Source organism: Mercenaria mercenaria, unplaced genomic scaffold (genome assembly GCF_021730395.1).
Source record: "Mercenaria mercenaria strain notata unplaced genomic scaffold, MADL_Memer_1 contig_3510, whole genome shotgun sequence".
Lineage (NCBI taxonomy): Eukaryota > Metazoa > Mollusca > Bivalvia > Venerida > Veneridae > Mercenaria > Mercenaria mercenaria.
In genome coordinates, this window is record NW_026461656.1 from 11,512 (window position 1) to 74,855 (window position 63,344).

The 63,344-nt window shown below is 34.6% G+C and overlaps 2 protein-coding genes across 2 annotated transcripts; one reads left to right on the top strand and one right to left on the bottom strand.

The window, feature by feature from the left end:
* The first annotated feature begins 32,500 nt into the window (after positions 1-32,500).
* Positions 32,501-45,213, top strand: LOC123527668 (macrophage mannose receptor 1-like). Its single transcript, XM_045307281.2, has 10 exons — positions 32,501-32,658; positions 33,184-33,294; positions 35,369-35,441; positions 35,936-36,061; positions 39,054-39,332; positions 40,384-40,533; positions 41,336-41,401; positions 42,205-42,489; positions 43,355-43,540; positions 45,115-45,213. The coding sequence occupies exons 1-10, from the start codon at positions 32,539-32,541 to the stop codon at positions 45,144-45,146; spliced, it is 1,428 nt and encodes a 475-aa protein (XP_045163216.2). The 5' UTR covers positions 32,501-32,538; the 3' UTR covers positions 45,147-45,213.
* A 2,334-nt stretch (positions 45,214-47,547) lies between these two features.
* LOC123527667 (muscle M-line assembly protein unc-89-like) lies at positions 47,548-59,584 on the bottom strand (the record flags this gene model as incomplete). The annotated part of the gene is made up of 8 exons (XM_053534239.1): positions 47,548-47,833; positions 48,168-48,224; positions 49,397-49,470; positions 49,697-49,814; positions 50,840-51,145; positions 51,665-51,958; positions 52,464-52,745; positions 59,252-59,584. Coding segments are annotated over 8 exons (1,505 nt in total), but the record flags the coding sequence as incomplete, so codon positions are not given.
* Between the last annotated feature and the right edge of the window lie 3,760 nt (positions 59,585-63,344).

A 63,344-nucleotide genomic window follows, 5' to 3' on the forward strand; every position in this document is an offset into this window, starting at 1 on the left:
GAGTCTATCAGGGGCCGTTACTCCGAAACCTATGATACATCATGGATTCTACGATCTATTGTTGTTAAAGGTATGATATTTGCAAGTTTGTATCAAATTAAACCTTATATGAATTCTCTTTATGGCTGCAAATGCCAAAATAGCAAAGTTTGGCCCTTTAAGGAGCCATAACTCTGGAATTCATAATGAGATCTGGCCAGTGTTCTAAAGGAGTCGAGCTATTATATCAATACCAGTTGTATGCACGTTTGATTAAAATCGGTTGCAAAATGTGGGTCTCTATCGTGTTCACATGCCCAAATAGCAAAGTTTGGCCCTTTAAGGGGCCGTAACTCTGGAACCCATTATGGGATCTGGCCAGTTTTAAAAAAGCAACCCAGATATTATGCCAATACAAGTTGTGTGCATGTTTGATAAAAGATAATAGGTAAGGGTAGATTTCTCGGAAGCACAGAGCACCAAAAACACAGCTCCAGAGCCACGCATTTACATAGTAGGTCCACAACAAAAAGAAGCTGTAATAGAAAAATATTCCAGACGGGTTGCTTCAAACATCCAACAAGTACATATTAATATAAGCTAAATATTGATAAAGGGAAGGAATTGGTAAGGGGTGAAATGGGGTCGGGGTGGGGAGGAATCCGAAGGGGAAAGTTGAACAAGGACGAATATACAAGGAATGCTATGTTCTTTGGAAAAAAACAGTCGCACTACAACGTAAACCACAATAGCGCAGACACTCATGTACCAAAGATAAACACACAACGACGAATCAACTGAATAACATAGAAAAACGAACAAGTAACACATAAAAAAAACAGTAGGGCACCGTTACAGACTCGATTGCAAAATGTGGTCTCTATCGTGTTCACAGGAAAGTGTGGACAGACAGACGACAGACGGAAGCCGATCACATAAGCTCACCTTGTCACTACGTGTCATCATAATAAACTAGTTAAATTCAAATAAAATACGGCAAATAAAATGTTTTTCAGTGGGAACGCTTTCACCACAGAAAATGTCTTTTAAAAACCGCTAGAAATGTAGAAATTATATCAGAAAATCTTGTTTAGTATGTAGATAAAATTTGAACACTATGTGTTTTTTTTGACATTTTCTTAAAATTCTTTTCCACGGGGAATTTCGATCCTTTGAGAAACTGTGGCCGTATGTTGTCCGCGAGAAAGCAAATTTGCAATGAGAAAGTTGTTTTCCCATGTAAAATGTTCGCATTCCCATAGAAAAGTTATTTTTAACGTTTATCTGCTTTAAAGTTGAAATTAAATAAAAATCAAAAGTATGAAATAAATAAAGTGACTAAATCTAAAATTGACTAAATTTGACGCAAAAAAATGTTTCAGTATACTGAATTAGTTGCAGTTTTGCCACGTATTGGCGATGCAAAAATAAATTGTAAGCCATTCTTTATGAAAATTTGGAAAATTTCAGGTGGGATGGGGGAGGGGCTGTCCCCTTCTCAAGGTCATATTTCGGTCACAGTACAAGATTAAAGGTCCAATAAGTGCATTTTTTTGCTGTTGAGGAAAGATTCTTGCCATTGTTACCACGTTTTCGCATATGATTTTTGCAACTTTTCGGTACAATTTTGAGAATAAAAGAGAGCTGAATTTTGAGAAAACGTAGTACAAATATTACATAATGTAAGGAAAAGAGAGTATTAAGTCAAAATTAGTTGAATTCAGAGAACTAAAAATCACTGTGAAATGGATTTGCAACATACGACGACTTAACAAATGGTTATCCTCTTACCAGATTGGGGAGTTACATAAATGTAAAATCTTTTTGGAGTTGTTCTTGCTTCAGTTTAAGCTTGATTTTGAGCGGATGCGGTGATGCTTTCTGTTCGCTCAAAGCGTTTGTCTTCCGTAATTATCCTCCGCACATATACAAATCATACACATAGTTACAATAGACTGTTTGACTATTCCGTCGTCAAAAGTAATATAAAAAGAAATTTGGTATTAGTCGTAGATGATGCTTCCGAAAAAATAACCCAATTCAGGTTCCTGGTGTAACAATTTTACATTATATCCAGAGCAACTCTAGAAAACTTTAAAGACGGGATTTTAAAAGTGTGTAGAAAAGATCCTTCTATAAAATATACTGTCCTTTATTCCTAATTTTGGCAAGATAAAGTAACATAATTTTCACGAACGATTTACTTGAAAATAAGCAAAACATTGCTATTGTCAGGTATAGGGTTTGTATGTGCGTTACCAATGACTACGGAGGCGGTTTGCACCGCCTAAATATTGCTACTCTTTACCATGGGAACAAGCACTATGTTTTTTTTCTGTGAATTTGTTTGTAGTTTCTATGTATACTTTCTTCCACTGCATTGATATTATATGCCTAAACATTGTGACGTACTATTTAAACCTGAAAAACAAGGACAAAAAAATCCGACGCTCCATGTTACCGAATTTCCAGTATTTGATTCTGTATATTCTACGTTACCGGCAAGTTTGGTCGGGAATGACCTTTTATCTATCTTCAAAATAATTGAATTCATATAATATGACATATTTATGCTACAGGGATCTAATGGTGATATTTCTGAGGTTGAAATATTGTATTTTTGTCTGAAAGGGTATTGACTATTAGGTTTGTTTTTCTCCGAGCATACGTCCTTGTTTACCTCTATTTTCGTAATGGTTTTCCGAACAAACTGAGGAAAGTGTTTAGGTATACAATAAATTAGATAGCAACAAGTATTCCACAATGTTGGGAGCACATCTTGAGTTGTATGTTATCCTTGACAAAAATTTCTAAATATTGGATAAAAAGAATTTTCTTACCCAAAACGGTTAAATCCGCTAATTTAGATCCTAATGATCCGATTTCTTAAAGTAACGATTGGACATGGTGAATATGTAGAGTACACATGTTCGTATGTTTCATTTTGAGACCCTTTGAGTATAAGTTCACAATGTACAGGGTTGCTACAGACTAACTAACTGTTCTAGTCCATGTGTGATGTTGGAATACCTATTATATCTTTTTTTGCACACAGTAATTTAATTCAGGATCAAACTGGTAAGTAATAAATATCCATGTAATAATGTAATATGAACGTAGGTATAAATTTCCTTTTCTATGTTTGTGAGTTATGTAATTTGTTATTTCTGATACCATATAGAGTAAATACAGAACAACATTGACTGTGCTCCTACCAGTACATTTAAAGACACTCGCTACAGTTTCGTAATTTTTTCTCAATAATAGATTTTGATGAAATGTTTTGTATTAAAAGATCATGTTATGATGTATTGAAAAATGAAATAAAAATACTAGGTCACCAGCTTTGTTTCAATTTAATTTGCCCCTAGATATGGTGCTATTTTTAACATTTTTCAAAATTTCTATACTCCTAAAATATATTTTAGTAAAGTACAATAACCAGCATAAATTTGATATCTAAGCATTTTTATAACGGAAAACAATATATCTATATGAAACATGCTCAGAGAAAACAAAAAAAAAAATGATTTTGTAAAGAAAGGAATACTTGTTCAGCAGACCAAAGGGCTATTTTTGCATATTTTTGTCAATTTTAAGTTGGTACTTCTGCTATTTTATCGAGTTTCACATAATAGAATTCAATCAAACTCTGCACATACTTTTGGTTATGTCTACCTAATCTAAAACAAAAAGAAAATTGATAGGTCACCATATTAGATTTCGCTAAAATCAAATTACAACGAGGTGGGGTGTGGCGGGCATTTATACAACGCAAGTTTGTGCGAAATACTCTTTAAGTGTTTGAGCAAATGACTTAGAGATATATCAAATTATCAAACGGCAGATTTCTTAATAAGCGGATTTTAAGGTGTGAGTTCTGAAGTATTTTGATGTCATAGTTTCCGCCTTTCTCCGAACAAAAGCTATAGTTTACGAATACGGATGTACGGTATGGGTACGGTACGTGATTAGAAACAGTTGCACGACTCAATGCAAAGTTGGAGCGCCGGTATAAATTACGGACTCCAGTAATGTCGGATTGAAGCAATTTGAACTAAAAGTACTTTAAATGTATATATTTTGTAACTATGGTGATACTTACCATAACCTCAAGTCAGTACATTATATTATACATTAAATGCGCATTTTTGCCGTACACGACATTGGATAATCACTTCCGGGCATGCGCAGAAGACCGTTCCAACTCTGCAATGAGCTACATCGATTAGAAACACAACCAAATTGGCACGGTATTGGGGTAAATATCGACCCGTCCGAAAAAAACTATCGCAAGCGCCTTTAATGTGTATCATCCAGTCTGACCCAGGATACGCTTTAATGCGAAGGGTACACATTTGGATGAGGTTACACCGTATAGCTATAAAACAAGTTACTTTAATACGGTTTGAAACTAAAGTCTTTATCGTTTTGTATATTGTTGAACATTATCTATATGTCATAGTTAAATGACCGATACGAGTGCGTTATCGCAAATATCATGGCGTTGGGTGCAATCATGGGATTTCCTATGAAATCGAGGTCTTTGACCGAGATTAATCTTCGCGTACAAGTACGCAATTCAAATGACATATCTAGACAAGCCGTTCTGTTTCATCCGCTTGAGCGCGAACGCAACATCAATATGGCCAGGCGGCCCTACGTACGCCAGAGTAATAAAAATCTTAATCATAACCTTCGGCAGCTATTGGCTCAGCATCATTTGCGTTGTTCAACGAACGACGGGTCCTGTTTCAATCTTAGCGTTGCTGGTGGTAGGGTACGCATTTTCCGCCGTCGTGGTGAACGTTTATTAATAACTGATAATTGCTTGTTTTAGTGGGTGCAGTGTTATGGTTTGGACCGGGAAAATGGGTCGTCATTTCTTACAGTCTAAATGCCCAGCGTTATATTGACGACGTTCTTCGTACAATGGTGATTCCGTTTCAACATCCCGGTGAGCTAAGGCACAATAATGCAAGTCCACATACTTCTCGGCTAACGCAAAATGTCCCCGCCATGCCTAACGTCAAAGAGATCCAATGGCACGCGTGCTCAAAGGACCTGAATTCAGTCGAGTAAATATAGGACAGTTTTGGATGGAAGGCAAAAACAGCATGTTATTAACAAAATTCGTGACCCTACAGTAGTCCTTGTCCAAGAATTGAATGTCATTCAAAATAACGTCATTTGACGATACGTCGAGCCTATGCGGTCAAGAATCGTTGCTTAGATTTATATGAAAAGTGGACACACTCAGACAAATAAAGAAAATAACACAGACAATTTGCAGTTCTAAAATTGCAAATTTCAGTTTTTACCCCTTAGACGTTTAATGTGGAATATTAATGCCTTCACAGTACACAGTTGAAGAGTGCGCAGATTCGTTTTGCTTCATTATATACAATTCGCTAGTTTTATTCTGTGATTTGTTTTTTCCTATGAAGTAAGATTTGCATGGATACATTAGACAATTTACTACATGTATCAATTATTCAAGTGTTTGTCTTCCATATGAAGATAATTATATTTTCAAAGCATGTGAATCATAGACAGCTTCAGAATAAGCAGTTTTACTGTATTGTATCACAATGGAAAATACTTTAAACCGAAAGTACCCTTATTATTTTATTCACTGCGGAAAATTGTAAATCCTAAGGAAGTTAACCATTTTAGTTACAGAATTCTTCTATTTCATTTCGTCATGAAAGTATATTGTGTGTATCACGCTGAAGCGTAATGATTTAACACAAGTGTGTTGCATGAAATGGAGTTTGACCTTCAACTAGAAAATAAATGAAATGCGATGCAACTCGAGTTTCAAATCAAGAATTGCGTATTACGACTGGTATACAACCGAACATATAGAAGTACATTTCGATATATGTTTTTTTCATGTGTAACCATTTTATATAATAATATTTTCCAAAAATGTTAAATCTGTGACCATCTACCTAATTAAACCAAATACAAACCACATGGAGACACATATATTTACTGGTAACTAAAACTTAGAAATTGATATTGTATGAACATAGAATTTACCTTTACGTTTTGCTCGATGGCAAATATTTTCATCTTACACAAAGTAAAAACGAATATCCTTGATGTCCTATATATCCTGGGTCAACGTACAAAAGTTCCCTGAGATATGATGTACACATTTTATCAGTAAGTAGTAAGTAAGTAAGTAAATAACGACTTTATTAATAGTGGATAGCCAGTTTACAATATGGTCGGTCCACTGTAAATGCAATAGAAAAATGACGTAAAATATGTTATCAGTCTTGGGAACTGCGACGTGGATGGTAGCTTTCATTTCATCTACCGTCCATGAACAGGCTAAATCAAACCAAGCCTGTAATATTTTCATTTTGTCGTGTTGGGAGACCTGCGGTTTTCCGTTTCTTTATGGACTGCCACCGCACGAAACTGGTGATGAATTTCGATGAATTGTTGACACCCATTGCCAAAAGATGAACAGAATTTTCTTCAGGGTTAATATTACATTAAAGAAATATATATTTCAATCTGCTAGAATAATAAAGTATGCAGACTGAACCTTACAGCAGGATACATACAATGTTTTATTGCAGTTTTCTGTCATTTATGATATACTGAACGGTGGAAACGTTTTATAGTAAATGTTGAGCACCATGCATGTAACAGTAATCACCACCATAAACACCTGCTGTATCATTTCCCATGTACAGATGTTCCGAACAAACAAACAAACATTTAATAGAATTACTCCATTTAAAAAACTTAAAAGGTAGTAAAATAAAAGTCACCTGTTGTTCTATTTGTTTAGAAAACAATATGCTAAATTATTATTCATAATAACATGCCTGTATACTGTAGATGACGGGAGTTCATTGTATTACTTTAATTTTATGGTGTGTCATCTGAGATATAAATTAATCAGGTTAGTCAAAGAAAATATAAAAGTCTAGGCTTAATCTGAGACTTTTATTTTTTCGTAGGCTCAAATTTTATTTTTATAAAGTCAGTAACTTATTGTTCTATGTAATCTACATTCAGATTTGAAACTATTATTACTTAAAATTAATCTCCAACTAGGTATGTGTCAACCAATACGCCACTAATGTAAAGTTTTATGGTCAATCTACACATACTCTTTGGTAATTCGAATTGAAATATCCCATAAAAATCCCTAACATTATACATTTAGCGGATTATGTTTACTACCTGACTTCTGTGTATGCAAAGTTTTATCCGAAGTTCTGTTGCAAGTCGGATATCCATTCTCTCCAATCAAACGTTAGACCTCGGGCCATAACGCCATTCGAAAAAAAAAGATAATCGATTCCTCGACGATTTGATTCAATAACATTCCTTTCAAAACGCAATACTAGTATTCCTTGTTTTAAGCGCGGAAATATAAAATCCTTCACAAAGGCTCTTTTAGACTCGGCTTCTGTTTCTTTAAGCGATTACGCAATAAAAACTTTTTGTGGCAATTGCAAATAAACATTTATTTTCGAGCTGGTCTCGCGTGCCTAATGAAAACTCGTTTATTGATTAAAGTCGTTTAGGCCCAGTCGTTGCATGAATATGTCTTTAGAAGTTGTTCTAAAACAAGAGTGAGTGTTTTTAAAAATGGTAAAAATTAAGACGTTCTACAAAACGTTTTTTCCACTGACCTATTAAAGCAAAATTTATCATACCCCTAGATTTTACCTTTTGATTGCATAAAGGTAGGATAAAGAATGTTTCAATCATAATCTAATCAAATTTCATTAATGTTTGTTTGTTTAACACTACTTTTACAACCTTGTGTTGTGTTCCATTTAATGTGACAACCTTGAAAATACGTTACGTTTGCAACCCCATTTGAAGTTTAAATTTCATCTTCAGAGAATATAAAAAATATTATGAAAACCCTGTTATCCGTAAGTAATTGCCAACTTCCCCATGCGAATCACAGGTGGAGGACGAATGATGTCAGACACAATGTATTTTATCAAATTGTTACGGAGAACATAAACAATCTGCATCTGGAATATCCTTCCCAGCCATGCCACTCCAGTCTCAGCCTCAGTCCGTTTGCAAACCAACTGTTTACTCTATCCCTTAATTCTCATTTCAATTGCACTTGTATATACCACTGGATACTTCTATATTTGGAAAGAAGGTTATGGGAAGTATATTGAATTAGGTGGTTTTGATTCTTGGTAGTAATCTTCTTGAATTAGATAGCATTTAATTTTGAACAGAACAATATGGTTGTGTTGAGTCGATGCCAGTTTTAATAGAAAACTGATCATCTGGGAAACATTGTTACAGATATACCATGTCGCTGAGACATTATTTCCATTTCAAATTGACTACAGTCAAACCTGTCTATAAAGACCACCCTTTGGAAAGCCAAAATATGGTCTTTATTGGGAGGTGGTCTTTATTCACAAGTTAAAACACACTGTAAATGTTAAAATGGAAAACAGCACAAATGGTCTTTACAGCCAGGTGGTCTCTGTTCAGAGGTGGTCTTTAACACAGGTTTGACTGTAGTTAAAGGATTTAGACAGAGTTGTGTAACAGTTGAATAGTATTACAAATATATTTAAATAGATTTCCACACTATTTGTCTTGCCATTCGTCTTAACGAAACTGAATTAAACGTTTTCTTATATGTACCATTATTGCGATCGATCATTTACGATAGTCAAACTACGGTGCGAAGCAGCATCGGTACATTTTCAGTTCGGCGAAAGTAATATGAATTTGGCAACGTAGAAATAGGTCTGTGACAACATGTGAGGAAAAAAAGTTTTAGTTTCCTAATTATCAAAATCTTACAAAATTCTCTTGTTTGTAAATATCATGTTCCCAGTTATTTTTACATTTGTAGAGATAGGGCATAAATTCGGCCTAATTTGATTACATGCTTCGAAGCTGTTACAAGCATAACATCAAGTAACATAATCTAACTTCCTTGTTACAATTATATAAGACTACTAAAGACGCTTTAGTAGTGTTTAATTACATGCGTAACAATTTGATTACAAATAGACGCCTCTTCTCAGACACGCGTAACATAAGTAACAATGATGTAATATCCTTGTTACATCTGAGAAGAGACGTCATTTTGTAGACAAAATGTTACGCATGCTACATCCCATTCTTAAATTCGCCCGACAAACGTCTTTAGTAGTGCTATAAAGATGTAACAAGGACATTATAGGAGTGTTACATGGATGTAACGTATGTCGGGGAAGAGGTATCATTTTCTAGTCCCTTTCCTAAAATCAATTAGACGTGTTGCAGTAAAAGATACTTAAGATCTATATTCATGTTACGTAATGTCTAGGTGCATTTGTGTATAAAAAGTTGTTGCTGTAACTTACGGAATCCGGTTGGCACCACATTGACACACGACACGACACACGAGATTCAACGCGACACACGACACGACACGCGAGATTCAACGCGACACACGACACGACACTCGACAATGAACAAAGACGCTCAATTTTTACTGCAACATTTTTGCCAAAATCTAGAGTGACAATGAGACATTAAAACGTTAAGATGTCGCGTGTTGTACATTGTCGTCCGTCGCGTTGCAATGTCGTGCATTGTGTCGTGTGTCGCGTTGATTGTCATGTGTCGCCCTCAGTAAAATACCTCGACATGCGACAATTCCGCGACATTTGCGCGACAGACTGTCGTGTGTCGTTGTTCGTTATCGTGTGTTGCGTTGAATGTCGTGTTGCCCTCAATAAATTATCTCGAAATGCGATAACTCCGCGATATAATGTCGCGTGTCGTTGTACATTATCGTGTGTCGCGTTGAATGTCGTGTGTCGCGTTCTCAGTGCGACACACGACAACTCAACGCGGCACATGACACGGAACATGACATTCCACGCGACACACGACACGACACACGACATTCAAAGCGACACACGACACGAAACGACACTCGACAATGAACAACGACACTCACATTTTACTGCAATATTCTTTGCCAAAACTAGCGCGACAATGAGACATTCAAATGTTAAAATGTCATGTGTCGTTGTACATTGTTGTCCGTCGCGTTGCAATGTCGAGCGTCGTGTCGTGTGTCGCGTAGATTCTCGTGTGTCACCCTCATAGAGCGACACACGACATTTAATGTGGTACTAACCGGATTCCGTAATAACTGTCTGTTTTCAAATGCAGCATTTCAACTGTGTATTCTTCTGTTAATGATTTTATTTCTTGTGTTTTTGTATTAACAAAAATGTCATTAAGAAATGAAATTATTGTTTGGAATTCATAATACTACAGCAAATTAAACATGAATCGCTAGCACGATCTATAGAGTTGCCGATCCTATTCTGTCGTTCAATTTGAATAAATTCCTATATTATAATTACATTATATGCCCTTTCCATTTGTATGCAAGGATAAACTGCAAATGTATTTTTAAGATTATAAGCAGTTTTCCGGTCATTCTGATGACCAGACGGAACAATCATGACGTCATCTAAGGAACGTTCTTCCAGATTATTTTTGTTTCAATAAATGCAGTGGTCAGAGTTGAAAACAGATTTTGAGACAAGTTTAGTTCTATTCAGTAAGACAATTTTCCCATTCATTTATTGAAACTTTGAGCTAGATTTTGACATTCATGATTTTTTAAAAGATCTATAAATGCTACCGAAAAGTCGGATAATTACAGGTAAATATCTTCTTTGTTCATTCCGAATTTCAGTTTTGATCTTTTATACAGCTAATTGCAAACTGAATTGTGTTGGTGCAATGGGACAGCTGTATTTGAAACTCTCCTTTCACGCCCAAAATGAATGTCATACTTATCAAGGCTTCAAATTACAGTTGAAAATAAAAGTGTAAAGCTGATCATTTGTAAAATTGAAGTACATTGCGTTTTTTGATTTTTTCATGTGTTACTTGTTTTAGAATAATGTCAAGAAATGTTATATGTGTAACCACCAACATAAATAAAGCAAATATAAAAATCTTGAAGATATATATCGGTAACTAAAACTTAAAATTGATATTGAATGAATACAGAATTTACCTTTACGTCTGCTCGAAGACAAATATTTCCATTATACACGTACTAAAAACGAATATCCCTGATGTCCTATGTCCTGGGTCAACGTACAATTGCACAGATATAATGTATCATCCGGCGCATTGCGCAGTTTTTCACTCAATGCGATAAGAAAAGATAACGTGAAATATGTAATCAGTGTTGGGAAATGCGACTTTGGACTGCCACCACACAAAACTTTGGAGAAATTTCGATGAATTGTTGATAATCAAATACCAAAACATGTACAGAACATAATAGAACAGAACAGAACAGAAGTTTATCTTTGCTCTAAGGCTACCGGCCCTATGTCGACCAGTTTCATTCTCAAGATCGTGGGAACCTATTCTGAAATTTGTGTACACAGACCTAAATGTTCTGATGTCTAATATATCTAAATACTTTTCATATGAGAAAACTTCTTCGAACATCATATAAAACAGCAATTTTGTATTTGAACTAACTGATACATGCCATTCTTCAAGGTAAATATATTTTAATCTATTTATAAATGTTAATAAAAAGTGTTTTTATTAATCAACTGATTGGTTTTCTTAAACATATCCAAAACCATGTCTTTGGAATATATCTCTTGCAGCAGATGCTAGGCATTTTACAGATTTTAACCAATATTTTATTTTATACATCGTTTAGTACATGATTCTATATACAAAGGATATCTGCCACAATCACCAGTACAGCAGCATTAGATGAATTTTGTCTAGAGCACAGAAATTGTTTGCAGGCATAATACTGTACACGCTACAGTTCTTCCAATTTATTGATACCCCAAATTTCTGCTCCATAAAGTAACTGCGGGCATATCTTAGTGTCAAACAGTTTAAAAATACTGTTTTCTCTAACTGGCCACAATCATACATTGACTTTAATATTGATATTAGAACTCTCTTTCCTTTAATACATAATTCATGTACCATACTGCTCATAGAATGTTGTCTTGTAAATGTTAAGCCAACATATTTAAAAGCATTTACAACCTCAAGACATTTGTTTTTGTACATCCATTTTTCATTTTTGGCAAGTGCACTACCATTTTTAAAAACAACAATTTGTGTTTTATTTTCATTTACTTAAAGCTTATATATGTGACAAAAATTAGATAAAATATTCAATTGTTTTTGCAAACCAGTAACAGTATCAGATAGTAGGGCAAACATTAATGATAAAAGTTGTAACTAAACTCCTCGTACATCACTTGCATTTAAGACGTGCTGCAAATCATCTATATAAAAAGGGAACAGAATCGGACTTGCCAAACATCCTTGTTTTAGTCAATTGAACCTATTATATTATCACTACTTACATTATTACATTTGATACATGTAGTAGGGTGACTTTCTGGCTTTAAAATATGAACCTGGACCCCCTCGTACAATAATGTTTAGTTATACACCAAAATGTTCGTAGAAGTCTGAAGTTTATGAAACTACCAGCATAAATCGGCATGAATTGTGGCGTTCTGAGAAATCCAAGATGGCGGCCAAAATTTATCAATTTTTTAGCTTTGTGGACCCCAGTGTTGCACTTACTGATTTTAATCATGTTTTATGTCTTTATATGCACGGATACACATTGGAATTACATTATTTAGTTGTTTTTTATATTTATTTTTGTAAATTTTGCAAAAAAGTAGAAAATTGTTCCCTCGGAATTGGTTAGATTTTGGGTATTGGGTGTTACTTTTAACAGCAGGTAAAAGGATATGACAAAATGTATATGTATTTATGCTCAGACATGAAATGTAACATTCAGATAATGAAAATATATACATAGTTAGAAAAAAATAGATTTATCAGCTCCAAGCACTGTTTGTTTATATAATGTTGAAAACATGTTATATTTGGGCAAGAAGAATGAGTAAACTGATATGTAGAGGCCAAGGTGGCTTTCAAAATGGCGACATTTTTCACTGAAAATAGCCAGACTTAAGAGCACTGAGCATATGTTGTATTATCTTTTCTGACTTAAATCACCTTTGCTTAACCTACACATGTTTTGTTATTGTTATAAACACATTAAGCGTTTAATAAGAGCTTACATCAGTTTTACTTCGTAATGTTTACATATCGGTATTTATGGAACAAACTGGGCTGTGCCTTGATTGAACAAGAGTAACTCATTTGGATCTTGTCCTATGAAATAACACAAAGGATAGCTGATCATTGGCAATGAAAAAAACTGGTAATTAGTATTGATCTTATATGTCCATATCTGTTTCATTTACTATCATTTTAACACTTATTTTGTTGCTGCAACAAATTTTGTTGGCTACCAATAGTATTTTTGGGTAGGACCAAATTGTTGAGGTACAAATAGCCACATCACCGGTTAATGTTTGGAAGCGGGAACATTCAAATGAATAAATGTAAACAATGTAGAAATACACAAAATTACATACTAATAAAGCCTAAAATGGATAAATTTAGAAGAAAATATTTTACAATTATTGTTCCTGATAAATTTTACAATGATACACAATGTCAATGTAATAAAATATTGAAACCCAGAATGTAAACAGAGCATGACCTTGTCAAATTTTCTAAATAAACAAGAATTAAAATCAGTCTCAAAAATGGGGTTAAAACAAGTAGACAAGTCAAAAACACTTCCATGAATTATTTGTACAACTGAATAATTTGTTCAGGACAATGATTTTGTTAATTCAAAGGCTGTCAGTATAAATGGAGAGGAAATGTATTTAAGACTGTTGGCCATCATTGCCCTCAAGAAAGTACCACTTGAACGAGTACTTTCATTTGCTCCTGTACCACTTAGTTTGTTTTCTGATAATGGAGACATGATGTCAACGAAAAAGTCTGATTTTGGTGAGAAGCTAGAGAAACTTGCTGGTTCTGATTTCATTGTCTCAAGTGTTTCTGAGCCTGACTGTATACATTCAGATGGCCTCTGGGTTTTGGAGCTATATTCTTAAAAGCAGTTTGCATTGTAAACAGGTTCATGTTGTCTTTGACCGATATTTGACAGATAGCTTGAAGTCCCAGACACGCCTGAAACGAGCTCACATTTGCATACTTAGGTGGCTATAGGAACAATAGGTAACTGTACTTTTTCTTTGATGTCATTCATTCCGTAAGGCTTTTATGTGGCTATTTTCTCTTACGTGGCTAAAAGAACAATAGAGAGAACAAAAGAGTAGCCACATAAGTATCCATATGTAGGAACGTCCGTGGTAACACTAGTACCACTGCGCCAGTTGCTATGCAGATAAACATGTTAATTCCTGACTGGAAGAAAGTCTTGACTAGCAGCAAAAGCAAGAATAAGTTAATAAAGCTGTATACAAAATATTCAACAGAAAATTGTCATAATCTGCTTGAGACAGATAAAGTTTTCTTGTTTCAGGTGGTATGGATGAAAAAATCCTACCAGTCTGTTGTAGTGCTGTTTCTTTTGTTTATCAAATGCAATGCTGATGGTAGGATGATATTACACTTGGCATTTGCATCCAGTATTGGCACCAGGAAGGCCGTTGTTAGAGGTATTTGCACATTTCATTATCTCTCATGAACAGACTCAATAAAACCGAGTCTGCTATTATAATTCTTGGTTGCAATCTTTGCTTCCAAAGGATCTTTTTTACAGATTTTATTAGTCCGGACACCTGTAGACGTTTTGGTTCTGTTAACTCATCACACCAGTTGTCTTGGTATTGACACAACCTTTCTCAAAACTGGTCGAAGATCTACACATACTGACCTTACCAGATATATACATGCACCAATCCATGTAGTAGGTGCGAAGTTGTCGCCAGCCCAACTGGATATCTTGTTACCTGTACACTGTGTTATAGGATGTGACACTTGTTCCTCAGTGTATGGTGTGGGTAAAAAGAAGGCATTCCAAGTACTGCTGAAATATGCAGAACAACTTTATGATCTCTCCAGTCTTGATAGTGCACCATGTTTGTCTTTCGAGTCTAAGTCTGCTGCCACTTTTTTTTAATTCCTTGCGTTCAGGTATCGTTCTCGAAAAGAAGCGGGTGAAACCAAGAAAGCTACCTCCAACTGACGACAGCTTATGTTGTATTTACTCCGCTGTACGTATCAGATAGTAATTTGGAGAAATGCAGCAAATAAAGATTTTGATTTGCTAATACAACTCAATTTTGGTTGTATGATTGATCCAGATACTGGTCTATAGAGCCCACACATGATGTGACCAGCCTGCAGCAGCACATGAACTCCTAAGTGACCTAGTATGTCTCTGTAAAGATTTTTGCTCTGGTGACTGCATTTGCACAAGAAATGAGCAGCCATGTACACATGCCTGTGAATGTAAAGGCTGCATTGACAACACATATATATGTCAAACCGTGTTTACAATATTAGCTTTTGGTGCAACTGATGACTATTAGACTTAAAAATGTAGTATGGATGTAATATACTATGCACACAGAGCAATCAAAGCTTACAGGTAAAGTTTAATAAATAGTTTAAAGATATAAACTGTACCGGTGTACGCATTTATATCTAAAACGCGTGCAAAATTACCCCTCCCGCTTATGAAAGCTTACGGAATCAAGTATTTAACATCATTTTTTATGTCATGTAACTATTTTTATTACCTGAAGGCTACAGTTGATTTCCAGGCACAAATCTATTCAAATTTTGTAAACGGACCTTTGTTCTGCTGTTTAAAACGCCACCCCATTTAAACATTTTATGGGAAGATTTTGTATATATTTTGGCAATATTAATAGAAAATAAAAACAAATCAATAAATGGTCATATCAATGTGTATTCTTGCATATTTAAGACATAAAAATTAATCAAAATCATTATACACAATATAGGGGTCCACAAAGTTGCAAAAAAGGATATTTTTAATTTTTAGCGGCCATGTTGGACGCCATCTCGGATTTCTCAGAATGCCACTACTTATGGCAATTTATGTCGGTAGTTTCGGAAACTTCAGTCTATTACGAACATTTTGTTAGATAACTTATCTTGTTGTACAAGGAGGTCCGGGTAACTTTAAAATTAGAGCCCTTTTGACTCGATTGTCACCCTACTAATGTTTTTACCGTATTATACATACACTGCAGATGTCTATAGAGGTTACCACTTATGCCACCATTTCTGAGTATATTCCAAAGAATGTGTGTATTTATAGTATCAGAACATGTTTGAAAGTCAATGAAGGCAACAAACAGTTTCTGCCTTTTGTTTCTAACTATCCTATCTATTACGGATTTCAATATAAAAGCATTGTCGACTGATGAGTATCCTGCCTTAAACTCAATCTTATTCTCTGAATGTTTCCATATATTTGTATAGCAAAGAAATTTAAACGTATTACTAAAATACCACAGTATATTTTACCTAAAATATTCTGTAAACAGATACCCTTATAGTTATCTACATTATTTATATCACATTTCCTATGGGGAGTAACTATAACTGATACACACCAAGCTTCTGATTATTCACCAGTAGCAAAAGTCTATTAACTAATTTAACAAGTATATGTATAAAACTGTCAATACCATAGATGAAAAATATTGGGATAAGACAGTGACAGTCAGAGCCAGTTTTTTACCCGTTTTAAGATGCTTTGCCGCCACTTTTACTTTGTCTGAGGTATTTTCTGAATCGAAAAATGTATTGTGGTCAATTTCATTGTCTATTTCATCATCTATTATTGCTATTTTATCTACTTCGTATACGTAGATATTTAATAAACCCTTGAATATTGTTGCCAGTCGTTTGTAGATTTATTAGTTACTATACTATTTTCTTTCTTGACATAGACTTGTGTTTAGATCAAAAGGATTTTGGGCCATTCACTTTCTTTTGACTTTAGATCATCTAGATCGCATTCATTGTTTTTTTTCGAGCCTTCAGACTGCACATATTTTTTAATTCATTTCTTTTCAAAAGATATAATTGTAAATTTGCGATTTGCAACTTTTATATTGCTGTAACAGGTTATATTTCAGACGTTTTTATTTCTTACATTCAGAATTGAACCCTTTTGGCGAAGTTGATTTTTCATATTTAGGATTCTTTAGAAAATGTTTTCCGATATATTCCAAACATGCATTGAAATTTGATACTATGGTATTAATGTTAGCGTTTACATCATCAATTGACACGCCGAAGCTTGCTATTAAATCTATTATAAAAACATTACTTGCCATTTCTTGAAAACTACATTTGTCTTTATATGGGATATTGTAAATGGCATTATTGCCTTTTCTACCCTCAGCTTAGTTTTGAGTTGCATCGTAAAATAAGTTAAACTTAACATTTAATGGGAAATGTTTAGATTCACCTCGTTCATTAATTTTAAAATCTGTGATGGAACTTATTACATCTTCTGAACATACTGCATAGTCGATTACACTGCAACCTACAGTAGAGGTATATGTAAAATGACCACTGTTCGTTTCAAGTTTTACTGGAATAACATGACTTAGGTATTTAGAATTTCAAATTATCTGCATATATTCAACATCGTAATGAACTAATAAAGACACTATCAACTGAGTCATGTTCATTACGTTTCCTGCACTCTATCGTTATGATTAATAACTTTGTTTTCTGACTCGCCAACGTTGTTCCCTGTTTTTGATAGACGGAAAATTATATTCCGATATCGATGATTCTAATTACGCTCATCTTCGCTAAAAGTAAGAGAATGTAAAACTAGAAGAAACAAAATCTAATGATAGAGGAGGAGGAATTATCCCGAAAGGGAGTTTTTTAAATGACTCGAATAAATCTGCCAAAATTATCCCCAATGATATAGCGATGATTATACCTTTAATGTTTGAGATAGGACTCTAGAAATAAAACACTTCGTTAACTTTTCATAAATCTAAGTAAATTCACGAGCTTCGTGAATATCAGTCTTAGGAGATGCAACAATCCGCGAAACAATAAGATAATTCAGTAAATGCTTGAGTTTCAAAAGAGGGTGGATGTGGTTGGCGAGGGAGAAAGAACTGCAGTAAAAGTAAAAAATTTCAGATATTGTAAGTAAATGTAGGAATTCCTACAGTTAAAGAAAAGAGAAAGCCAGAAAAAGATGCAGATAACTGCGAAATTATCAAGTAAATGAATGAGTTTTCGTGAAAAGAAAAGACAGAAGTCTAGTAAACTTCAAAATTGTCAGAGATTTAAGTACATGCGTTAGTTTTGTTATGAAATGAATTTGGTTTGTTTTTTGAAAAGAATAAGATAAGCACTAGTAAAGATGTTGAATATAAAATATTTGCACACCTAACTGTGGATTTTGACATTCCACAGCTTATTAATGGGGTATAAACCGGGTCGGCAACATTTTCATTCTGTCGTGTTGAGTTACTTGTCGTGTTTCCAATTGTTTTATTTTATTACTGTGATATAATATTATTACAAGTTTCCATCCGGTGCTTCGTATATGTAGTATACAGGGTCGGCAGTAAAAAGTCATTCTGGGATAGTAAAAGTAAATTGTTGGAATTACCACTGCCCGTTCAAATGCGATACCCTACTACATTCATTTTCATATACGTTTGTGTATGTTTGTTACATCTGTTGTTCTTTCATATTTCGTTTATCTTATAGTTGTTTAATGAGTACACAGTCTATTCATTTCTATATGGAGTGCTGCATTTGTTGCTACGTTCTTTGAATCCAGCTTTTCCTGTTAAGACTTCTATGCTAGTTTTATTAACATCAGCAAGTGGCGCCTTTTTCTTTCTAACGATTGCACAAACCCGACCCACCCCTAACTACTCCAAAACCTTAAACGACGCGTACAATTTAGGAGTGTTGATGTATTTAGTACCTTTACGTTGTGCATGCGTGTCTTAGGTAGGATTACACAATGTACTTGAAAGCTATAATAGATACAAATTCTTATTCTGTGTATAAGGGATTTACCTTAATATTTACAATTTACATATATTACGTAATTATTGTTTAGATTGGCGGGATATATGATGCTCCCGAATTACACCAGGAAATAAACATAGTTACCCTAATTTATTGTGCCTCTATAATTGAAGAGGAATAACTGGTGATGAGTTATCATTATTATCTAATATTTCTGCGCATTACTTGTTTACCTTGGTAAGAAATATTTAGAAGGGGAGTAACTCTTGGTGGTCTGTCTTAGTTGTCTATTTATTTACTTTTAAACAATAAGTAATCTGACAGTGTAATAATTGTATTCGCGATATATTTATTACGTACCGCACAGTATCATGGCGTTTTAATTTTTAGCAGAATGTAAATAAATACTGTAAAATTCTCGTTTAAAACAAAATACACGAAGGTTTATTGATCTTAGGGATGGTGACACAGGGGATGAGTGGATGGCTATGTGATACCCTTTGACGGTTCAAATCTTGCTCCGTCCAAAACATATTTATTCTGCATTACATGCTTTTTGCTTCTCCGGTTTCTAATTCATTTCTAAGTGCTTAATGTCGTATGAAATCGGCAGTACCTTTAGATAGATAAATACCGAAATTATTGCCGGTCAATGTTATTTAAGAATTTTAAAAGGACCAGCGAATAACCTAATACATGTAGAGCAAAATCTAAACCACTCGCGTGCAATAACGTCATCCGATCCAGGTGCGTAGCGCGGTCGTAAAAAGTAGTTACCATTTTTTCTAACACTGTTGATACTAGTATGTCGTGTTAGAATCGAAATAACAAGTTCCCAAGTGTGATTTATCGTAGAATAACCCGAGTTTTTCGTTCTTATGCGAAACAATATATCACTCAGGCCTACGGCCTTCGTGATACATTCTTACGCATAAGAACTCAAAACACGGGTTATTCTACGATATTTCTTAAATAATAAGTTCCCAATCGTGGTTTATCGTAGAATAACCCGTGCTTTTGAGTTCTTATGCTAAAGATATATATTACGAGGGCCGTATGCCTGAGTTATGTATTGTTTCGCATAAGAACGGAAGACGCGGGTTATTCTACGATAAATCACACTTGCGAGCTTCTTATTTCGATTCTAACACGACATACTGGTATCAACAGTGTTAGAAAAAAAATAACTACCTTTTACGACCGTGCTACGCACCTGAATCTGATGACGTCACTGCACGCGCATGGGTTATCGCAAAATAACCGTTGACTGATGTTCTTCCACTGGCACCAGAACAGAAAGAAAATACCGCTGTACATGTTATACCCTACCCCTAGATATATTATAAGAAACATGGTCACGAACGGGAAAATACACTAACCCATGTCAATCGCGCATTTCTCACCTAAAACGTGCAGTTCGGTAAATGGGTACCAAGCATATTGAACAAGCGATAATTCATCTTCCATCGTGCACCAGTCACATTGTCTCAATATTTCATATTGCAGAGATACTCTACATATTTATGCTTTTGTCAACGTTACAGAGAAAACTTGCTTGAACTTCCCTAATGAACATCCGGTCTAGAGGTCACAGCAGTGTGCACATGTTAGGCGAAATGTAAACAAATAAAAACAGAATGCAAAATATTCACAGATTTACAATAGAACTCAAAATGATGAATGAAATTCAACTTAGAAATGATTTTGAATTTGAAGTCATACATTGCTATACATCTGTTTTGTTTATTTTATTCACACTGCACGTTTATGCTACATATTCACATTTTAGCGAACACGTGTAGTTAAACGACGACTGACCTACATTTTCAAATCAACCAATCAGAATGGTTTTGTAATCTAGACTGGAACTTAACAAGGGAAGTTCATCAAAGTTTTTTCTGTAACGTTGATGAAACTATAAACTACAGATTGTTTCTCTATAATAAGAAATACTGAAGAAGTGTGACCGGTACACAATGGAAGATAAATTACCATTTATTCAATATCCATAGTATACATTTACTGAACTGCACGTTTTATGTGAGAAATGCGCGATTGAAATGGGTTATATAGTTTATTTTCCCGTTCATGACCATGGTTCTTTTCGTATACCTGGGGGTAGGTTATAACATGTACAGCGTCATTTTCTTTCTGTTCTGGTGCCAGTGTGTTCTTCTATGTGTATATAGGTTACCCTAATTGCTGGTCGTGTTAGATTTTTTTTTAATTCAGTACCAAGTTTTCATAAAGTTTATTGAACTAACCCGTTGTGCTTTAAAATATCACAGTGGAGCTTCTAAAACATTACATCATATTTAACGCAAGGTGTATCTAAACATACAAAATGTGTTAATAATATTATAGTATAGCTGGTATAGGCTAGCTGGGAGCCAGTGGGTAGTTGGTAGAATAAAACAAAGATTGAATGGAATGATTTTATTTGTTTTTTTTTCGGAAAAAATGTCGAAAACCCTATTCTTACCAGTAAAAATTTGGATATTTACACGCGAATTGGCAACTGGCTCTCCTGATCTTGGTGAAGGCTACTCTATACAATGAAAGTGCTGAATATTAATATCCGAGAGGAAATCAAGCAATAAGATGAATGATTTTATCGTGTTTCTTTTTTTTTTTTTTTAAATTAAATCGAAAAATTGATTTCCTTAAAACTGTCAAATTAGTAGGCAGTTGGCTATTCGCAAGCGCATTGCCAACCGTCTCTCATATGCCTTGAATACTGACCTATTTACTGAAAGTATTGGATATTGATATACCTAGGAACAAATAAATTGAATGCTTTTATCCTTTAATGTCTGAAAAAAAGAGAGATTCTGAAACATGTTGCGAATTGGCAACTGGGTTTCCTTGTCCTTGTGAAACTGTTGAATGCATTTAAATACGAATTAAAGCACTAAAAGCAGTTAGTTATTCGCAAGCGAATTGGTGACTGACCATTCTGATTGTTTCCAACATTGATATTTATATTGAAAGTCTTTGATATTGATATCAAAAAGAAAATTAAGTATTAAATTATATGATTTGATCTTTAAAAGAGGTACGGATATTTTCAATATTTGAACAAACAACTACCTTCTAGTAAGCAGTTGGATATTTGTGCGAAATGAAAACTGATAAAGCTATACCTCCAAATTTATAACGTCTGCTAGACTTTGTTTTATTATAACTTTAAAAAGTAATCGAAATTGTCAATAAATTTTGAATAACTAACTTGCAACTAGTGTGTAGTTGGTTATTCGAATGTTCAACTACCAACTGCCTACCGACTTTACTGTCATGTTAATTATACTAACAGCATGTTTCAGTTAGTGAAAAAGTTGGAACTAAAACTAACTGGAGTTGTCTTCGTTGAACCCCTTATTGAAAAATACGAAATTAAATAGTTTTAAATTTGCTTCGGAAACATTTTGATGTCAGCAGATTTTAAATGTGTATTCTTGAAAGTGCCCCATGTACAATATATAGCACAATTTAGATGTACATGTATGCCATATATCGATTCTGTGCATTTGTTTACATTAAATCTACGTTTTAATTAAAACAGTAAGAAATGCAGTCGTCCGCAGATAGAAACTGTCAGTAAAATTATTCAGTGATAAAATTTTATAGTAAACAATTACATCACGTGCTCTCAAAACCTATTACGGTACCAAAACACTAACGTATTACATCTCTTTAACGCATAATTAAAAAAAAATTGTCAGAGAGGACCAGGTACATTCTATTCGTTTAGTAATTTTACACGTTTTCTGCACGAAATAGTTGCATTACAGAATTTCTCCTTGAAACATAGTTTATGCGCCACCAGTACAATTTTGAGATCGTTTTTGAGCTGATTCGAAAGTGTGTTTGTTTGATTTAAAATATTTTTCTCACATAAATATTACCTAAGCTGTTTTTTATCTTTTTTATTCAGCACTTAACACTGTGTTCTTCAAGAAAATGTAAATTGCAGACATCAAAAGGGTCTTGTTGTGTGCCGCAGTCATTGGAAGTTTCTTAATTTCATTTAAAAACAGAAGAAGTCAGGTGTAATTGTGCCTTGAAATCCTTTATTATAATATTATTATAAACAATTACGACAAGAAAAAGTAAAAATAAAATAAAAAGAATATTTACAAACAACAACAACACAACAACAACAACAAAATAAATAAAACAAAATTAAAACGATCGTTAAAGCTCTGGTTATTATGCCACTAGGTGTGCCATTACATGGCAAAAGGCACGACCGAGCCATAGTTTAGCCTCTTGTTATTATTTACCTTAAAAAGCTGATTTTTTAAAAGTTTGAAGATTGAAATATGAACATAAGAAAAAAAAATGAGATCAAATGTCAGACTTATCTGATACCAGTTACTTTACCACTTAAAGTAACGCCGATAAACAAAGAGTTAAGCTCACTATATTTTAGATGTTATGCGAACGCAACTGTGTCAGTCATTTTTTATCTTGCACACTTGAAATACGGTATTTTATCTAAATCAAATATTAAGCAAATATCCTTTTTTTGTATAAAAAAATCAATCTGCGTATTTTAAATGTAAAATAATGGTTTCTTACGAAAGAATCTTCTTTAATAATAAGAAATGCGCAAAATTTTAAATAACCACTGATCTCACTTAAAGCTTAATATATATGAAACATAAGACTGGTAACGGTTGTACCTCATATAAAATAAAGAAAGAGTTACAACCGTTTTGCGCTAAACCCACGGTATGGAATGTTATCTCATAAATGATAACATTAGCATTATAACATTAGGTATCTTACATCCTAGAGATTTATTGAGCTACATGTTGAAATAAACACTGACCCTAGCTGACCCCAACATTCTGCAGAAAGTAGAAGAGATTTTGTGCTATGAAATGCTCAAAGCGAAAGAAAATAAGGCCAATTGAATTCTTTATAAAATTACAACAAAAGCTTTACGTTTTGAGCAACACTGACATATTTTCATACCTATGGTTCTCAGTATTGTGTTCTATCCCCGGCCGCGTCATACCAAAGACGTAAAAATGGTACTAGCAGCTTCCTCGCTTGGCGCTCAACATTAAGGAGATAGTGCTAGGACTGGTCAGCCCAGTTTCAGTATAATGTGACTGGGTGGGGTGTCATGCCACGTGTCTACGGCGTAATATTCCAGTGAGGTGGGCATTGTGCTCACTGCTACAAGTAGACACCGTCGTTTATAAAAAATATATTAAAAAAGACGTTAAACCCGAACACACACACACACACACACACACACACACGCACGCGCGCGCACACACACACACACACACACACACACACACACACACACACACACACACAGTATTGTGTACACTTCGATAACTGTGAGCATATGGGTTTGAATATGTCATTGTTTTCTACGTAGTCTCCTTGAATTATTTTGTATAAATGGAGAATAATAATCTAAAAGAAGTCATAATATCAAAATCTGTATACAGAATTTTGTTTTTAGAGCTAACATATTGAAAGCAGTTTAAAGCATTATTATTATAAGAATTAGTTTATTAAACTAACGGCATTGTAACTAATTCAATCTTAAAACAGTTTGAGATATCCGAAGAACAGCTATAATTTCGGATAAATTACAGATGCGTTTTGTCTAACGAGAATTCTTAACAGCATGGGCGCATTTAAAAAAAATACCCTTTTACCTTTTATATCGCTTTTTCATTAAAGTATCTAATCATATTTTTCGACTACCGTATTTATGAACAAAACGCTAGAGGATCACTATCGCAAACTTGTTCTTTTTTATTTGAAGTGCTGCGACTTATTTATATGCTTGCTGTCAATTTCGTGAGGTTCTAGCCAGTATTTGCTAGCAGTGAAACGGTTGTTGATTCAACGGCCAACATACCCTATAATCCTGGATCAGAACGAATGACCTCCTGGTTAGGAGACAGACACTCTTCCCATGCGCCGCAAGAGGTTCACCTATTTTAGATCAGACGACCCGTATGCGTTGGGGATCACAACATGTGTTACAAATTATTACTTAATTGAAGTTCTGGTTTCAAAGAAAGTATATAGTGTAAATTGAAACATGGAGTTGCACTCGCGACGGTGAAAGGCTACTGTACGACGCACAATGTTGAATATGCATGATACGATGCGTGACATTTTAATGCACCGCGGTAAAAAATGTCGCACATGGTATTATATATTCTTAACCATTTCAAACCCTACAACTTGTGTTTTATACGGTACTGAATTCATTCAGTTTTCCCGGTCACCCTGTCATGATATACATGATGGCTATAATATGATTTTTTTAAACCAATACAATATAGACCCTGAGTTTTCATTAGTTTAAATCTTTGTTCAAGTACCCTGAATCCGAGTATCTACACATACCATATTATGCATGTGTTCGAAAAGGTACTCGACTAAAATGGCTTTGTCAATGGTAATGAAAGGCTAGTCTCGACTACTAAGCTGGTTGTATCAAATGACTACACAGAATTGCTCAAATTATGTCACTGGAGTTGACTTAGTCAAAAATATAATTTCGTTGACAATTTTATGCATGTACTTAAGGTGGCCGGTAGCGTCCATTTTAAAGCCGCGAGAAATTTTACTGTCAGTTTGTAAAATGTCGCGGGCAACTTCCAGATCCGCGAGATTTTACGTCGAAATTGTATAAAATATCGCGACCAAGAGTAATTCTCGAGTTTTTCTGTTACACTCCTGTCGTAAAATGTCGCGGATTAAAGACGAAACCGCGACATTTTCTGTCTACGTAGTAGAATAAGCACGCAAACATATTCTTAATTTAGGCAGCCGATTGCGGCCATTTTAATCCGCGATATTTTGTTTGAAGCGTACCTTATAAAAGGCCGAGTTTTAACATTTAAACCTCGAGTTTTATGCCAAGAAACGTCTCATAAAAAGTCGCGGATTTCCTACCCGCGACTTTTTATGAAAATGCGTATGCACAGTGTGATTCACCAGGAACTAAAACGGGTTTTAAAAGATATATAGGAAGTTAACATAGCAGTGAGCAGTAACACTAGCAGTATCAAAGGTAGAAAATGTGAAACTTGCGGTAATAGAAGTAGCAAAAACATGAAATTGGCAGTAGTAGCAGTAGCAGTAACAAAAACTTGAAATTGACAGTAACAGCAGTCGCAGTAGCAGCAGTGATAGTAGTATCAGTAGCAGAAGCAACAGTAAAGTAGCAGCAATAGCAGTTGCAGTATCAGCAGTAGCAGCAGCAATTGCAGCAGCGGTAGCAGTAATGGTAATAGCAGTGGTAGCAGAAGTAATAGCACACGTTTTATTACTACTGCTACTGCTGCTATTGCTACTGCCGATTTCATGTATTTGCTACTGCTGCTACTTCTACTGTTACTGCTGCTTCTGATCCTGCTGGTAATACTACTGCTACACTGCTACTATTGCTACTGCATTTACTTCTGCTGCTGCTACTGCTGCTACTGCTGCTGTCACTGCTACTACTGCTACTGCCTATTTCACATTTTTGCTACTGCTGCTACTGCTACAGCCAACTTCATATCAATTTTTAATGTAAAAAGGACAGGTGTATTCAAATCACTCCGTCTGCATAAAATGTCACGGCTATAAAACTCGCTATTACTCGCCGCGACATTTTATGAGACTGTTGTTGAGGAACTAAAAATCGCGGCTTTTAATTTTTACCCTTGACATTTTGTAGAATTTCTACAACAATTGCAAAAATTGTCGCGGATGTTTTTCAGTTCCTCGACTTTTTATAGACAAACGAGGGATAAAATGTGTGTCAAACCATGGACGCTACCAGCCACCGGAGTCAAATTATTCCTTGCTGTTTCCAACAACTATTATAAAATATCACGGTGTATACGTTCCTCGCGACATTTTGTACGATCTCGACAGAAAATCTCGCGGATTTGTACGTTGCCCGCGACTTTTTATGCACAAATGATAAAAATTCTCGCGGGTTTGAAATGGCAGCCGCAACCGGCCACAATATGTACTGGCCATAAAACATTTCGGAATATGATAGGAATTTTGACATTGGACGCTTCCCATGCCCTTTGTTTACAAAATAATTTTGGTCTCAGCTGAGCTTTAGATTGAAATTTTGACAGCTAGTTTTAATAGTACTTAAAGATTAAACTGCAATTGAGACTGACAATCCATATTGAATAGTCACTTGAAAATAGTCGTGAATTTAAAACTAAATGTTAACATGCAATATTAATATCAATGACAACGTTTCATTATCAAACTCAGTTGAGACTCAAATTGAGCCGCGCCATGAGAAAACCAACATAGTGGCTTTGCGACCAGCATGGATCCAGACCAGCCTGCGCATCCGCGAAGTCTGGTCATGGTCCATGCTGTTCGCTTTCAAAGCCTATAGTAACTAGAGAAACTGTAAGCGAACAGCATGGATCCTGACCAGACTGCGCGGATGCGCAGGCTGGTCTGGATCCACGCTGGTCGCAAAGCCACTACGTTGGTTTTCTCATGGCGCGCCACAAATGTTTTGAAAACAGAAGTCCAGGAATTCAATCTTGGCGTGACCTCAGTCTGTCTTTCAAAATCTGATATACGAAGTGACAATTGTTTTTTTTTTCAAACATGCTGATACATAACTAATTCAGGATGTTGTCGCTAGATTACTAGTATGGTAATTCATCGGATCTCGTTTCGATGGGGATGTAGGAGAACTTCCTGTATGTTTAGACAAAGTGTTGAATTTAATCATTCAAGATATTTCATTAAAACTTATTTTAGAACATTCTACAATTGTCAAAATTAAAGAAAAACAATGACTTTTTTTCGTACAGAAGTGTACGAGAACACAGTGTTTATATTATGCAATAAAAATTAAACGGAAGTTCATTTTATTCAGAAAGTTTTTTTTTTTTTTTTTCACAATAATTTTTTGTACTGCTTTTTTTCTTATCTTGTTGCTGGGAAAAACAAGTCTAGGAATTGTATGGACGGACACAAATTAAAACCAAACTGTTATAGGTATCGCCATAACCGTCAAATCCATGTTTCAAGTTGTACTTTTTTAATTAATGCATGGACATAATTATTAAGGTGAAGTATTAGCGTAGTACCGTGGGTTCGAAACTCACATGACGTGACGTGAAAGATATGTTTTCTTTCTTGCGAACTTTTGAAACAAATATTTTATCTGTGAGTTTGACAAGTTAGTTTTTTTCATACATGATTAACTCGATACGAGTACAAGACAGTGTACAAAATGCATGCAATGGAAATGCGTATTCACATTGTACCAACATTAATCTGGAAGGATAAACAGTCCGTTTGACATAAATATGTCAAGTAGTCGGTGAGATTGTATAAACGTGATTTTCTCGCCGAAACAGCTACATCTTATTATTTTGATAAACTGTATACTTCGTAACATAGTATAACACAATATTATATCAGTAAAGAATCTGTTTTCCTGGAAACAAATTGCAATTTTGAGTTGTTTAGCGCTTTGTTATGCGCTTATGCTAGGCACAAAAAACTAAACCGAATTCGCACCTACCATGCATTGAGTCATGCATAATTATAATAAAATACACAAAAACAAGGACAGAGATCTGGAAAACTATGCTCAAAGGACACGTTGCATTACAGACAAAATCTTAGAACCGTTTATATATAGATGCTTACACGACTGACATGCAGACAAATACGTAGACTAGGTAGAACATTTAGGAACAAGTAGATTAAACAAACATAATAGTATATTGATAAAAGCTCCACTGGAGCGTTAAAGCCAATTAATGATGCTAAAAAATCTCACTTTTTAACCCCGCCATGTACCAAAGTAACAGCACAGTGTAAGCAAAGTTATCCTCGAATAATCACTCACATATACATAGTAACAAAGGTGCAATATGTAAATCACATATATTGTAGTTAAAAGTATCTATGAAAAAAACAAAACAACAACAAAAACAACAAAAACAACATAAAGGACCCCGAAAACAAATATCAAGGCAGGTCAGTCACTCATGGAACCTACCACCTGACCCGCCAGATAAAATCAAAGAGGAAACAATTATAACTGTAATTGGGCTGGACGATATACATGCGTAGTGTCTGAAAACAACTGTGATATAACCTCGTTTAATGAAATACTTATTAAGCATTTATTTCTCTGTATTTGTACATCTGCTTAATTTGGGTTATCATAATACAATGTCTGCAACTTTCCCGTAAGACGTGTTAACAGACAAATCTAAAACAAATGCTTTTAACATCAGCCTGTTCGAGAGTTGTCTATTGTGACAATTGTCTGTTTTGGTTTTTCCAACTATGAATAGTCCAATCGACGCCCAGAAATACTACAACGAAAATATGAGAATCTTTCTCTGGTTGCGGGTAAAGATGGGAATATCGAGGGTAACTGTTTAGCGGTAAAGAGTTACCCGAGTGGCGGATACTCCCATCTTTACCCGCTGCCAGTGATTGATTTTTTTTCTTGCATCCCTTATTCTTCAATTTGTAGAAGTTTTTCTTTAAGGCGCTTTTTTTTTGTTACAGTAGCGTATAAATTAACGCATTCATTCATAAATCATAGCACGTGAGTCACCTTACATCCCTGCGTGTAATATTAGATTTTCTAGTACCGGAAAAGCACGGTAAAATCCTGTCCGTCATGAAAGAATAAACATTCTCTAAAATAGATATGAAGGAATGACTATGCAATTAAATTGGCACCATATTTGCCATTATAAAACCCTGACACCTAATACAATTTTTCTTTTCAGACATATTATTCATAGAGAAGTACTCAAATAATTTGGCATAGCCGGTAACTATTACGAAACCATGTGCCGCAAGTTAGATCATACCCGTTTAGAGGTCAATATTTTAGCAAGATGTCAAAGATTTTACGTAACCGTTTTTGTCCGGTCTAAAGCATTTTATTGGATATTCAAATGCATAGACATACTCATTCACAAGAACTTCGGGCTATTTAGACCTTGAGCTATAGTTTTAAGATTGTACTATAAATATATACATTCACAAAGTGTATAAAACAAAAGAAACTTTTGAAATTTCTTATCATTACTCTATTAAACTGGAAACTTTGCATATCTGAAAGTTTTTAACTGGAATAATACATCTTGATAACAAACGGCAATGATGGAATCAACAATTAGGTTTTGAGCACAGTAAACCAGCATAAAATCAAGAGCAGTGTTTCTGAGACTGACCACTCTAAGGCAGTGCCCTTCTGTGTTTGGTCCTCATAAACATATTTAACTGCACACCTTCAGAAGCATTTCATACATTTATGTCAAGTATTAACATAGTCTTACTAAGCCAATACTATTTTTTCCAGCTGCACCAGATTGACTTTCCGTATTCTCCATTTTTATCTCCAGCGCTATCAGTTCTTGGTAAATTCACAGTAAATAGTCCGCCCTTCTTATTAAATTCTGTCTACTGTCTTGAGCTACTTTTGTCTCGCTTTCAATTCTTCTTTATTTGAAATTATTTTTCTTCTCTTTTCAAGAAAAGTAAAAGGTTAGAGTAGATTTAGGAAGCATAGAGAACAGCAAACATAGTCTGAGACATACAGCCCCTCCTCAAATAGAAACTGTGGTGGTAAGATATAGCATGTGGGAAAATGTTTTGTATCATCGGAAACACCACGTATCCGCTTTCCGGACTTCAGCATGGAGTGTTGATTATACTGCAAGGGGAGTTTAGTGTTTGGTGTCTGCGCTTCAGACAGTTTACTCTTAGACAATATCTGGATATTATTGGACCTGGGTAATGAATGTAAAAACTGACTACATTGCAATCATCAACGCAAACGCCAATGATCGTTTCCAAGGCAGTACACTACTATATTCCTTCATGTATGTTTAGTGTCTGTTTGTTATTTCTTTGTTATCACTGCATTCGTATATGTTACTGTGTACATGAACCAGTGACAGTGGGCGTGTTGGTGTGCATGCAGTTGCAGCTACCCATATTTCGATGTTGTCTTACGGAAGGTCGGTGAGTCTACTCAGGTGTCCGCTCGTGGTGAAATAATGCACGGAGGGTCATCTGAAGCCTTTCTCCACCATCAAAGCTGGAAAGTCGCCTTATGACCTGTAATTGTGTCGGTGCGACGTTAATCCCAACAAAACAAACAAACATATTTCGATTTAGAGTGCTGTATGGGCGCCTTTGAATGTGGCTATGCCTGTTGGTCTCTTGTCTTTGCCTTTTTGGTCTCGATCTATCTGTTACTGAAGACTATAATGGACCTCATGAGTCGCACATTATCGTGTAGATTTATTGCAATTCCTGCACGCAGAAAGAACCGAAACCATATTGTATTTATAATATGTATAGTTCCGTACAGAATCAATAGTACATGTATGTTCAAATTCAAAATATCTGTAACACTTTTTCTAGAGACTTTTGACTCTTAGGGGGTGCATTGGAAAAGAAATTACGTCAACACGCTAAAGCCAATGGCTACTTTAACAAATTATAGTTTCAAGAAAAACAATTTATTGATAGGGGAACAGATTGCTCAAAATCGTGTTTGGTGTATTTGTATTAGGAAAATTCATTCACGTTTTCATGTTTCATGTTATTTGAGGGTTATGTGTTGTATAAGCATTCTATGCTTCCAAAGGATCTTCTTACATATTTTATTAAATATCACAACAGAATTCAGTGTTGTTACATTTTCTGGTCCTTTGGGATCATTGATTCAATTCAATACCTGTGTAATAGAGTTCAGCTTAAGCCGGTGCTAGTTGTTGTGAGGGTTGTCACACTTTCCATTACCTCTCATGAACAGACTCAATCAAACCGAGTCTGCTATTATTTTGCTTAGTTGCATTCTATGCTTCCAAAAGATCTTCTTACAGATTTTATAATATAATATATATTGAAAGAACTATTTCTATCAGTGTTTTACAGTAGAACGAAACATTTGATATTCTTGTTAGTCATTCACATTTTCTGTGTTCCAAGCATCAAGCATATTACACTACATTGTTTTAAATCCTTGAGTCACTGCGACTATCCTAAGTCTCATACCGTTTTTTGATGAGAACAAGCTCAATTACAAACAAAGCCATAAAAATTGTCATGTCGGTTCCTCTGATCTCTGGTGGTTGAATAACTTCACTGTCTGCGCTGTGTCTACAGGATATCTCTAAAAACTGTATACATCTTTAAACATCCATTACTCACGAAATTATTAAAACCGAAAGTTTTCAGCATGTCTTTTTTCTTTTCAATATTTTGTTTATTTCTATAATTAAAAAAAAATTACCCATGCAATTTCTTTGACCATTCATCATATCAAAAACATATAATTATATAATAGATATTCATATAACCTAAAATTGTAAACCTACTTGATACAAGTGTCCTAGATACATGCATTATATAAATTCTTATCTATGACATGGACCTGTTTTTATTTCTTATCTTTAAACTGACCAAATATCATTAGAAAAAAGACTACACGCTTAGCCCGGTGACACTACGTATGTATATATCACATATATAAAGTTGTGTACATGTTTACTAAATACATTATAGTGCATAATTAATTTGACATTTACGCTTTTAATTTCTTTTCTTTTCAGTTGGAGATTTACCATGCATTTAATAAAAATTTCAACAACAGTATTCAGTGTGTTTAGTTTGTACACTACTCTGGTCTCGGGTGACTACTCGTGTGTGTGTAACTACAATGTTGAGAAGAGTGTATTTACAACAGTAAGTTATTTCTTAATTTGTAGTTAGAGCAAAACGAGGAAAAATATAAAGATGACAAAATTTGACTTCATTCATTCACACACATTGGCATTGGGTTGTGAATAACACTGAAACAGACATTACATCATAACTAAATATTACATATTTCTCCTGTGGTGCCTTAACATGCTTGAAAAGCACCTGAGGTTTTCCACCTCTGTCCAAAGCCGGAAAGCCGCTGTATGACTTATTATTGTGTTGGGTAAAAAGTAATATATATTCCAAACAGCGAATTGTCGTTCAATAAAATCATTACTTGAAGTTTAGACGTGCCCGTTATCAATGATAACTGCGTCCATGTAAATTTGGCTGTTGGTTTCCTTTCCAGCACCGTTATGACGTTGACGCTATGCCGTAATAATTATCGCGTACAAACAGTGACTTTTTAAATAATAAAAACAAGTTCAGTCTTCTTTGTTTAACAAAACAATATCTGGTCGTGTTAGAATTCTCTATAAAAATGAACTTTAAATTTGCTTTCAATAGATGAATGAGCAGGGCAGTCCTATTGGAATGTTGTATGAATTTGATTGCAAACAGAAACTAGACTTGCAACAAGGAAAACAGGGGTGGTTCAGAATCGCTTTCGAGCACCAGGTAAAATGTGTTTCAGTGCATGTATGTTATACCTATATTCAAGTTTTAGCTGCCTTCTGTAATTACGATAGCGATTGTATAGAAACGTAATAACGTTTATATATAGTATAAATATGTAATATTTTAGAGAAATATACACCAAAGATAACATGACTTCTTATATAATTCGGCCATCTATAGTTTGTGCTATTGTGTCTACAGTTCAATGTTACATTTAACTGGTCATAAGTCAAAACTTAAAGAAAACAATATGAAAAAAAAAATCTGATAAAACATTAATTGAATCTCTTCGGACCTTGGGCAGTAGTTTAGACTATCGATTTGCAAGCCATTTAGTAAGTGCATGCATTTTATAACTTGACTCCACATCAAAATTGCTGGTCAATGGTTTGTGCTTATGACCCGTTTACAGCTCAACACTGCTTTACCGAAAATAAATACTTTTCTGATATCATAAATTACACAATAACATACAATTGTATTTACTGAATGGCTTACATGTGAATAGCCAAACTATTTGACCACGATGATCAAAACACGAAACCACGGTAGCGGAAATGCGAAATGATATAACGATGTCATCATCGTGATTTCGACTCCACCATCGTAGTTTCGTGTTTTCGCCATTGTGACTTTGACTTTCATCATCGTGGTCTCGAATTTCATCATTGACGTCTCTTGATTTCGACTATTGAGGTATGGGTTCAGGAATAAAAATTTCGATGGTCCAAATAGAACACCGTATGATCTAGATAATGTCATAATGTGTGTTTACTTACTGTAACTACACGTTTCAGCATTACTATTGATAGGTAATTGTGTAATAAACAATTATACGAGCAATAATACAAACTTATTAAAACACGTAATATCTATATCACTTAATGTCTACATGACTGTATTCACATATACTATCGTGATGTGGAACTAATTCAAACTTCATGCCACTGGAATAAAAATGAACTTGATACAAATACGATAGAGGGTCACACAAAGCTCTTAACAAGAAATATCTTTAAAAAAGATGGTCGGCGTGATGTAACTGAAGCACAAGTTATATATGGGAAGAAACCTATATTTTAAATTTTTTGGCAATGTTGAAAGGGGCCTCTGTGAAGTTTTGTATAAATGAGGACAGTAGTTCTGAAGAAGACTGTGTTTAGAAATTGTGGAGGGACACACGGCGGACACCAAACTATCACAAAAGCTCACATTGAGCCTTTGGTGCTTAAAAGATGGTAACAATAAGCAAACAATATTGAAATACGTTTCAACTTTATTTCTGGAATTGTTGGTGCAACATGAACCCTAGCCCTACTTCAGCTTATTATCAAATTTGTCTGTCATTCAGATTATGTACAGTACTGTTTTCACCGGAAAGATTAATTTAAAATTTAGAGTCTAGAATTTAACAGTATCGGACATGTTGTTGCAGGTTAGTAATGATTTGCACTGGTTAGAAATTGTTGCTGTAATGCAGGGTAAGAGTTAATAACTGTATAAAACAAATAACCTTTTTTTTTTGTAAAAACAAAACTTAAGAAAAGGAAACTTAACAAAACAGAAATAACTTAACAAGAAAACTTAACAAAACAGAAATATGTCCGGATGAGCAGATGAATATTTGGTTACGCACACTTGTTCAAGTGGTACGCATACAACCCGATGGTGCTGTACTTATATAGGTTATAGATGACGAACGCGTTGTCATTTAACTCAGTGTCAAACATGACTCAGAGAGAAGCATTTTCAGCCTTTCCTGCAATCAGCGCCACTCCTACTAAATCTCTCATTAGGGCTGAAAATACCGAGAATACCTTACCAAGCAATCCGATTGGTACATTATTCAGGCGGCATAAGGTCATACGAGGTCATAAAATCGTGCTTAATACGGCACGCCGAAAAAGTAAAAACACAGATATAAATCAGTAAAAACTGGGTTACCTTACATCAACTATCTATACAGTCGAAATAAAACCTTTATTAAGAATTTTTTACGTTTACTAAGTCACTTCCACAAATATAGGACGTCTCTGAGCAGTCAACAATTTATTGATTAAATTTGTATTTACAGATTGGTTACCTAAAACAAGACGACCGGATTGAACTTCAGCTTTGTCCAGGAGATCCACCACTTGAGGATATGGGTATGTTTTACACTAATTCGTGTGCAGTTGTTTTCATTTTCTGTTTTAACCGTATACAAGTTGTAAACATTTTATATTAGGCAAACTTATACCAACTGGCAAAGACATTCAATGATTTTGTTACCCTGCTGGGTGAAACTAGGCTTTGTCATTTAAAAAGGAGTATCAATAAGTTGCAAGTGTCCATCCCATTTTCTTATTCATGAATATTTAAAAACAATGCCACAAAACAACCATAATTATGTTGCATCTGCGAAAAAAAAAGTAATCGAGTATACCAAAGACTGAATAAACTATTCACCAGGAACAGCCATATTCAAAGAACACAGCCGCCCATAAACTCCATGTCCAACCTTTATATTGATATATTCCGGATCAACGTGTATACGTGAACTTTAAAGAAATGACTTGATATGTAGAAACATCACGTTTGGACAAATGCGAGTGTTATATTATCCTAGTTTTAACACTTTAAAAATGTGTCTACGTTCCAGTGACTACTGTTTCACCCACTGTCTCCTCGACCCAGTCAGGCGTCACACCGTCTACGAAACAGACATCAACAGCAGGAATAGTAACCCATACCGTATCATCTAGTATTCCAAATACATTCAGTTTAGGTGAGTATAATGTCTACTCTCTTATTACCAAAATTGTAAATTATTGCATGAGTTATTTTCAGGCATTTAGCAATAAAAATTTGAATTACGTGTTACTCAATATCAATACTACCTTAATGTATAAAAGTAATATATCTGTAGATGATATTGATCTTCTTTCTTGTAAACATATACAGCTCTGTTCTTGTATTGTTGTAAATTGCTTCAAAAGGGTGGACCTTTAACTGTACGTTTAGAAAAACGTGGTCCATTTTATTATCACCTTTCTATTGATAAAAATGCATGTATGTACGGTTTATACGCAAATCAACACGTTTTCCTTTGCAGCTACACACTGCTGTCACTTTTGTAAAATGATCAAGTATCGTATATTCATTAGCATTCATTTTTAAAGATTTCCTAAATATGTGGTATTATAACTAGCTGGCATTACTGCAACATTGTTTCGGGGTATATCTTAGCAGATATCGATACGACAACACTGGATAAAGTTTTATTATCGAACAGTTATAGCAACAGTTAGTTCTAAAAAATATCACCTTCTTTTAAAGCGGTAATTAAGGTACACTGATGAGAAAACACATTTGAGCCGCACCATGAGAAAACCAACATAGTGCATCCGCGCAGTCTGGTCAGGATCCATGCTGTTCGCTTTCAAAGCATACTGCAGTCAGAGAAACCGTTTGGGAACAGCATGTATCCTGACCAGACTGCGCGGATGCGCATCCTGGTCTGGATCCATGCTGGTCGCAAATGCACTATGTTGGTTTTCTCATAGTGCGGTTCATTTTTAGCTCACCTGAGCAATGCTCAGGTGAGTTATTGTGAGCGCTCGATGTCCGGCGTCTGTCTATCTGTCGTCTGCCTGTCTGTTGTCTGTCAACATTTAGCTTGTGTATGCGATAGAAGCTGTATTTTTCAACTGATCTTCATGAAATTGAGTCAAAATGATTGCCTTGATGAAATGTAGGCCGAGTTCGAAAATGGGTCATCTGGGGTCAAAAACTAGATCACTAGGTCAGAACCAAGAAAAAACTTGTGTATGCGATAGAGGCTGTATTTTTCAATTAGTATTCAGGAATTTTGATCAGAATGATAACCTTGATGCAATCTAGGCCGAGTTCGAAAATGGGTCATCTGGGGTCAAAAACTAGGTCACTAGATCAAAGCAAGGAAAAACTTTGTGTATGCGATAGAGGCTGTATTTTTCAATTAATCTTCATAAATTTTGGTCATAATGATTACCTTTATGAAATCTAGGCCGATCTGGGGTCAAAAACTAGGTCACTAAGTCACAGCAAAAAACCCCACCTTATGTATGCGATAGAGGCTGTATTTTTTCATTTAATCTTCATGAAGTTTGGTCAGAATGATTGCCTTGATAAAATCTAAGTCAAGTTTGAATATGAGTCACCTGAGGTCAAAAAGTAGATCATTAGGTCAAATCAAAGAAAAACTTTGTGTCTGCGATAGAGGCTATATTTTTCAATTGATTTTCATGAGTTTAAGTCAGAATGATTGCCTTGATGAAGTTTGATTATGGGTCATCTTGGGTCAAAAATTAGGTCACTAGGTCAAAGCAAAGAAAAACCTTCTGTATGCGATTGAGGCTGTATTTTTCAGTTGATCTTTATGAAATTTGGTCAAAATGATTGCCTTGATAAAATCTACTTTGAGTTTGATTATTGGTCATCTGGAGTCAAAGAGTAGGTCACTAGATCAAATCAAAAAAACCCTTGTGTATGCAATAGAGGCTGTATTTTTCAATTGATCTTCATGAATTTTGGTCAGAATGATACCCTTGTTAAAATCTAGGCCGAGTTCGAACATGGGTCATCTGGGGTCAAAAACTAGGTCACTAGGTCTAGGTCAAAATCTAATGAAATCTAGGTCAAGTTCGAATATGGGTCATCTGGGGCCTTGTGAAATTTGGTCAGAATGATTGCCTTGATAAAATCTACTTTGAGTTTGATTATTGGTCATCTGGAGTCAAAAATTAGGTCACTAGGTAAAATCAAAGAAAAACCTTGTGTATGCAATAGAGGCTGTATTTTTCAATTGACCTTCATGAAATTTGGTCAGAATGATAACTTTGATGAAATCTAGGTCAAGTTCGAATATGGGTCATCTGGGTTCAAAAAGTGATCACTAGGTCAAATCAAGGGAAAACCTTGTGGATGCGATAGAGGCTGTTTTTTTTTAATTGATCTTCCTTAAAGTAAGTCAGAATGACTGCCTTGATGAAATCTTGGTCAAGTTCGAATATGGGTCATCTGGGGTCAAAAACTAGGTCACTAGGTCAAATCAAAAGAATACTTGTTTTTGCTCCAGTTTTAATGATAATTGGTCAGAATATTTTTTTTCCATGAAATCACTAGGTCAAACATGTTTACACTGTTACTGGTGTATTATGGTGTGTTTCTTAGGTGAGCGACCTAGGGTCATCTTGGCCCTCTTGTTATTTTTACATGGGTAACTACGCATTAATAGGGAAAAGCAAAAGTCTGGTCTTGAATATATGAGCCGTGTCATGAGAAAACCAACATAGTGGGTTTGCGACCAGCATGGATCCAGACCAGCCTGCGCATTCGCGCAGTCTGGTCAGGATCCATGCTGTTCGCTTTTAAAGCCTATTGGAATTGGAGAAACTGTTAGCGAACAGCATGGATCCTGACTAGACTGCGCGGATGCGCAGGCTGGTCTGGATCCATGCTGGTCGCAAACCCACTATGTTGGTTTTCTCGTGGCATGGCTCATATAGTTTTAGTCTGATTTACCATTTTTGTACATACGAGTACGGGTACGGAATGACATAAACAATACACAAGGATTGTTTCTTTCATGTTAAACAACATCTGTATCCGTTAAAAGCCTGTAGTCTTTAAGAATGGATATGCTAGTTTTGATGCGGGTTTTATAAGCGTTGATCATTGTGTAACTTTATACATGTACTTTACTTACAAAAACACAGAAATCAATTTTTAAATTTCAGGGAATGCAGACCTATGTTCAGATAAAGTACGAACATTTGCCCGCTCACACCACGGAGTCGTAGCGCAATTTGAAAATAACTGCTACGTTTTAGTCAAAGATATTCAACATTGGCTTCAAGCAGAGCAAAGCTGTAATTCAGCAGGAGGTCATTTGGTACACCTTTCAAGCCGGATGGAACAATCGTATATATATTCCTTTCTTAAAACACATTATGATCACTCTATTTGGATAGGTCTAAGCGACATACAGCGTGAAGCACATTTCCAATGGTCTTCAGGTAGTTTTCTTTTAGAATATTAGTATACATGATAAGTGGCAGAATAGTTGCAATTACACATTGTATGACGTCTGAAATCATGTTGCTTAGTACAAAGTTTACTTGGCAGTTGAAACTAAACAAAGTATGACGTTTAAAATAAGTTTATTTTTAGTATATACCCGTACAGTGAAGTGCCAAATTACGTGATATTAATTTAGTAATAGCATGACTTCTATATTCATTTTCTAAAAGAAAATTTGTTTCGAATTTACATTCAAGCGCAAATACTTTAGAAGTAAATAAAGTAAACATGTGGGCCACCACTATTGAACGGTCAGTGACAAAATACCAGAAAGGAGTTTTCACCGGTTCATATGCACCAAAGCACACTCTTAGTATTATTTTTCAAATGCTCCAAAGTTTCTAAACATGATATTCCTGCCTGTGTGGCAAGTACCTAAAACACGTACTAGAGACATAAGGCCAGATAGGTAAAACAAAATAAAACAAAATTTGCTCTTGTAAGTTATATACAAAGCAAGTCTAAATGATACGTAATGCCTTTGCAGAGGATAAATCAGGGAAACAACCCAGTCCAAGTTGGCTTTAAGAACTGCTTATTGTAACACACACAATAAGAATAGATTAAGACATGTGCCCTTTAGGAAACGTTTGATTTTACATCTAAATGATACAGTTTGTATGCATGTCATTGGCGTAGGAGCGTCTTCAAAATCTGGTGACCAGGATCGTCCAAACGGCAACCCTAATCCAATATATATTAATATAATTTTTAATTTAAAAATATAAATAATATTCACACCAACTAGTCCAGATAATACAGGGGGTCTGGGGAGGGTTGTGTTAGGTGGGTGGGTTAAAACATATCACAATCTAACAGTGTCAAAGTTGGGTCTCTGTCCCATCCCTGCCTCTAGTGCCCATACGCCTATTATCACCAGGTAATTTTATCATCTGTACAAAAATAACCTCACTCGAAGCGGATATTTCCTATTCACGTACATTTAAGCGTTGTTGTTAAGAACAAAATGTAGTGTTATATTTTTAGGGCAACAGTTTTACTTTGTTAACTGGGCAAACCACACCCACTTCTCCGACGCGTTCGAGGATTGTGTTGTAATGGACATGCATAAACATGGAGGAAAATGGGACGATAGAGAATGCACTTTTGAATTCTACCCTTATATTTGCCAGTATGGTAAGAAACAAATTATTAATTGATAATGTAACAACGGATAAATGGACTTTCTGGTCCGGATGTAACGGGTTTGAATCCCAGTGAGACTGGAACTTAATATTGGCCTCCACAGTCCCTCCATGAGGTCATAGTACTGGTCAGAAGTCAGGTGTCTGGTACTTCAAACTCTGGTATTCCAATTTCTTGCGCTGCCGCGTTGTCAGGTATTCTGAACTCTGGTATTCCGCTTTTTACACTGCCGCGTTGTCGAGTACTTCAAAGTATGAAACTCAATTTCTTGCACTGCCGCGTTTTCAGATACTTCAAAATATGGTCATTTAATGTCTTGCACCCCGCGTTGTCAGGTACTTCAAACCCAGATACTTCAGACACAGTGTCCGATACTTCAAACTCTAGTATTCTGATTGGCACAGGTATTGTCTAATCATTTAGTACCAACTATAATCGCCATATGTGTAATATACATTTGTAAAATGATAATGGCAGTGTTATAGGCGGTTAGGGGTAAATTAATTAAATACCTGTTTTAATATAGCATTTACTTTAACTAACAGAGTCCTAACAGTGTGAACTCGATATATGAGACAGCAAAATATGAAATCTGAATTTGATTCAATTCTTGAATTACCGTTTCGTCACGATATTTTTGGCGACAGCTATCCGTGCCATTTAGTTGTAAAACATTACAATCAATGACACTAATTTTCTATGTCAGTGTAGTCATACATATTACAATATCTACAAGTTTTTTATGAACTTCCTAAAATTATGTTAACATCTCCACAAAGACTTGAATTTTCAGGACTTGCAGGGAACGAAGTACAACTCACGACACAGCCGTCTCTCCTGAACTCGAGCTTCACCGACGGTATATATCTAAGCTTTTGGCAGACATAAAGAACAAAAGTAACAAAACATGACTTTCTGCAGTTTATACTCTAAAGAAGAAAAAAGACTTGATATGTTAGTTATTCTAGGAGAAATAAATCCCAAAACATAATCAAAGTTGCTGCTGATTAATTAAAGGTCCATTACTAAGGGAAAGTGAGTTGGCAATTTTTTTCATAGCCAGTGCATAGACTTCTGCAAGACACTAAATAATGAAGATTGGCAGGTCAAAATTTACAGAAGGCCTTTGGAACTCAAAGAAATGTATGTGTATTATGTTGAAATTTCAATGAATCGACAGAATGACCCCCCAGGTCTTTTTAACTTTCTTCATACTTCATAGAAAAATAATTGTACATATACTGCGATTTATTTCGAATTTCTACATACCAACTTTCATTTTCCAATAAAATGAAATAGTTGCTGTGCTTTTTAAAAGAAATTAAAATGTTCACTTTCCTTAGTATTGGACCTTTAAATGTCCGGGAATCTAATCCAGTACCTGACTTAAAAATTAGTTCTTACAAGTGATTTATCGACGCACATGTGAAATTGGAATTAAAACTCCAGTGTTCTGTGTCTGGACATGATAATTGAAATATTATAAATAAAACCTCGCGGTCGTCCATCAAAAATAATGCATTTTAAAATGATGAAACAGTTTAGTTTACAATACCTAATAATTTCTTGCATTCACTCCTTAAATGCAGGCTGCCGCCTGTCAAAGGTTAAAAAGTGTTTCCTCTTATCTTTTTAATCGTTTGCATTTACATTCGTCTTTAGGAAATACGCAGCTCTGTCCAAGCCAGATCAAACGTGACGCCGCCTTTCATGGAGCAATACTTGGACAGTATGAAAAAGGATGCTACGAACTTCTTCTTAACAAGAAAGTTTCCTGGGAACATGGTGAAAATATTTGCCAGTCAAAAGGAGGGCATCTAGCACACATCAGCAATTCACAACAACAAGCGTTTGTAGAAAGCTTCATGCAGCGTCACAATCCAAGTCATGCGGTCTGGCTCGGACTTCATGATACCATAACAGAAGGAACATTTCAATGGACAGCAGGTTTGTCTGTGTTTCATTTTGGCGGTCGACGATAATGTTGGTATCTCTATGTGACACTATTGGAAATATCTTTATTTTTACTAATACCATGATCATACATTGCATTGTTGATGAGCGTTGTTGATGATAATTCTTTTTAACTGTACTTTTATCAAGCCTAATTACACGAGTTAATATGCATTCTGACTTCGGACAAAACTCGAATTACATGATAAGTCGCAGTGCATATTATTTTTACAAAGTTTTTTACAAAGCTCACTGACCTATCATTTGCTAAGTATTGGCTTATCAGTGAGTAAAACATCACTTTTAAACCAAAAGGAAACTCAGCATTTGTATAAGGAGTACCAGTTTGAACTATTGTCTCAAGTGTAACGTTATGTATGCAAAATAATTCTTTCAGAACTATAATTTTATGAAAGGACTTAAGCGCATCTATAATATGTATTTATATAAAGTTACTCCTGTTTTAACGTAAAATGCAACACATGTTACATCCAGTCTACCTAAGAAGCAGAACATACACCTTATTTGATAAGAGATAATGTTTTATTAGGTTAGTATATTTAATAAAATACTTTATAATCTTTCTGTGTACGAGGTACGAGGTAGGTGTAGTAGGCGCCGTTTTTCACAGTATTCCGACTGGCAGTTAACCTTACCGATCTTCCTGGGTTCTGCACCAGTACTAACAACTGTATACTCGCCAGCATGAATTTATGTGAATCAGATGCGGAGGACGAATGATTTCCAACAAAATGTCTCTGATCAATCGTCAGGGAAAAGATACACATTCTTATAAGACCTAATTAATTTAATGTTAAGTACATCATATATTAAGTAATATTCTTTTGTCTGTTTGTAGGAACTAGTGTACAGTTTACGAACTGGATACCTGGACACAGTGACAACACCCTAGGTGGACACAATCGTGAAGACTGTGTAACATTTGTACCACAAAGACAGGGTTACTGGGACGACGTATCTTGTGGATATGAGGAAATATTTGGTGACGATACTGGGGAAACTCACTATGCTTTCTGTCAGTATAGTAAGTATTTATATTATTACATTTGAACTGAATTTATAGTTTTTCTTTTATATTTAACAATGCCACTAGTATTTTTAGGAGGTTAGATAAACTGCTATTGTTTATGTTTATTATTTCTTATGGAGTCATTTTGAGTTGTTTTTTTTGTATACAGCAGTGGGGATCACTTCCAATTTATGATCATTGTTGCACACTCTTCTTTTATTTATACGTTATTTTGATGAAAGTACGTGATACACTGCTATATTGTACAATTAATACCGTGTCTGCTAGTATCAATATAGTTTTTCTGAATTCTGATTACAATTTGCTTCTGACTGTTGTCTTTTTATGTCGTAAATCTTTCACACATGCTATCACTTTCGAGGTATCTTTATTCACATTTGTGTTCGTTGCATTTTAGTAGTAAATTTCAACTGACGCAAAAGTTGCTTCACTTGTAAGATGTGATTTAAAAGCGGTATAAGCAAAATTCTGATATAATTTGAGCTTAAAATGTTTATGTCTACATACTGGTTCCCACAGCCTTAATCATGTTTTATTAGCTGAATATCAATCTGAATATGTTCCTGTTTGATGCGGACAATCAATGTTAAAGTATGTTTAAATTTTGAATACATTTTTATTAAATAACAATACTGTACGTATAAGACTAGGGTCCCATTGGTAGTCAGATTAACTCAATCAAGCCCGATCAAACGAGTTGGGACCGGCAAGAGTGGTCAGGGTGCTTAGCCTTATCCGGCATTGCTCCTGGTTTCTTCCCGAAAATTTTGAATATGTTCTTAGAACTTGAGTAGAGATCAAGAAGCTATGTGCTCGAGAAGCGATCGGGTATTGGTAGAGTATAGGTCAATTTCATCCGTAAACGACCGCGTAGATATTTAATTTGGTCAAGACAGAAACTTTTACAGATCAGTACCTAACTATCTCAACAACTACACGAGTAATGCCCGATCGCTTCCCGATCAGCACGATCCCTGTTCGATCAGCTTGATCGCTATTCGACCGCACTAGATCACCTCCGGGTCAATACTCAACAGCTATTCTAGCGCTACCTGACCGCCACCCGATTACAACGGCCCAAGGTGTTTGACGTGCCTAACAGTCCCATACTTACATCGTCAACAAGCAGAAGACAGGTTTTTCAATCAGCAACTATTGGCTCAGCAGAGCAGCAGCACTACCACCGTCAGGAATAATTCGTGGACAAGCCCCATGGTCTGCGAATTTGGCCGCTCCGGAAGATCGAGTAGATCTGACCGGCAGTGAGAACCTAGCTTAATGCTAATTTTACTACGATGACCAACCCTGTAATGTTGTTATAATTTGTAGCCATACACTTTTACGTTTCACAACATGCTGCTACTTGTATTGAATTTATGTATGTCTATTTTATATTGCATGCTATATAAATATGTTGTAAAGACAGGTACAAAGTATGATTAAACTAAGCAGTTTTGTTATTTTCTGTTAATTTTCCTTTCTTTAGTTTAGTTTTGATTTATATTGATGGCTTTTAACACTAATGAATGACGGGCATCTAAAACTTATTAATATGTCTTTTTTTCCAGAAATCCACAGTGCTGTGCCTATAGTTGGATGAATTCCTTATTTCGAAATTCTGCGGATGTAAACAAGTTACAAGGAAATAAAATATTCAGTTAAATATATTACTAGATCTTAATATGTAACAGAGCGCAGAACACTTGTACAGGATACTATTAAATTTGAGCGGGTCATACAGAGGAGTCTTTAGATAACTTTTCTATCTTTACCTAAATGCGGTTTAAACAGAATCGTTTGAACAACTTTGAGACATACTGTCAGGTGTAATGTAAGTCTATGAATCGGTTTGAGGAGACGTGAACAGGCTGTTCTGTATTCTAACACGACCAGCAAATAACCTGTATACATGAAGAGCAAAATCTATCTCGGATTATTCTGCAATAAACCACTCGCGTGCAATGACGTTATCCGATCAAGGTGCGTAGCACGGTCGTAACAAGTAGTTACCATTTTTCCTAACACTTTTGATACTAGTCATGATGTCGTGTTAGAATCGAAATAATAAGTTCCCAAGTGTGATTTATCGTAGAATAACCCGAGGTTTTCGTTCTTATGCGAAACAATATATCACTCAAGCCTACGGCATACGTGACATATTCTTAAGCATAAGAACTGAAAACTCGGGTTATTCTACGATAAACCACGTTTGGGAACTTATTATTTCTTAAATAACCATTGTGATCGCTAAATATTTAACCAAACTGGCAGTTAGTCTAATAAAAATGTTAAATACGAAGTTCGTTATAATTCTGACAATTGAAAAAGTAAATCAACATAACAAAAAAGTGAAAGCTGGGCTTTCATCATATAAATTGCTGATAAAGTTGACGTATTGCAGTTACAGCAATTTGTTTATTTTCAGATTTTCTTATTGTATAAAATACTATTTATTGTATAAACTAACTTCCGATTTTTTTTTATTTTAAAAATATTCAGGCTTTTCTTTTTTCTTTTTTTCTGATGTTATGTCAGATCTTTAATTATTTTTAAATTTTGTAAAACTGTGCTGTAATCTAAAAACGAAACAATTAAATCTACTAACCGATTGATATGTCGCTTATTTGTTTCGATTAAACCTGACATTGAACTACATGTAGATTATAAACAGAAATTCATTACGTCTATTGTCAAGTTATACCAAAACAACAAAATGAGTCGGGCTGTTGTGCTTTTAAAAATATTTTCGTGTGTAGAATTTCAAGAATATATAGTTTATACATCTTTAGAGTAAATGTAGGAGGTATTTGAAAGCTTAAAACGCGTTTTTCATATTGGGGTTTGCCTCCCTGACCGTCTGCAAGGGCTCTGCCTGTTGACCCCACATGGGATCTGCCAACCCCAAAGCTCCGGCTTGTTCTCAGGATTGTTTCTTTTCCCCTGTTGTCACCCCATTATATTGCAACATACAGGACACACCTGGTGTTATTAAGTCTGCGAATTGCCTACCCCCCACACATGAAGTGAAAAATGTATGAATGAGGGCAATATTTCACAAAGTGTTGTACAACCATCTGAACTTATTCAGTAGTAATAACAAACTATGATCATTTGTAGTCATTTAGTGAATATTGTAACATCTTAATTGAATAATATAGCGGTTTGTTTAACTTTAACAAACTTTCTTATCACACATTAGTTATCATTTAATTTAAACTAGAAACGTAGCAAGGGTTGATGGGAATGGTGGAGGCCAGCATTTATTGATAAATGTCTAAGGTCGTAAGAAATAGGGTACCTAGAGGTACCTTGTACCCTGTGAAACGAAGCGTGCAAGAACTTACTGGAAACCTGAAACTTGGAAATACGTTATTATTATTTAATAATTATGGGGGAGAAAGAAGAGAGGAAAGCTACGAATTAATAACTTTAAAGTACAAAAAACACCCGGCAATTTTGCAGATAAATTATTTTCATTTAACATTTATTTTAGATGGGTGAGAAAACAAACCGGAAATGATTTGTAGTAAAAATAAAAAACATTACATTTAGAAAACGGACTTTTCTTATTCATTAAAACAAGAACCTGCTTGAAGTACTAATAAAATAGCGGACTGCCCTACACTGGTCATTTTGTCTATTCATCTGTTTGTTCTCCTATATCGGGACGCAGTAAGCTTCAGCTTATAGTTGTTAATCATTTTGATTATGGTCTGTATATAAATTTTAAGTAGACCATTTATACTGTTTTTCAGTGAATAGAAAATTGATGGCTACATTCTTTCAATAGATAATCGTTATATATTAAACTGAAAAAAAAACACAATGTTTCTGATCAAATATAATTAAAGAAGATTCAAATGTTAGCAGATAAATGCTTTTGAATTTAGTATTTGCACGACTAAAACCATGGATAAATTATAAAATATCATTCTATTTGAAACACTTTCCCATATCTGAACTATGATTGAAGAAACGGGCAAACACGAAGATAATAAATATTTTTTTACAATTAGATAGCATTTATTTTGGAGTTAGTACATCCTTTTATAAAAAATAAAAAGACAGTCTTGAAAGAAAAAGCAAAGATAGTATTTAGACGATTTTTCATTATCTAATGTCAGAATCATATTGACCTATGAGATAATAATAACACAGTCATTTAAACTTGTTTTCTGTAGTTGTTGCAACACGCATTCAAGAAGAATGTCGTTATTCATGTAACGTTGCGACAATATATGTTGCATCACAATGCCAAATTTGTATATACTGGACACTGCGAATTACCTGAAACAGATTGATTGTATTTATTTTTACATTTTGTAATATAAATAGCATAAAAGAGCAGACAATGGCATAATTTTATCTTTATAATGAAACACAAACTCCGCAGTGTAGATTGAACCACTAACCGTTTCAAGGCGATTCCCTGGTGTGTATATTTATTGTTTCTTTTCAGTTATATTTATTATTATCTGTATTCTTAATTGATACCTGATAAATGCTTACAACTACGTTCCTGATTCATGAGTTGAATTCTTAGAAATATAACTCAATGCTTAATAATCAAACTTTTATAAAAGTATAATATTACGGTATACTGGTGACAAATCGTATTTACCTCTGTCTTGCCGGACTTCTTCGTATGCCTTTTCATTACTCTCCGTCGTTTGTTTCTCTGTATATATTTATAAAATTATAATCATTGAGATACAAAATAACGAACAGAAGACAATCTCTTATCACATCAGACATTATTAAATACTACTGTTATCAAACTAAGAAATAAACGTATCAATATAATAAAATCTGTAGAAAGATCCTTTGAAAGCAAAGAATGCAACCAAGAATAATAATAGCAGATTCGGTCTGACTGAGTCTGTTCATGAGAGGTAATGAAATGTGCAAGACCTCTCACGATAAGTCAAACTCTGAATCAAGAATATGACGAAATAGTACATGGTTTTAAGTTAAAGGGACTGCACTCCATATTTAGGCGAAATGTATCTTTCTTTAAAATTAAAGTACACGAGTTGTTTTAAACTGTCTTTGAAAACTGCTAAATCTGTGCCTGAATCGGAATCGACCTCGGGTTGCATCGGCGATAAAAATCTTCATACGAACTTAGCCAATACATCACAAAGGATTATATTTAAGCAATATTTATTATATAAAGCTTTACAGAATAGGCAGTCTGCCTTTGGTATCATTGTACAAACGCTTTTTGAATTTTAATGGTAACATAACCGAACACAACTAATTCTCATGTTTCCATAACATTATGTTTATAATTTAATTTCAAAGCATTTTTCAGAGTTATAGCAATATTTTCCGGAGAGCGTAAGAATTTCTGTTTTCTTTGTCGTCGCACGATCTGGAGGTCGTTAATTAGAATTATGTGTGTAAGTTTAATCTGGTTCTTGATTAATTACGTTGTACTTATTTTCATATAAAATTGTTTTTCTCTCTGAATACTCAGATTTTGTTTAAATAAAGTGTAAGGTGTGAAAATGTTTAGAAACCAACGCGTTGTGCTGGAGAGCTGCAGAAACATTAATTTTTTATCATAGAAAAGCAATGGATATTTAAACATAATAAAATATTTATTCTAAAGTGACACATCTCAATGAATGTATAGTTGGAATTACATTAACTAACACGATTTGTCTACGTGAGTTAAAAATAAGAACTTAAGCACAGTTTAGAGAATAAAAATTAAAAAATACAAATTTGGAAGAAATTATACTGCAGACGAATAGGCTGAAACGTAGTGCGTTTTTTTTCTTTGTAGTCTACGTTTCAAATCGCTTTGTGCGATACCTATACGTTTGCGTGTGTATCAAAAATTACCAGTATTTAATCCATCATATGCTCGTGAAGTGATCGTCATCTCGGTGTCTTCGTTTCTGTTATTATGTTGTTTTCTACAAAAGAGAAAAGCAATAATTGGAAATTCATTTATGATTTTGATATGTCGTCAACTAAAATGTTATACACTTGACTGACTTGTTATTTTCTGAAAAAAAATATTTCGTTCTTTAAACAAACTATTATATTTTTTCTCTCAACCAACTAGTGAAACAGCACTTTCTTTCCTTGACTGATACAAGCATACATATTATACCATGTACTTTATGTATCAAATATTACCGTCGAAATCTGATGACAACGATGACCAAAACAGCAGATATAGCCAAAAGGGGAACAAGACATCCAAACACAATTGCTATGACAGGTACAGTGTTCCTATCTATGTCAGGATGATTATCTACAACATGAAATGTAAAATCATTAGTATACTCAAACGCAAAAGAAAGGATGCACTTTTTAAATATGAATATTTCTCAGTTCTAAAAGAGATATCCGTCTACAATTTGCAACATACTTTCCTCGTAGCGTAGCATTTACTATTGATCTTCCTTCAATTGTTCGATAAAGACCGGTTGAAGTCAAGATAACTAGCGATACCGGACTTTTCCACGATTCATATGCTGTCCATAGGTAATGTACATGTCTACAAAAACGTGTTGGAAAACACATTAAATTTCATATCTTTGCTGTAATAATTTGCCACGACTTAGTGAAACTCAGCGAATTGAAACATTAACAATGCTTTAACGGGGTGACAACGTTATTTACGTCTGCAGAACGTTTGGGTGCCAAAGTAATCTGATAATTCATTTGCACCAGCAATTTCAGTAGACTGGTGAAAGTTGTTGTAAGCCATAGATCCAGCCAGCAAACCTCGGGTTACAACCGCAAAAGAATGGAACAAATTCCTCGTGAAGTCATTCTGCTGTTACGTTAGGCTTAAGCATTGCCATATCAATTCTTGAATAAATAGTAGAGGTGGTCACACACAATATTTAAACAAAATAATGTTTGAGAAACAGGTAGCTTTCTATCATCTGACAAGAAAGAGATTTACAACTTCGTTTGTGACCCCTGTTGAATTTGAAAGCTAAGTATCCCCATAAGTGTCAACATTTTGACAATTATCGAAGCACATCAAATCGGCCATAAACTGCACTAAATTTTGGTACCAAACATGACATACTTTAGGACAGAATAATCTACTGCTGACAACATAATCTACTTCTGTTGACGAAAACCAGAGTGCACACTTTCTTTTGCATTTGAGTATACATTATAAAGAGCACTAGCTAGGTCGTACTCAAGTATTTTGCCAGATATTCTAATCAAGCGAGATATGTTTTAACCTGAATGTAGACTCTTATACAGTAAACACTTTAACGTACACTGAAGAGTAATAATTGTCAACACTAATATTACCTTCTACTAATTTAATCATTCGATCAAGTTTTCCAACAACATTTCTAATTACGAGTTTATAGCTTCCATAATCGGATGTTATGACATTAGAAATTGTCAAGTTTGATACGAGCTCTGTCGAAGATATTTTTATTCTTTCAGTTTGAGTAAGAGTAGTCCAGTATGAACCATTTTGTTTCTTCCAAAAAAATCCAGATGGTCCAGGTTCCGGGTAAGCTAAAGTTGCAATACTGAAGATAACTGGGGAACCTTGAGCAGCGGCTATTATAGACACAGCATCAGCTTCTGGGTGAATTCTAGGGGGACCTGATGAAATTTTATTACATATGTCAATTAGATTGTATAGCACATAAATTGCATACGCAAACTATTTGTAAAAGTTTCTTTACAGCTTCTTGTTTAAATTTCTGTATTGACGACAGATACGATTTAATGTGTGAAATTTATATTTGTAGACAAGTAAATATGTAATGTCAACGCACAGGGAAACGCAGAGCAGAACAAGTACACTATCAAATATTCTTATATGATTGTCTCTGTTAAAACACGCTTACACTAAAATCACGTCACGTTAACGTGCGGTGACGTAAATGTTTTTGTTGCGACCAAGAAAGAGCGCTACTATATTTCATCTACTGTTTTGGATTAAAAGCATATTAGAATTAAAATAACTTAAAGCAAAACCGTGTTTAAATACTTATTTATACACTCGGTCGGTTATACGTTGAGCGTAATAATTCCGCGAGGGTGCAGCATAAATAGTGTTAAAGCACTCTTTTTCTTTTTCTATAAATTATTTCTTAAATAAATACGAAAATGACATACATCTTACTAATACAGATATGATATCCATTGAAAGTAGACCATGATTGTATTCATTGCTCGCGGTGCATGTATACACTCCAGCATCAAGGCAACTGACATTTTCCCGAGTGAATGTAAGAGTTTTGGAATTGTACTCTTTGTATATAACAGCTTTCCCTTGAAAGTATAGTTTAACTGTTGACACTGGGTTGCTATCAATACCACATATAAATCGGAGAGTTTCGTTTTCATTAACGGTTACGATACGTTGTCCATCGTGTCCCTCGATGAAAAATTTTTGCACAATTGCTTTATCTGAAAAGGAAGGATGAAGTTCTCTTTTAGACTTTTTAAGTATTTTCTAGATAACTTTACGAAAAAAAAAGTTGTTATATACCTGGTTCGTAATTAAGCGCAAACAGTAAGAATAAATCCATCATGATTGTTCATAATGTACACTGTTTCATTTCAGTTGAATGGAAAGTGTAAGGTGAGTTCAGTACACAATGTTCTGATGCAAGTGTAATGTTTCAAATTCCAGAAAGGGTAAAACTCAAAAATTGATAACTGCAGATTTTATCAACATGAAAATGTTCATTACATAATTACAATTATGTATATAAAATAAGTATGAAGTTTGTTCCGCCATTCTGGTGGCAGGTACACCAACAAATATATCACCATTATTCTATATTCAGTATAGTTTCAATCATATTAATACCGATTTCTTTATGTGACTGGTTAAAAGACAAATATGAAATTATTTATGAAAGACCTGCTGATGCATTCCACATTTCTTTTAGTAAGTAAAATCTATTACATAGTATTTCCACGTTTACTATCTCCGTCACATGCCAGGTGTCATGAACAGCACGACAAATACAGACTCTGTCTTGACCACGTGCGGCAACCCATGTAAGAGTTCTGACAACAGTACTGCCGTTGATAACAGACACGCCCTCATTATAGCAGTTCCATGTAAGTGTTGCTGCTGGATTTCCTCCAGAAATAGAGCACGACAAGCGACCTGTGCTGTTTTCTATTACATTGTACATGCTTCCATTTTTGAAACCCATTATTTCAGGATGAGTGTTTGGTGGATCTAATGGAATAGTAAACATTCATAATATCTTAAACAAGACAGCCTTTTACATTAAATATGTATAAATAGGAGAGATGTAAAGACTAGATTTGACAGTCTTTTATATAGATATTATGCCGTCATGAAGTTATGACGCCTTGGTATGATGCACGTGACATTGCGATGGTAAAATGGATATAACTTGTGTAAAACCATTGAAAGTACATAAGACATATCGAAAATTTGTTTGATTCAATATAAGATATCAAAACATATTTCACACGTAGACACCATAGTTTACATTTACATATTTGAGTATAGTGGTGAAATGTATTTCAATCTTACACTAAAACAAAGAAATAGCCTCAGAGTCTATATATTTTCTATAGTACTCATATCCTTACGGAAACCAGTTCGCGCTACAGTGTATACAATAATTTTCTGCCTATCCTGTTATTCATTGAGACCTGACATTTTTTTAAGTAATTTTCCGTATAATCTTGTATTGGTTTTTCTGTCATCCAAAACTTGTTCATATTCTGTTAGCGATGTGTAAACCTTGTTACTCTTATAATCATAAAAATTCTTCATCAAACCATTTCTGATTAATCTTACTGGTCTGATTGCTCCTTGAACTATTGATATTTTCCTGAAACAAAGTTCCGTAACCGCTAGTAACAATGACAAATTAAACGTTCTGAATATAATATTTTGCTGAAACATTTACCCATTTATAAATTTTATTTTTATCACCTGAATCCTTTTTTTCCCTGAAAGGTTTAGTAATTGGTTATGGTCTTAAAAGAAAAGTGTAATAGTACACAAATGGCTGGAGCGTTTCGAATGGGATTGTTTTCTGAATAAAATAGGTAAATTTTTATATTCAATTGGTCATTTCTGATGTTTATAGAACTTAAGATTACCAAGGCCAAGGACAAGTAGCTGTTGTGTAAAATTGAATGTTTAAATCTAATTTCCCTAGCTCAGTGTATACGGTCGGATCTAAAATTTTACCTGAAACATCGAGAAACAGACAATTTAATAGAAACGGTCACCCATTCATATAGTTTTTACTCACATACGATTATGCGAAAAACGAAAGCAGTTATAGGTCATGTTACACTTCTTACTACCACTATTTTTGTCTGATCACATGTTTCAAAAATAATGCGTTTAAGGCCTCAAAAGGGGGTAATATAGGCCATTTTTGTTCTGAAACCGAAACTTTATTTGTCTTCGCATAAACAGCAACTTGGTGGGCAGACTGAAAATGTCACGTGATTAATTGCTAACTACATTCTCTGTGTATGTAAAACATTCGCTCTACTCTCCCCTGGCATTCGTCAAAATTGTATTTCGATGTTCTTTTTTTCGCAATGTTCGCAATGGTATCAACGCAAATTTGTTTAAAGTCATGTCTAAAATTTTAAAGCATTATGTCTGCATGTCTGTCAGTTATAAAATCGTATCAGATATATACCATATGAGATTATCGTGCATATATACAGAACGACAATGTTCTCATACAAAAAGAAATTTAGATTTCTGTTTTCCCTTGCTGATTGAACAGTAAATTGAACAACATCATTTCTGTTCGATAATAGACTTGTAGAAGCCAATGTTTCATGTTAGTTTTTTGTCAAATTCCATTGTTTGGGTTTTACATGAGACAATATTCAAAAATAAACGTTATATTTGTCGCTCTGATGTCACTCTAACGTAATCGACTTCAACGTTAAAATAATCTCCACAAATTATACACCTTTTCAAAGACATGTTTAAATGAAAATATGATGAGAAACAAGAAAATCGATACTTGTTGACTGAACAGAACGATTTACGAAAACAGTCTGACGGACGTGAAATCATGGTTTATAAAAAATGGACGTCAGTGGTCGTGTTTGAAGGTTTGCAGAGAAAACGTTACAGAAATATAAAAAAGTAACATATGTACTAAATGAGGAATATGCTGAATTTTACATTAAACAAAATTTCGAAACGGAACCAAACAACTGCAAAAATTAGGCGCATGCCACCTTAATTCCACCTTAACTGCTTTAGTTTCATATGTATTGCTGGTGAACAATACAAACTGAAAATAACCAATCAGATAATGATTATTTGCTATTGCGCCAGTAAATATCAATTGCTTGTTTATTTTGACATCCTTTTTTGAGAGCTTTCGATAACATTAACAATTACTACATATTTTAAACACAGTATAAACGTGTACTACCTCTAAAACACTGAAATATATTTCATGACAATTAATTATGAATTCCATTCTACATCTTCATACACAATACACAAAGAATATATATGTTTAGTGAAGTTAAATACATTTGATGAGGATTTCTTCTTTTGAAATAAATCTAAAGATAAGTCCACATTCTGTTTCATTTCAAGATTGGCCGTAGTCGTAGATCATAGATACTGTACCAAGCGGACCGCCAAATGGGCGATTTCAGTTTGCATATTAACAGTGACATAAGCAATATTACTAACTTCAGGTACTCCCTTGTAGCAATGGGCCTGGAACAACATGTTGATTTCAGTACTCGTACAGGAGGACATAACCTGGACCTAATTATAACTGATTTACTTAAAGACGTTCATGTAGGGGAATATGAACCTGGACAATTGTTATCTGATCACTGTGTTGTTAATGTTAAACTCTTAGATGTTAACAAAGAGCCTATTAATAGCAGGTGCGTACAATTTAGAGAGCTGAATTTTCAAACCTGAATGCAATAAACGTGGATACACAGTATATCAACAAGTGTGTGAATGAATTTGAATCAGTTATAGAGGATTCCGGAATAAGCATGCACCTGTAAGAGAAAACTACAATTCACAGAACATCCAAATCATGGCTAAAGAAACATATGCAACATCTAAAACAACAAATTAGAAAGTGTGACCGTACATGAAGGTGTAACGGTAAAACAAATCAGTTTGAGTCGTATAAAGCATTAAGGAACGTATACGATTTTGAAACCAAGCGTCAAAAAGAACTGTTTGAAGAACGCTATAGGTGATTCCAAGACTTTGTATTGATTAGTATCTTAACTTACTGGTACCAAATCTAAAAATCCACTTCCTCAAAAAGAGTCGAGTAATTCATTTGACGAAAAATTTGCTGACCTTTTCATGGCAAAAAGCTCAAATATGCGCCAATCCCCAAGTGAGTACCAAATTTTTGAACCTCAAATAAGGGAAGTACAAAATTTAGACAAATTTACTGAATTGACTCAAGATGAAGTGAAATGTGAATTGAATACTACGTCTTCAGAGCTAAATATTTCGCCAACACGTATTCTGAAGTCACATGTAGATGAACTTCTCCCTAGTATCCCTAAATTGGTGAATCTCTCATTACAACAAGGTGTTTTCCTATGAAATACATTCTCATCCATCAGATGTTCGTCAAAATCCCGAGTCGAACTTTTCATCCGGCATGTGTACGAATATTTACTAGTCTACTTTATATTAACGACGATAGAAAACAAGTGTGCACTCGGCAAATAGCAAGTCTATTATTTTCAGGTGTATACTGAACACTGATCCCAATGTTCGTAATTTTCAGATAAAGAACTCGTTATCCTTGGTTTCGTAGACAGTCTTAGTACTGGACCGCTGCTTCCGTCAACACCGCAGTAATCACTAATGTAAAGTCAGTGCCCATTTCTATGCCGGAATTTCAATACACATTAATTTATTATCAGTTTAAATCTATGAAAGTGTGAAAAAATATCATTGTTTAACGAAGAACCAAGATACAGAAAAGTTACTTTTGAAATATTGCTGATTTTAATCATCGGGTTTTTGCGTGAGAAGTTCAACTGATTGCATTTTGTAAAATGTTTCGTAGTTATCTACAATTGTATACAAATTGTATCACCTCCTAACATATTTGGCTGTACATTTTTTCTGCGATTTATTCTCACTGTGTTTTTAAAAACATGCTGCATAAATTCTCATATTGTATAAAAAGTCGATAGATTAAAATATGTTAGTTTACGACGCATGAAACATCTAATAAGGAATAACTATAGACATCGAACTTGTCCCGGACCAGTATGCGGAAATACTGTGGCCCAATGTTTCAAGATTGTCTAAAAATATGTCCATATATCGTGATAAAGCAAATATTTTGATTGTTTTTACAGTCACGTGTGTGTGAGAATGTTACGTTAAGTTATTTCGGTAGTTACCGCAGGAAGTGCCGAAAATTCCATTTCCACCAAATTTTCCGTAAGATAAGCAGCGCGTAAGTACATAAATTCCACTATAATAAATTAAACCTTTCTTATACTTGCACAATCCTTGAAAAGAATTTTGGATCGTTGCCAAATCTTGTTCACAGTCTGAGACTTGTCTTACAATTTTAGGCAGTTTGGTACACCATACGTAGAAAAAATCATTGTCCGCGCGTCGCATTACTTTTATGTATGCTGAAAATAGCAATATGTACAGATTTATTTTCGTTTTAATACACGAGGTGGTCAGATTTGAAAACGGATTTTGTACTAAGTTTAGTTCTATTCATTAAGACAATTTCCTTTGCACTAATTGAAACTTTGAACTAACTTTTGCCATTCATGAATTTTTAATAAAGTATTTTGAAAGGATTTATAAATCTAACCAAAAATTTGGTAAAATATTTTCTTTGTTTATTTCGAAATTTTAGTTTTACTTTTTATACAGCTACTTTTAATTCAAGTCTTGAAAACTGAGCTGTTTTTGTACTCTGGAACAGCTGCATTTGAAAGCTTTTGTTCACTATATTTTCACACCTCAAATGAAGGTCACTCTAAATTCAATATGGCGGAAGTACCTTAAGAAACTGTATTTCAGAGATTTCATGGTATTGTTTTAACTGTTTTACTATTATGCGATAACAGGTGGTAGGTTTTAATTTTGTAAAAGTATTTGCATTTCAACATTTATATTTTCAAGGCTTTTTGAATTGAATGTACTTGCTGGAACAGGGCTCTATGGGATGGGTATAGTGTGTAGTATTTCTTTTTTGCAAATAATAAGTGATGGCACCATTAACCAGGGGATTTAAAATCTCTATATACAGTCCGTCAGGGCGTACCATGTAAGGCTTTAATCACTGGTATTCGGCAATAGGGGTAGACTGGTCTCAGGGTGTAATTATTGATGCTAGTTTTATGAATAAATCTAGCGGTTGAGATTTTAGATTTTAGACCCGACCGTATACACGCAGCTAGAGAAATCTATTGAAGCATTCAATTTTACACAACATTACTCATGCAGGAATCTTTAGAGGAAGTTATATATAATATATTACAGTTTTCATATCGTTTGAATAGATATAAAATTACATATGGCTCTTTTAAACTGAGTTATGCCCCGAAAAATGAAATACAGAGAAAACGCATATTAAAAAAGTAAGCATATTAGTAGCACTGTACCTTTTCTATATATTCTCTGTGTGAGAAGTCTGATGTAATAAAAAAGAAACCTTAATACTTTTCGAGTTAGACTCCGTATATACAAACTTTGAGTAAAACAAAGGGCGACTACTGAGTTATAGAGAAATCCTCTGAGCAAAAGCGTAACAGACAGACATACCTAAGCAAAAAGGGAAGGAAACCATTTCCATATCCCTTTCGACTTTCGGCGGGATGGATAAAACATGGTTTTATGTTAACAGATCATTTCATATTTTATTGTTTCGTTTTCAAATGCAAAACTGTTCTGATGCTACGTTATTAAACTTTGATTATTTTACATTAGTAATAATATTCTTCGATTACAAATGATGAGATTATATTGAAATACCGATTTTCATAAAGAAACTGTAAACATGTTAAACCATCCATAAAATTGTAGTACTTCCACTCGTTTTTTAATACATATGTATGTTGTTTTTTTGTTGTTTTTTTAAACATCGCTTTTGAAATTCTATTTTGCGTTGAAATTGCAAATTTAAACAAAAACTAAATCTAGGTCTTCATTTAATTTTCTGAGCGAAAAAGACATACTACAGTTTGTAAACTTTTGTTTAAAATTTAATAAATCTAATAACGAAACAAAGTATAAGAAATGCGAATAAAAGTTCACAGGAAAAAGAATCTTCAGGAAAAGATGGTAAAAAAGATGACCGACGCATTTTTGTGAGAAATTTTCAAGGTATCGGATATAGTAGCATCGGTTGAAAGTTAATCCCCAGTAATAACTTGACTCTTCTGCACGTAACAAAATACCAATACTAGTAATAGAATAAACGAAAACAAAATGTGTACGTGTGAGATTACATTTCATTTCATGACCAGATAATACCTAATAAACCGAAATTATCTTTTTAAAAATTTTGAATTCAATATTACCATTTTTTAAAATTCCTCTGATTGTAAAGTGATCTTATATATATATATATATATATATATATATATATATATATATATATATATATATATATATATATATATATATTGCCTCATATATGAAAGAGACAAAAACGGTTTTAAATTGTAATATTGTAAAGTAGTACTTACATGATACGTTCAGTAAAATAGCGTCTGAACTAACAACGTAACCTTTTATATTTGTCGATGCACAGTATACCTTCCAACCATTTAGAGATCTGTTTGTAGTTAAATCTAACTCACTCTTAGTGGAAGTCAGTCCATTGATATCCTTTTTGTGTGATACTTGTATACCTTCAGATATATTCATTTTCTCCTCAGCTACGCCATGTTCCAGCCACCAGGTGACATTTGATGCAGGACGACTGTATGACGAAATGCACGTGAATGTGAATGTAGTATTCTCTTTAACATGTAAAATGTCACCACGGGGCACATCTATTGTCACTGACTCAGTAGGGACTAAAAAGAGCACATGAATCTGACTTATTAAATTTGGTTTTGAAGCAATAAATTTTGTTTGAAGGGGATGAATTACGCTTGCACTTTTGAAAGTATAAATTTGCAATGGTTTGAACTTAAATGATTTTATTTATACGGTGTTCCGTTTGGACAATCGTGACTTTTTATTTAGTACTAAACCGCGATGCACGATGGTACGATGACGAAAACGCGATGGCACGATGATGAAATCGCGATGATGCGATGGTACGACGGTGAAATGTCGATGTAATATCGCGTTTTCATCATCGTTACATCGCGTTTTTACCATCGTGCCATCGCGTTTAAATCATACCATCGCGTTTTCACCATCGTTTCATCGCGTTTTCACTATCGTGCCATCGCGTTATCATCATCGTACCATCGTGGTTTCATCATCGTACAATCGCCTTTACACAATCATACTATCATGTTTTCACCATCGTACCATCGCGTTTTCACCATCGTGCCATCGCGTTATCATCATCGTACCATTGTGGTTTTACCATCGTATCATCGCGTTTTCACTATCGTACCATCGCCTTCCGGTTAGAAATTTGTAGTCCCGTACACTTGTATTTTTATCAACAATAGATGGATATATCTCAATGTATTTTGTGAGAAGAAATTTACGATTTAGATTCTGCTGTTTTGCAAAATGTTTTTCAAAATGTTCAGTGCACAGTTCATTAAAGCTGTAAATTCTCCAAGGCCACGTTCTTTGCATTTTATGTATGCATGACAGTAAATAATAAGCTGGATGTAATAGTCACATGGGATAAATCAAACTCGCCTTATTCTAGTTAGGATTTAGAAGGTACATTGTGTAATGTGAAAATGAGATTGTATCAAGCCTCTATTTTACTGCCACACATACTGTACTACTGCGCATGGCCACCGGAAAGCCATGGTACGATGGTGAAAATGCGATGGTACGATGATAAAAACGCGATGACACGATAGTGAAAACGCGATGGTACGACGATGAAAACGCGATGGCACGATGATACGATGGTGGAAACGCGATGGTATGATGATGAAAACGCGATATTACATCTACATTTCACCATCGTACCATCGCGATTTCGTCATCGTACCATCGCGTTTTCACTATCGTACCATCGTTGCTTCGTCATCGTTACATCGCGTTTTCACTATCGTACCATCGTTGCTTCATCATCGTGCCATCGCGCCATCGCGTTTTCGTCATCGTACCATCGTGCATCGCGGTTTAGTATTAAATAAAAAGTCACGATTGTCCAAACGGAACACCGTACATTTACGTTTATAAACCTTTACATTTTCTACAAGGTATGTCATATTTCTCTGACCAGTTAAAACCACGCTATATATATTATAAAATTTATAACCTAAAATTGTACAAGATAGTGAAGGGAGTAATGTGTCTTACCAATTGTCAGTGTTTACGGTGGTTTATAGCTAGTGCCTTCTGACACTTACCTACTTGAAAGTAAATTCTGTTTGAAAATGTTCGTATTATATGGCCTTTTACATGCTTACGTCCCAGCACACATAATGACATGAAATTATTCGTCGACAAATCTTTAAGGTATTTCCGCAAATTGAAATTAGAAATCCATGTGAAAAATCAGAACCCTCGAAACAGCTTTCGAAATGCAAGGACACAAAAAATATATGATAAAAATTGAAAAGATATATCTGTAGGTAAACTTGCGAGCATGAAAGCTACGCTGAACCCTATCTCCACAGTGCTTTGGAAGAAAATGAGTGAACATTTTTGGTGCAAAATTTCGGTATCGTATGCAACCTAAATTGTTATAAAATGTTTATTTTCAAATCAAAGAAATGCCAAAATAGTGCATACGAGCGTTACTTTTTCAAGAAAATGTCGTTAAACATTCTAATGCGCAAAACACGTGCACAGTTTTTCTAAAATATTTCGCCGCCATGTTTATTTCAAGGAATAAAATATATGATTGTTCTTTTACCTGAGATTCCTTACTGAAATATGTATGTCTCCTTATTCATGGTTAGAGATATCCATTTAGTGTAGTTTTTCACTGTCCGATCTCCTTAATCTGTTACCGATCCTTCACATTTAAAGAATAAACGCAATGTGTAATGATAGTTTTTCGCTTTACACACCTCCCTTGGACAAGAAAGCCGTTTCACTTAAAATTTGTAAGCATCCGCTGACAAAATATTACTGAAAGTTCGAAACTTTTTCTAAAATAAAGTTGAATTTCAATCATTTTCAAAAACTGGAAATATTACACATTGTGTTGAATTTATAAATAAAACAAAAATCCCCAAAATAAACCATTTTAGATATTTTCCGGGAACTATACGTTTCAGCCGAACAACGCATTTCAAGATGACACAAAACTGATTTCTCTTCGTAAACAATGTCAAAGTTCACCTGAGGAACATTGCTGAAAAAGTAAAAGTGCTTAATTGTTTCAGTTTTACGTCCTGTAGAAAACAATCAACTTTCAACTTTAAATGCATAGATGTTCTATAATTATTCCAATACACTGGCACCAGATCAGAAAGAAAATGCCTCCGTACGTGTTATACCCTACCCCTAGGTATTCTATAAGAACCATGGTCGTGAACGGGAAAATATACTAACCCGTTTCAATCGCACATTTCATACCATAAACACGCAGTGTGGTAAATGTGTACAATGGATATCAAACAAGTAGTAATTTATCTTCCATTGTGTACCGGTCACGTTTTTTCAATACAGCTTATCTTAGAAAAACAACGCGTAGTTTATAGTAATTTCAACGTTACACAAAAAACTTGCTTGAACTTCCCTGGTGAAGTTCCGTTCTAGATTACAAAACCATTCTGATTGGCTGTTGTGAAAATGTATGTCAATCGTCATTTTACTACACGTGTTCGCTAAAATGTGAAAATGCAGCAAAATGTGCAAAATGAATAAAATATACAGAACAGATGCAGACCAATGTACGATTTCAAATTAAAGATCATATACAAGATGAATTTCATTCATCATTTCGAGTTTTAGTGTAAAATTGTGATTTTTTTAAAATCTGTTTTTGTTTGTTTACGTTTCGCCAAACATGTGCGCACTGCCGTGACCTCTAGACCGGATGTTCATTAGGGAAGTTCAAGCAAGTTTTTTCTGTAACGTTGACGAAAGCATAAAATATGTTGATAATCTCAGCAATGTGGAATATTGAGACAATGTGACTGGTACACGATGGAAGATAAATTATCGCTTGTTAAATATACTAGGTACCCATTCACCGAACTGCGCGTTTAAGTTGAGAAATGTACGATTGAAACGGGTTAGTGCACTTTCCCGTTCATGACCATGGTTCTTATAGAATACCTAGGGGTAGGGTATAACACGTACGGAGGCATTTTCTTTCTGATCTGGTGCCAGTGTTCCAATATAAAAAAAAACCGTCCGATCTTTTCCGTGAGAAATAAAACGAAGCAAATTTAACTATTTGTTTACACTTCAACCATATGAAATTAAAGGCATGTGTTATCACGAGACTCCCGTGCATTTTGAACCTCGTGGTGAATAAACTGAATTGACTTTAAATTATGGTGTCTCAGTTGAGCCAGTTATTTGTTATTTCAGAGAACATACATTAAAGAAGTGTTTATGAAATTATGCATGTGTACGAATATTTACTAGTCTACTTTATATTAACGACGATAGAAAACAAGTGTGCACTCGGCAAATAGCAAGTCTATCATTTTCAAGTGTATACTGAACACT

What these genes read in the sequence shown, in the direction of transcription:
- LOC123527668 (XM_045307281.2), top strand. Translation starts at nt 32,539, where the DNA reads ATGCATTTAATAAAAATTTCAACAACAGTATTCAGTGTGTTTAGTTTG. An exon ending in GAATCGCTTTCGAGCACCAG is followed by an intron (nt 33,295 to 35,368) that starts GTAAAATGTGTT and finishes TTGTATTTACAG; the next exon opens with ATTGGTTACCTAAAACAAGA. An exon ending in CTATGCTTTCTGTCAGTATA is followed by an intron (nt 43,541 to 45,114) that starts GTAAGTATTTAT and finishes CTTTTTTTCCAG; the next exon opens with AAATCCACAGTGCTGTGCCT.